Source organism: Panicum virgatum, chromosome 8K, assembly GCF_016808335.1.
Source record: "Panicum virgatum strain AP13 chromosome 8K, P.virgatum_v5, whole genome shotgun sequence".
NCBI lineage: Eukaryota > Viridiplantae > Streptophyta > Magnoliopsida > Poales > Poaceae > Panicum > Panicum virgatum.
The window spans coordinates 25718285-25789611 of NC_053143.1; the positions used below are offsets into that span (position 1 = coordinate 25718285).

General features: G+C 46.0%; 4 protein-coding genes across 14 annotated transcripts; 2 read left to right on the forward strand and 2 right to left on the reverse strand.

Annotated features, from left to right (window-relative positions):
• Nucleotides 1-12434: 12434 nt before the first annotated feature.
• LOC120645583 (phospholipase A1-Ialpha2, chloroplastic-like) lies at nt 12435-13799 on the forward strand. The gene has a single exon (XM_039922365.1). The coding sequence runs from the start codon at nt 12435-12437 to the stop codon at nt 13797-13799; it is 1365 nt and encodes a 454-aa protein (XP_039778299.1).
• Nucleotides 13800-31043: 17244 nt separating this feature from the next.
• LOC120644275 (serine/arginine repetitive matrix protein 1-like) lies at nt 31044-34652 on the reverse strand. Of its 10 annotated transcripts, none has more exons than XM_039920866.1 (7): nt 33997-34649; nt 33699-33890; nt 33577-33621; nt 32767-33461; nt 32135-32188; nt 31517-31821; nt 31044-31414 (listed from the first exon to the last, which is right to left on the reverse strand). In XM_039920866.1, exons 1-4 carry the CDS (start codon nt 34519-34521, stop codon nt 33312-33314), a joined length of 912 nt encoding a protein of 303 aa, XP_039776800.1. In that variant the 5' UTR covers nt 34522-34649; the 3' UTR covers nt 31044-31414; nt 31517-31821; nt 32135-32188; nt 32767-33311. The 10 variants fall into 10 exon arrangements, with proteins under 10 accessions (XP_039776800.1, XP_039776801.1, XP_039776803.1 ...); XM_039920867.1 differs by having other exon boundaries at nt 31517-31824; XM_039920869.1 differs by lacking the exon at nt 32767-33461 and having other exon boundaries at nt 33997-34652.
• Nucleotides 34653-41153: 6501 nt separating this feature from the next.
• Nucleotides 41154-46893, forward strand: LOC120644277 (thioredoxin-like protein 4B). Of its 2 annotated transcripts, XR_005663560.1 has the most exons (5): nt 41154-41495; nt 42400-42557; nt 43627-43693; nt 46260-46409; nt 46533-46885. XR_005663560.1 is itself a non-coding variant. In XM_039920872.1 (4 exons), the coding sequence occupies exons 1-4, from the start codon at nt 41361-41363 to the stop codon at nt 46356-46358; spliced, it is 459 nt and encodes a 152-aa protein (XP_039776806.1). In that variant the 5' UTR covers nt 41154-41360; the 3' UTR covers nt 46359-46893. The 2 variants fall into 2 exon arrangements, 1 of the variants encoding a protein (XP_039776806.1); XM_039920872.1 differs by having other exon boundaries at nt 46260-46893.
• Nucleotides 46894-46948: 55 nt separating this feature from the next.
• On the reverse strand, nt 46949-50962 carry LOC120644276 (probable beta-D-xylosidase 7). Its single transcript, XM_039920871.1, has 3 exons — nt 50485-50962; nt 48734-49304; nt 46949-48633 (listed from the first exon to the last, which is right to left on the reverse strand). Exons 1-3 carry the CDS (start codon nt 50929-50931, stop codon nt 47285-47287), a joined length of 2367 nt encoding a protein of 788 aa, XP_039776805.1. The 5' UTR covers nt 50932-50962; the 3' UTR covers nt 46949-47284.
• Between the last annotated feature and the right edge of the window lie 20365 nt (nt 50963-71327).

The following is a 71327-nucleotide window of genomic DNA, read 5'->3' on the forward strand; positions in this document are numbered from 1 at the left end:
AAAGGAAGCAAAGAAGAAGCTCCCCAAGAAACTTTGGGTCCCCAAAGCTCTTGTCACACATGTGCAAGGCCCAAAGCTCGCTTGGGTTCCAAAAACTCAAAATTGATTCTCATGTGTGTAGGTGAACTACAAAGCCGGTGGAAAACATTGGCTACTTGATAACGGTTGCTCTCAACACATGACCGGCAATGATAGCATGTTCACCTTTCTTGAAGACCCCGGCGATCATGAACATGTCACCTATGGTGATAACTCAAGGGGAAAAGTTTTAGGTTTGGGTAGAATAGCAATTTCTAAAAATTTATCTATTTCTAATGTCTTGTTTGTAGAAGCACTTAGTTTTAATCTTATTTCAATTGCTCAATTATGTGATCTTGGACTAACGTGTACCTTTGACAAGAATGGTGTTGTAGTAACCCTTGAAGAAGGCAAGTCATTGGTATTCACGGGGTTTAGGCATGGCAACATTTACTTGGTGGATTTCTCTTGAAAGCAAACAAGCTCCATGACATGCCTCTTCACCAAGTCATCTCTTGGGTGGCTTTGGCATAGAAGAATTGCTCATATTGGCATGAGCAACCTCAAAAAAGCCCACAAGAGAGGGATGATCACTAGCTCGAAGGATGTCACATTTGACAAGAACAGACTATGTAAAGCATGCCAAGCCGGAAAGCAAGTTGCAACACATCATCCCATCAAGACGATGTTGTCTACCTCCAAGCCGCTCGAGCTACTACACATGGATCTTTTTGGTCCAACCACATACAAGAGCATTGGTGGTAACCTCTATTGCCTAGTATTGGGTGATGGCCATGCAAGAAGAATTGAACAACTTCACCTGCAATGAAGTTTGGGTCCTTGAAGCTCCTCCAAAAGACAAGAATATCATCGGCACTAAGTGGGTCTTCCGAAACAAGCAAGATGAACATGGGGTGGTGGTACGTAATAAAGCAAGACTTGTGGCAAAAGGATTTTCTCAAGTCGAAGGTTTGGATTTTGGTGAAACTTTTGCTCCGGTCGCAAGACTTGAAGCTATCCTCATCCTTCTTGCTTACTCTTCACATCATAATATCAAATTATATCAAATGGATGTGAAAAGTGCTTTCTCAAATGACGTTATTAATGAACTTGTTTATGTTGAGCAACCTCCCGGGTTTGAAGATCCGAGGAATCCTAACCATGTTTATAGGTTGCACAAGGCACTCTATGGGCTCAAACAAGCTCCAAGGGCTTGGTATGAGAGGCTTCGTGACTTCCTAATCATGCAAGGCTTCAAGATCAGGAGGGTGGACACCACATTGTTCACAAAAGACGTCAACGGGGATCTTTTCATTTGTCAAATCTATGTTGACGATATTATCTGTGGCTCAACTAATGATTTACTAAGCCATGAGTTTGCTACCAAGATGTCTAGGGAATTCGAGATGTCCATGATCGGCGAATTGACATTCTTCCTTGGTTTTCAAGTCAAACAATTGAAGGAAGGGACATTCATCCATCAAGAAAAATATACTAAAGATATCTTGAAGAAGTTCAAGATGGATGAATAGAAGCCGATCAAGACACCCATGGCAACCAATAGGCATCTCGACTTGGATGTGGATGGTAAACCGGTTGATCAATCCCTCTATCATTCTATGATAGGGTCTTTGCTTTACCTTACCGCATCTAGGCCCGATATAAAGTTTAGTGTGTGCTTGTGTGCCCTCTTTCAAGCAAACCCAAAGGAATCACACCTCTCGGCTGTGAATAGGATCCTTCGGTATCTCAAGCACACCCCAAACATAGGCTTGTGGTACCCCAAAGGCGCTAGCTTAGATCTCTTGGGATACTCGGATTCGGATTTTGCCGGAAGCCGTGTGGATCGCAAGAGTACCTCCGGGGGTTGCCACTTGCTTGGGCATTCTCTAGTTTCTTGGTCGAGTAAGAAGCAAAATTCTGTGGCTTTGTCCACCGCGGAAGCGGAATATATAGCGGCCGGTGTATGTTGTGCCCAAATCCTATATATGAAGCAAACCCTTTTGGACTTTGGTGTGAAACTAGATAGGATACCACTCCTTTGTGACAATGAAAGTGCCGTAAAAATTGCCAAAAATCTGGTTCAACACTCTCGCACAAAGCACATTGATATTCGCCATCACTTCTTGCGTGATCACGAAGCTAAAGGAGACATATCTCTTCAAGGTGTGAGATCCGAGGAGTAATTGACGGATATATTCACAAAACCATTAGACGAGAGTACATTTGTTAGGCTAAGGAATGAGCTTAATGTATTAGATGCGGCAAACGTCATGTAAGTTGCCGTGTCATATAGAAAAATGCATACATATAGGACACTTGTCTAACCATGGTAAGATAGTGATGAGCATGGGTTTAGCTAGAGGTGGTGGTCCACTTGTTTTCCTCTAGGCTTGTAGAAAGGATCATCATGAAGAAGCTTCCCGTGGGTTCAAACATGACAAGTAGAACTTAAATTCTTGTTATGCATTACTTGTCATATAGATGTGCACTTCATGTTTACTCTTCTTTCCCATGTGGTTGTAGCTTGCACCATCATTGCATGCGTAAGGGTCACAAAGGAGATCACTTGATGAAAATGAGACTTGTTTCATATGCAAGATCTTAATTCATGAAAAGTGAAAAGAGCAAAGTGTTAGGTGCATTATTTCCTAGTGAGTCATGTCATGATGAGTTTGAAGCTCTCTATCTTCAATATTCCTATGACAAGGCTCATACATTTTATTTGACACTTTGTCTCACTTTGCGGCTTTTCCTTGTATTCGAAAAGAAAAATTACTAAGCTCTATGCTATCCTAAATATTTTGAGGGGTAAAGTCGCCTATGCAAGTCTATTAACTTGAGTTTAGTTGAATTTTATAAGTTTATTGGATTTAGCACAAAAGAGTGAGCTGAGTGAAGGTTTTTCGGGTTCACCGGTTAAACCGACGCTTAATGGATCTACATCATTGGTTTAACCGACGTTACTAAGTTCTGTCTCAGCTCAGTCAAAACCAGGCGTTCAACCGGCGTATGCAATTGTCACATCATCGGATCAACCGGTGAACATAACACTGATCTGACCTAACAATCAACCGGTGATAGCAGTGTTCAACCGGCGAGTTCAAAATGCATATCGTCGGATCAATCGGCGATCAGATGAATTTCTGCTGGAGTCTCGGGTGAACTGAACCGATGCATTCAACCGGCATTCTAGACCTAAGCATCGGTTTAACCGGCATTAAGAAAAAACACGGGGCCCACGTGTCATATATGTTTCTTGCCCGCTCCGCCGGCCTCTATTTCTCCTTCTCTCTTCACACCGCACGTCGCCGATCCACACAGCCACCGCCGCTCGCTCCTCGTACCGCTCGCCTGCACACCACCGGCCCAAACCGCCGCCACGCGCAGCCTGCGCCATCGCCGCTTGCACTTCGCCCGCACGCGCCCGCGCCGCTCACGCGCAGCCACTGCCGCCCGCGTGCGCCCCTCCGCGCCACCGCCACGCTCAGAGCCGCCGCACCTGCACCACGCACCGCCATCACAGCAGCACCCTACACGCCGCAGCCGCAGCACACTCTCGCTCAGTGCTCGCGAGGTGTTCGATTTATTGCCTGACTGAGATGGGTCGCGAGAAAAGGAAGGGGAAGGAGGTCGTGGTCGAGAAGCCGGTCCAAAAGCAGACCCGTGTAGAGAGGGAGGCCGAGAGGGCCGAGATGGTGGCCAAGGCTACCGAGGAGCAGGCGTCAGGCCGTGCTCGTCCGTTCGCGATTCGGGAGCAGCCAGACAGAGGTAGAGGCAGAGGCAGAGGTATGGGCAGGGTCCGAGGTGCAAGGGCCACCAGGGCCACTACACAGCAGACATAGGGTGATTCGTCTGGTGGGAGCCGACAGCTGCAGAGTCAGATCTCTCAGTTTTAGATGCAGCGCAGTCAGAGCAATCTCAGGGGTAGAGTACTCAGGGGTCACCGACTCCACGACGTTCAGGCCGCACTCGGCAGACGTCCCCAGGAGCAGGTTCTTCGCCAGCGACAGAGCGTCGCACTGAACCGAGGACGTGAGGAGGTCACCAGCCACAGGAGCCTCACAGGTCCACAGCTGCAGCAGTAGCAGCTCGCAGAGCCGAGGCCCTAGAGGCTGAGCGCGCAGAGTTCCGTATGGACACTGTTGTGCATCTGTAGCCAGGTGTGCTGGTCCAGAACTTAACCAAGGCCAATGCGGCGAAGGTCAAGAGGCTCAGGTGGATTGTAGCAGAGGAGGACTGGTTCCCCGTGACACGTGACAGCAGGGTTGACCGTAGGTTCTGGACCCTCCTTCAGGCCAGTTTCTACGAGACCTATCAGAGGCGGGGACATCGGATCTTTCCGCACAGAGTGCTCGACTGGGTTTCACTGAGGACAGCCGCAGGGGGAGCGGACGTTAGAGAGCACTTTGCACACTTCAGAGGTCTGCCCAGGCTACTTGAGATGTTGCAGAAACGATATATTGAGGACTGGGTCAGAGTATTCTATGACACATCCTGGATTGCTCCCGAGCGTAGAGCCGTGCACTTCATGTTTGGACGCCAGGTCTTTGGTTTGTCCAGGGCGACGATTGCAGGGATCCTTGGAGTCGACTTGGTCGATGTCTCCCTGCACGAGAGAGTATACGGAGACGCAGATCCACCTCGCAGGGAGATGATTGGCGAGATTGCACCTTCTCACGAGGCGATCTCTTAGTGCTTCCGCCAGCCATTTCCAGCATCGTATGCCAGAGTTCCCAGCTTGCTGACCCCAGAGGCGTACGCAGTTCACATGGCACTCCGAAGGACCCTGTTACCGAGGAGTCGCTACCCAGAGGGGTTCACAGGACTGCAGCAGCTACTGCTTCTACACATCCTCACTCACGAGCCATTTGACATGGTGGATTTTATTCTGGCTGAGATAGAGGATGTGATCACTGACGGGATGGGTGTTGTGCGCCAGTTTCCTTATGCTCACTGCATCAGTTACATCTGCTCTATGATCATGTCAGCTGAGTCACCCATCAGCAGTGTCTACCGTCAGGATGAGGCTCCCAGGTTCCCAGTCTACCGTCCCACTGCACCACAGGACCGGAGGAGGGGTAGACAGAGCAGCTATGGCACGACTGTCAGCTGAGGTGCAGGCCCGAGAAGCAGAGGAGGACGAGGCACTACTAGCAGTAGAGGCACAGCTTCACAGAGGAGATGATGGGATTCACTGGTCTGAGCTTGAGACAGACTCCTCCGAGGATGACGAGTACTTTCCTGCAGCACCAGCCAGTCACGACCACGAGGCAAGAGGGTCCAGAGAGCCACGTCCATCATCACCAGCAGCAGCTGCTACTGTCTCAGAGTCCCAGGTGACTCAGGCGTCCGAGCTTAGCTCTCTCCTTCATCAGCTTGTCACTCAGCAGAGAGAGGATCGGATCGCGCAGGAGGAGGCCAGGAGAGCCCATGAGGCTCAGCTTGCAGCTATTCAGAGGGAGGCTGCCCGAGAGCGTGCTGCAGCCGAGGAGCGTTTTGTCGGGCTCATTGACCGAGTCTCTCAGAGGACAGATGCTCAGTTCCAGCAGGGCATGATGGCGATGTTCGGGATGATCACACTGCTTTACACTCACACCGGACTCGCCCCGCAGGGGCCAGGACTTCAGGGTGTTGGAGCACCTCAGCTTGCAGTCACTCCAGCTCCAGCCCCTACTGCAGCTCCAGCTTCTTCGACGACACCAGAGACCACGTTCTCGATGTCCGCACTTCTTGGGTCTCCTGGTCATTTGCTCTTCTCGCCACTGCCAGCGATTACGCTCTTTCAAGACTCACCGTTAGCAGTTCAGTCAGTCGCCCTCCTCGTCGTACCATAGGTGCCACCTTCAGGGGGACGAGGAGGAGAGGAGTCTATACTTCCGCAGTCGACGCAGTCAACGCAGCCGGCAGCTTCAGCAGTCACGACTTCAGATGTTGACACTTCTTCTGCTGACCCGGTTACCACTTCTACGGACCCTCTCCCAGGCAGTACCAGTACGAGAGCCTCCACGACAGCTACACCTCTAGTCAGCTCAGACCCACAGCTCCCGTCCGTCACCGAGGGTTCTCCGTCCGACACCGATGACGACGACCTGGAGCGCTTCCTCGCCGTGCCACGACAGCAGGACCCGTAGCTCGCATTTTTGGTGCTTTGATGCCAAAGGGGGAGAGAGTTAGGGGGAGTTGGAGTCAGGGGGAGGGTAGAGCTAGAGAGAGCTCGTAGTTACAGGACTTTGATGTTTTATATCTCATTTGATGTTAGTTCATGGATATGTACATTTGACTCTTGCGTATGCGGTGTTTTGAGACATATCTATGGATTCCGTTTGAGCCGTTGAGCTCTTTTGCTCTTTTTCGAGTTTGCTTGAGTTTCTTCTATTTATCTTTCTCGCTCTCTCATTATTTTTATGTTTGTGTTGTCATCAATCACCAAAAAGGGGGAGATTGTAAGCATCTAGGCCCTTAAGGTTTGTTTCGGTGATTAATGACAACCATTATTGTGACTAATGAGTTTGTGCGGCTTAATGAAATATTATCGCTCATTGGATCATATGTTAAAGAGGCCCCTCAATTTCATTATTCAAAAAGGCGATCTCGGTATTCAACTCAAGCACATAACAAGACTAAAGATCTTTCTAGTCCTAAGTGTCGCAAGGTTGCGAAGGACACTTAGGTTAGTATAGGTTTTATAGTTTTGTAGAGGTCGCACTATTAAGAGGGGTTAAGGCCAAGTAACTTGAGCATGGACATGGTCAATCAAAAATGGATGCACACTATGGTCACTCAGGTTCTTAGAAGTTCAAATAAGTGGTTTTCAACTTATATCTCAAGAATATTTGGATTTCATTCAAGACTCAAATCAAAAAAGGCAAAATCAGAAAAATTCTATACACCGGTTTAACTGACGGCTCCAATTTTCTATACGTCGGTTAAACGCAGCTATCAGAGTCTGGACAAGTACATACACCAGTTAAACCGACGATATTTGAAATTAACGTTGGTGCAGTTGTCCAGAACGTTGGTTTTCCAGGGTGTTTCAAGGTTATACTCACCGGTTAAACCGACAATATTTGAAATTAATGTCGGTGCAGTTGTCCAGAACATTGGTTTTTCTAGGGATTTATAAGGTTATACTCACCAGTTAAACCGACGATGGATTTGAGTTAGCGTCGGTGCAGTTGTCCAGAGAGTTGGTTTTTCAGTTGATCAGTGGACAACTACACTCACCGGTTAAACCGATGATACGTCGGTTAATCTGCCCGAGTTGTAACGGCTAGTTTTCCAAATGAGCAGTTTACATTCATCGGTTAAACCGACGATGATTTTTGGAGGACCGTCGGATTAACTGGCATTGCGTACTTTCCTGGCAGCTTTTCTCCAACGGCTCTATCCGCCTGAGCTGCCTATATATACCCCTCCAATGGGTCATTTTGAACGCTCTTGACACCAGGCAACATTCAAACACTCATACTATTGTTGAGAGCCACCTTGAGCTTCATCTTCCACACATTTGATCATTCAGTCATCCAAGAAGCAAGACTAAGGACTTGAGTAGAGAGAAGCTTATATGCATCCATTCTTGGTGATCGGTTCTTGCTCAAGTGAAGGCCCTAGCTTGTTACTCTTGGTGATTGGCAGCACCTAGGTGATCTTGATGATTGAGGTGTTTCTTCCGGAGCTTGCCAAGTTGATTGTGGGAGCCCGAAGAAGTTTGTACGTGGCTTGAGCTCCACCACGCCGGGATGGTGAACGGAGACTCTTAGTGAGCGCCCTCGTCTCGGTGACTTGGGAGGTGACAAGACTCTTAATGAGTGTCACAACGTGGATTAGGGGTGTGTGCCAACACATCAACACCACGGGAAAAAAATCCGGTTGTCTCTTGCCCACTCATTACTTTGGCAACGTATGCTATGGAAACCAGCCTGTTGTGAAAACCCGTGCAAACCACGATAAAAAAGTCATCTAAATTTACCAAAATAATTACACATGCAGATGATATGATGACACACGATCTTGTAAAATATCTTGTCCAAACTCGACTTCGTTTGTGAGATATAAAAATAACAAATTTCTAACAAATCATCTGACAGCTTTCTGGGTTGAAATTTGTTATTTTTATATCTTACAAACGAAGTCGAGTTTGGACAAAATATTTTACAAGGTTGTGTATCATCATATTATCTGCATGTGTGATTTTTTTGATGAATTTAGACGACCTTTTTGCCGTGATTTGCACGAGTTTTCACAGTAGGCTGGTTTCCATAGCATACGTTGCCCATTACTTTCAAGCACTTACTTTCATGCAATTATTCATGTGCTTGATCATAGAGATCATAACTTAGCTCTACCTTGCTTAGTTTCATATCTTGTTGTATCTTTGATAGCTTGTGTAGTTTGCTTAGTTAGCCGGTTGGTGAATTGAGCCTTACTAGTATTACATAGGTTAAGGTTGCTTTAATTTGTTTTAGAAATTTGTCACCCCTTCTTGGTCCATCGATCCTTACACATGGCCACCACCCTTCACGAACCCTAGCTCTGCTTTTCCAAATCCGTGCCAAGCTGTCACCTTCCTGCCTCCCACTTTCTTCTTAGTGCCACCGCGCCAAGTTGGACGACGCTGCAGGCTGTGCCGCGGCCCTGGCATCCTAGGAGCTCGCACACGCACCCGATGTGCCCACACACTGCACTAGCCGAAAGGCCGCACCATGCGCCCTCACAGCACCAGGAACACGCACGAACCACATCCGCAGATACCACGTTGCCACCTCACCGCCCGAGCTCGTCCTGCCCACGCACACGCTGCCACTTCGCCCACGCCACTGCCACGCCGCGGGCCTGGAGCATCAGGATCCCGTCCGCGTGCGCGCGCGTGTCCGCGCCAGCCAAAAGCCATGACTTGACCCGTCACTGGCCGTTCGCGGCTGTCTGCACCGCGGCCCTGGCTTCCCAGGTGCCCGCACGCGCTCCTATTGCCTTGGCGAGCCCAAGTGCTATCCTTTTCGACCTTGCCGCCTTTGAACTGAGCATGCACCGTGCCCTGCCGTCGTCGCCATGTCGCAACGTCGCAGCATGGTGGCCACACGCGTGCACCACGACCCGCACACGTGCATGTGCACACGCCGGCCACCGCGCGCATGAACGTGCACTCAGCCGAACGAGTCCACACACGCGATGCGCCTTGGCTCTTGGCACCACGACCCGACCGAAGGGCCCCTGTCTCACCCGTTCCTTGGACTTGCCCTAACACGACGGCCACACACTCAAACCCGCCGCATGGCCCTGCAGCCCCGGAGCCCCGTGCGCGCAACCTCGACCCCGCAGCCGCCGCGGTCCTGCCATGCTAGGGCCTGTGCGCGTGCTGGACAGCACCGCAGGGCCAAAGCCAAGCCTTGGCCTTAACGCATGCTCCGCCGACGCCCCACCATCGCAGCCGCTGCCTGGAAGCCTCACCCTGTTCTGGCCCTACGCTGCCGCCCTCGTGTGGGCGCCCGCCGGGGATCTCCGCCCAAGCCATCGTCGACGCCTTTCCATGGCCCGTCTCTACCTCGCCGCCTCCTCACTGTGCGTGGGCCAACTTCGTCCCCGACATCGCCGTGTCACTAGGATGCCATCCACCACCTTGATGCACCGCCGTTTTGCCCCGGCTAACCCTTGTCCTCGCCTCGCCTTGACCGGGCCACCGCCGGCTTGACGTAGCCATGCCGCTGCCGCGCCGGGTGCCCACCGCCGCAAACCGGGAAGACCCGAATCCCCCGCGTGCAAGCCACCCTTGGTCCCTGCTTGCCCGCGCCGTAGCTCCTGCTCTGTTCCGTGACGCCGCCGACGATACCGCCGCCGAACCCTCACAGCCGCGCCAGAGGAGAGGAGGCAGAGGAGAGAATGGAGAGACTGACCCATGGGCCCCGCTTGCCAGTGGCAGCGGCGCACTGACGCCCCCGAGCCTAGGATCCAGAGACGAGTGAGTGAAGGTGGGGAAAAGTGGTAAGCGCCGCCAGTTGGGCCACCTTTGGCCCAGTAAGCCAGAAACCCAAGCCGACCTGTTTCCGAAGTCGTAGACCAGGCCGACCTATGAGCCGCCAACCAAGCCGACCGCCTCCCAAGCCAGCCTACTTAGTCGGCCTGCGAGCCATCTCCTGAGCTGATCCATGACCACCAACCAAGCCAAGTTGGGCCACCAAGCCGGCCCAATTCTCCTTTTAGCCCAGTAAAACCTTAACTGTTTTCCTTTTTCTTGTTCTTAACCAAACCTGCAGGCCCCACCTGTAAGTCTCTAATGTGAGGCTGACCGATGGGACCCACTGACACGTGGACCCCACTCACCCGTTGACCGATCAACGGTCAATGTTGACTTGGTCAACACAGACGTTAGCAGGGCCCACTGCTGACGTCAGCAGAGCTGACCCCTAGTGACGCCATGCTGACGTCATGCTAGATGCAGGATCTGAGTGAAGGAGTGAAGGAGTCAGCAGAGCTGACCTCTAAACAACACTATATCTCAGAATTATAGGGCTAAATAGAAAGGAAACATATCTGGTGCAAACCAACCTCTCCGTGCAAATCATGCAAACTTCAATCTGAGCCATCGGATCAACATCCAAGAGGAGGGACGCAGGGGGTGGGAGGTGGGATTTGCAAAAGTATGATTTCCCAATCAAAGGGCGGGAGGTTAATTGTAAAATTACCCAATCCCCCATGCCCCTTGGATATTGACCTGGTGGCCCAGATTGAAGTTTGCATTATTTGCACGGAGAAGTTCGTTTGCACCTGATATATTCTCAAATAGAAAATACACTCTACCAAACCATCTACCTTGCCCTTTACTTTGATGAGACCTGCAAATCCCCTTCCCCACCACTACTCGAAAACATCACATTCATCGCTGGTGTTAGTACCTGCTGCATTTTGAGCCCGTACAAATGTGTGAATTTAGTACCAATCCTAAAAAACAGTGCTCCGAGTACCCATTTAATACCGGCTGAGAGTACTAACCGGTACTAACACAAGTCCTCTTACTATGGCTAGATTCCCTGGAGGAAATTTAGTATCGGTTAGTGGCTCCAACCGGTACTAAATTGCATATATTGAACTTAGTAATGGCTGGTGGCCATGGGTAATCAAAAGGTTTCATGTGCTATCCATACCACATTTGTCGAAATAATAAGGAATTCTCTAGAAGAAGCAGTCTACACGTCCACCTTATTGAAAAGAGTTTCTTGGATAACTATACTCTTTGGACCAAGCAAGGTGAACCATGTGGACCTGCACATAGATTTCTAATGTTCACAGCTTGAAGATATCAGTTTATTTCCGGAGCTAGCTGACGTCTAGATAAAATGTATTAGTCTTTGATCTATATACCATCAAGACGTATTAGACAAGTCCCTCGTCAGTGCATTTCTTATGCATGTGTTTCCTCTAATTTTTGTATTATAGCGCTACTAAGTCTGTGTTTTCTCTTTTGTTTTGTATCATGTAAGATGAAGATGCAAGCATGTTGATGAAAGGGTACAATAACATTGGCTTCATGGACCCGGATGTTATAAATGTAAATAGTGCAATCAAATGGCAAAATTGGACCGAGAACAATATATTCAGGACCTTGGATACGCAGCATACTTGTACATTTATTCTATTGCCATACAACTTCAAATGAGTCCGTCGACTATTTTCTCATCCCTTCAATTTGATAATAAGTATACACAACATTTCATCTATACATGCCAAAAAGTCCCATTTTTTCGCGACCGTGCCTGAGCACGTTTTTCATTAAGAGGAAGAGAAGCAAATTACAACCTACAAGTTGCCAAAAATACCCATAGAATTGAGAGCTATTGCTGGAGTTGAAGCAAATTTAAAGACTCCTAAAAAATAGAGACAACCTTTAGTTTTAATTTGGAGGGTCTGATTTAGGAGCTACGTTTAAGTTAGTCTTACATTTTAAAATGTGGAGAGTACAATTAAATAATGGTTAGTATGCTGTCGATAAGACAAAATAAAATATTTTGCCGATGGTATATTGTAGCGAAACCGTCGAGAGGCGGCTTTGCTAGCTATCTACTATCATCGACATTGAATCAGCTACAAAACACAAGTACGTACATAGCATAGCACATTTGTTGACTTTGCAGATGCCCTTATTGGGTTCCGGATTCCACCCAGTTAGACCCGCTACCGACCACTTTTGCGACATATATATTTTTTTTGACATATATATAAAAGTGAGTCCACACCCGTTTTCCTCGTCCCGGTCAAATCCGCGCACCAACACACTTGCAAAACCGCCATCGCCACTGCCGATCGAGCTCCGCACGACGTGGCGGCAACCAGAAACCTACCGCGTCCTCGTGCCTATATATCCAGCAAACGCCACTCTGCTAATCGATCACTGTTCTCCAACTCCTCCCCCAACCCCCCTGATGGCTGCCGCCGCAAAGCTCGCCATCGTGGCGCCGGGAGCGCCGACCACGACGGCGCGCCACCGAGCCTGCGCGCCCCTCGCGGTGTCGTCCGCCACTCCCGTGACCTTCAGCCTCAGCAGCGTGGCGAGCAAGCAGGAGGTCATCACTTCATCGGCGACGGCGGTGGTGCGGAAGGAGGCCGTGGCGCCGCCCACTACAGGCGGCCACGTGGAGGCGGCGCTAACCCCGCCGCCGCCGTCGTGCACGTGGCAGGAGGTTCATGGCGCCGACGACTGGCGCGGCCTGGTGGAGCCGCTGCACCCGCTGCTCCTCGCCGAGATCGTCCGGTACGGGGAGCTCGTGGCGGCGTGCTACCGGGCGTTCGACCTGGACCCGCGCTCCAAGCGGTACCTCAACTGCAAGCACGGCAAGAGGCAGATGCTGCGGGCGGTCGGCATGGACGGCACCGGGTACGCGGTGACCAAGTACATCTACGCGGCGCCCGACGTCGTGCTGCCCATGGGCGCCGGCCGGTCGTGCAGCAAGAGCCGGTGGATGGGGTACGTCGCCGTAGCTTCGGACGAGGAGGCGGCGCGCCTTGGCCGGCGAGACATCCTCGTCTCGTTCCGCGGCACGGTGACCGGCTCGGAGTGGCTGGCCAACTTCATGAGCGCGCTCGCGCCGGCGCGCTTCGACCCCGCCGACCCCCGCCCGGACGTGAGGGTCGAGTCCGGGTTCCTCTCCCTCTACACCTCCGACAATTTCTCCGACAAGTTCAGCACCGGCAGCTGCCGCAACCAGCTACTTTCCGAGATCTCCCACCTCGTTGCCAAGCACAAGAACGAGCGCATAAGCATCACCCTCGCTGGCCACAGCATGGGGAGCTCCCTCGCCCTCCTCCTCGGCTACGACCTCGCCGAGCTCGGCCTAAACTCCTACCCCAATGGTGGCACGATCCCAATCACCGTCTTCTCCTTCGCCGGCCCGCGCGTCGGTAACCTGGAGTTCAAGAACCGATGCGACGAACTCGGCGTCAAGGTTCTAAGAGTGGTGAATTTGAACGACCCGGTGACCAAGATGCCCGGCGTTCTCTTCAACGAGAGCGCTAGAGTTCTAGCAGGGCGGTACGAGCTGCCGTGGAGCAAGGCCTGCTACGCCCATGTCGGCGTAGAGGTTGCCCTCGACTTCTTCGTGGCTGGCGACATCGCCTGCGTACACGACCTGCAGGCCTACATTGATCAGCTTCTCAGGTGCACCAACGGCAGCCCCGTTGCTTCTGATTCGACAATGGAAGAAGAGGAGGAAGGAGGTATGTTCGAATTGTGGAGATGGAAAATGGCGGCAGTACGCGCTGGTGAGTTGATGCAAGCGCTTGGGATCTGATCAATATATATCTGATGCAGGCAGTCCTGAATCCTGATGTGTTCCTTCTATCGTGATCACGGCTGGCCTTTTCACCGCCGCCTCTTTCCTATCCTAGATGCGTATTAAAACTAGGATAGATCTCAACTGTGAAGTTCAAGAGCTAAGGGACCCTTCTAGCGAATTTACCAAAATTCCAACTGTTCATCAGGCGCTTTCACCAGAGCTTCACCCTTCTATATATTATGTGTAACCTTGTACATGAACATTGATAAACGAAAATCTATAATATCTCATTTATAATTGGAATTCTTTGAATCAATTTAATTCTTGCTAGTAAGAGTAACTGATGGAGAGATTCATCAACGGAACTTTTAGTTTGATAGAATATATGCTTATTCAGAGTAAATACTTGAGCTATTACAACGAAACATTCAACAAAGATTTAGTTGGCACAGGTTGATCATAAGTCCATTAATTCCGTGTATGCCTCTTTATGCAAGGAAAATGTTGACAAACAAAATTTCAGTGATGTAACAGCTGCTATTTCACCATAGTTTGTGTTAAAATTCAGTAATTTTCAGGTTCTTCCAAAATGTTATATATGGTTTCATATATATACCTCTAGAAAGGGAAATCAAGATGGGGTGGGTGTGTGTGTGTGTGTGTGTGTGTGTGTGTGTGTGTGTGTGTGTGTACTCCATACACTAAATTAAGTGGATCTGTATATATGTTGCTCCTGCCAATCGACCTTCCAGTGCAATATGCTTGTTTTATCGAATTTTTTTATATGAATGTTTGTCTTACCATTTGAGGAACCTGTATCTATTCTACGATCTGTTTGCACCTGTGATCAATGAAATCTGACCAACCTTAAACAAACATGTACACATAAAATATACTAGTAAACAAAAAAAAAGAACTTAAAAGGTACATGACATAAACAGAGCATTAGTCAAGAAATGTTCAAAAGAAATTTCATATGAAATTATTAGATATACACTACTACGAAAAGTTATTTTCAGGGGCAGACAGGGGGTGGCCCGCCCCTGTAAATGAATTTCCAACTGTCAAAATAATTAGCAATTTACTTTTTAATTTGTTTCACGGTGTGTTTTAAAATTTGAATTCCTGCTATATATATCTACCAAGCTAGGTCTACATTGACTCATTCGGATCCAACACTCAAATAACAAAACAATCAAATTTCATAAGATAAAGGAGTAGTGGTACAAGATGTTCAATGATAATAGTAGCGGTACATCCATGCAAATTACAAATTTGAAGCTACTGAAATGCTCGCAACCGTAGATATCTAAGATAGTTGAGGTCTCTAATCGTCCAGCCTAGAACTTCATCAAAATATACAAGAGCACGAACAAGTGCACTCTCCTCCGCTTCCCAATGCCTACCACATATAGAACTACAAATATCGAACAATAGAGTGTTAGGATGACTTGTCCTGCAACAGGAGAGCTTTGCTTGGAACCTTAAATCTCTTCTAAAAAATGGCTCTCCACCCATTTAAGTCAAATCTAAGTTGTCCATGACTTGATTCAGAATTACCCGAAAGCTAACTGCCGCAATTGTAAATTCGCCATTGATGAGATCCTGAAAGGTGATAATAATGTTATGAAAGTTGAAAGAACAATGCAACTTTACTAAAGTTAACAATGACTAAAAAGAAAATGTCATACTCTGTCTTGTCGATTAAGCCGAGAAAGTCTCTCCATAGTCAGAATAATATTGTTTTCTCTCGTCTGTAGCTGCTTAATTCAAAAATATGAAATGTCGGGCACAAAGTACCCATGATCCTTAAGCTGCTGCAGGCAGGCCTCCATCGCTAGTCTCTCATAAGTTATCCAAATCTGCACCTCTCCACCCATTGCGGCAATTGAAACCATGGGTATCGTTGTGGAGATTGGATCCTCTCCTGGTTCCATGGAGGAGAAATCTACATGTCGAACAGGTACTTGAAAAGAAATATTTACCCTTTTGATATCCGGTTGCCGAACATGCTTGAGTCGAACCACAGGAGTAGTACCACCCAAACCTTCGACAACATCTTTAAGCCATCTAATAAGGTTGATAAGCTGCATTGTATGTGGGCAAATTTAGAATTTATTGAAGTGTAGGTAAAAATATATGAAAATAACAAATGAATCTTACAACGTTTGGAATTGTTCCACGCGTTCTATCACCCGGAGGCAAGGCAATGGCTTTATGGAAGAGTATGCCTGGCTGTTCGGCATCACGATCGTCCATAAGCCCACGACCCCTACCACTACCGCCACCACGACCACCACCACGAAACATCTAACAGTATTCACATTGAGTAAATATGAGTAATGAAATTTGTAGTGTAACAGAAATTCACTAATTCATGTACTCCCATTCACATGGAATTGAAAAAAGTTCTAACCCTCATCCCTAACCCTAACAGGGGATGACAACAGGGCTCCACATGTTCTACCCTAACCCTAACATGGCTGGCTCGGCGTGGGGACGATGCGCGGCAAGGGGAAGTGGAGGGGGAGGAAGGGGAGGGAGCTCACCACGTTGAAGAGGAGTCGGAGGAGCGGCGCTGGAGGTCGAGGCGGCAGCGGATCCGAGGAGCGACGCCGGAGGTTAGGGCGGCGGCGGATTCGGCATGGCGGCGGCAGCGGCGGAGGAGGAGACGATGATGCGGAGGAGGAGGAGCGACGTCGGTGGAGGCGGCGGCGCGGAGGAGGAGGAGCGGCGGCGGCGGCGCGGAGGAGGAGGAGCGGCATCGGTGCTGGAGGAGGAGGAGGAGGAGGAGGTTGGGGCCGCGCGCGGAGGCAGAGGAGGCGGCGGCGGCGGCGAGCGGGCCAGATGAGGAGGCGGCGGAGCGGGAGGTGGATGAAAAATTTCTGTAAGTCTTGGTATATATAGGAGCCTCATTTGTAGGGGCGGGTCGGACCCCAATCCGCCCCTACAAGTACATTTTTAGGGGTGCGTCGGGCCCCCACCCGCCCCAAAAAATATATTTGTAATGGCAGGTGGGGGCCCAGCCCGCCTCTACAAATATTTTTCCAAATTATTTAGAAAATTGGATTAATACAAATAAAATAGTAAAACACATGATAAAATTGTTATACTTTTATCATAGGCATATTGTGATATATGTAACATAGGAAAAATATAAAAATCATATATCAGAGCATATAATGAATAAATGTTTTGAAACAACAATGTATACCTATGTCACATTACTATCTCATACAATTTAAGGCTAACTTTATGTTTTCAATACTCTTTAACACTAAATGTGTTGAATTGTATTTTTCATATTTTTTTCTAGTTCTAACTGACAGTACATGCTTATGGTAAAAATTGCACGCTTTTTTGAAGTATTTTGCATCCCCATTTGAAATAAATGAATTTCCGGAATAATTTAAAAACTTATTTGTAGGGTCGGCTCACCACCCCAGCCGCAGATTACTGAATAGTCCATTTGGAAAAATTACATGAATTTTACCAGCTACAGATTACTGAAAATAACTTTCAGCATCTACGTATCTTATTTTTCATGTACGTGACTTATTTACTTTATATATGATATTAGGCAGTATTGCCTAATTATAAGTAGAAATCAAAAGTGCATAGTATATCTGTGTAAAAATGAAAATAATATTTGCTCAATACTGAATGTTTCCAAAATATATAATCATTGCTAATGACTTGTTTGTTATTTTTAACATGGACAAATATATGTTTCTGATGGTCGCAAAATAATCTCTTTTTTGTACACTGAGATTGGATAATCGAATATAGTATACATAGAATGGTCTCGTGCATTTTATATTACGTATCCATCACTTTACCGAGTGTAATTGGGGCTTTGCCGAGTGTTTGGGACACTCGGCAAAGAGCCTGTGTCCAGTAGTGCATAATCATACAATTCTGTCAGGTTTATAAAATAACATGGTGAAAATTATCCTTTTTGTCAGAGCTGTGCTCTTAGAACAATTTGCAATGTTCACAACGTGACATTATGAAGTAATATATATGTGTGTACTCGCCTCTTTCTTTTAGGGTATGTACTCACATCTCAAACGCACTAAGCAATTGTTGGTCTCAATAAAAGAAAACACTGAACAATTGTTCATACACAGGCAACAAATAGAGTTAATTTTCTTAACCTACCTCACTTGGAGGCAGCAAAAAATAAATTTAGTCGATGGGTCCACAACCATATGGACCTACTTTTGCACGAATATAATCCAACCATCTCATTCGACTTTAGAGAAAGATTCAATTCATCATTGAGGCGACGTGACCGTGTGGAAAGCTCAGATGTTTGAATCAGAAAACCGATGCCAGAAACTTGTCAAGGCATATACTAGAATAATGCATAATTTGGCCAGAGCCATTAATTGTTCTCGCTGAAAGCAAATTAAAGCAACAACCAGTCGCAGGAGCCAGCAGCTAACTGACACGTACTGCCCGGTCCGACTGCAAACGTAGCTACTGCTGTGCAAGTGAGGTGTTTGGTTTTTTTTTTTTTTGAAAAGTGAGGTGTTTGGTTTTGCACCACAAAATGGAGACACGAGATGACAGATCAATTTCGACATTAATCACTGGCGGCACGAAAACGAAAAGAACATTCGTGAAATTGCCCCTCACGTACGTGACGACTGACGAGAGAATTAGTGAGCTGGTCATAGCTAGTTTAGTTAGTTATTAGATTCTGTGTGCAACGAGAAGATGGTGGGAAATATATATGTCTTCGCAGGATTAATTGGGTTTACATGAAACAACTTTCGTTTGGTCGAGACACATGGTGGTATGTACGATTTTGTTTCCTTCCTGAGGAATGAATACAAATTTTGTATTTACACGTATGATTCGGATCAGTCTCGAACATTGCAGCATATATAATTTCAACAATGCAACTGTATGTTCAAGTGCTTAATAAGTCCTTGTAGCCCCCACGAGACTCACACCCGGCCCAACTAATACGACCACCAACGATGACAATGAACATACGGATGAAGAAAGGATGTCATGAGTTAGTTGCCATGGCAACATGTCCATGTGTTCACACAACTAAAGTCCTTGGCTCGTCGCAGCGTAAGACCCTCCTCCGTACAGGTGGTGTTACAGCATGTTACGCTATGCTCTGCTTTCGTGATTCACGAAACGGTATTATTATGGTAAAAAAGTGTGTGTCATTAGTCGTTATAATTTGTTGGCCATGCATGTACGCTTCTTTTTTACATGATGCTGGACGCTATGAACACGTTTCCAAAAGGGACGAATCAAAGTTGTCCAAGTAGGGATAGATTCCATGTAGTCTTCTCACTGTTAGAAAAATTAGCATTAATACCAATCATATGGCATGATTATTTCCGGTGAATATATAATAAAACTAATAAATCGTGCAACGAATCATCTAAGTGCGTACCGCAAAATCTGTCTTGATCTTCAAATCCTTGTCAAATTTGACTGGATGATTTTTAGCGAATTGTTTCCAAATCCTGTGCATGATTAGAACAATTATAGTCAAGTAACAAAGTGATTCAAATTATCGGTCATCGACGGAGTAGTGGTAGAATTACTTTTTCATCATGTTAAGAAGATTTTCGTATTGTTCTGGATTTCTCCTCAATGAGTCCATAACCACGAGTAGGCTCTTCTCGGGAATTATGACAATTAGGACCCAGTGTTCACTGCAAGATTATACGGAGGCAGTTTTTGGTAGTTAAGGTTTAAACAATTCGATTACAGAATAGAAAGAGTTAGACGGAAGGAATCACTCACGCAAAGTTGTAAGAAAACAATATCATTTGCTTGTTGTGATGAACGCTTATGTACTTGAACAAGTTTTGGAATAGCTCATCGGAAGTGTCGCGTAGAATCCTCCAATTACAAGTAATTGGGTCGATGAAGCCGAGGTGAGAGTATCCCTTTCTCCTGCAAGTTTGTATCTCCATTCTACATGATACCGAATAAATCAAGGGATCAGTATGTTGAGATCATGCAAAACAATACGTAAGGAGAGTAAAATACTTATAGAACCCACAAGCCGACCATAGAGATGTCGACGTCCTCCTGATGGAATAGTTGATAAATTTCTTCCCAGTTTATCCATATAATGGCCTCCCCCCGTAAGAAATCGTCATCTTTAATCTTTGCGCCCTGCATGAAGATGCAATTGGCCATCGCACGCATGTAGTACTGGTGCAGCTTATACATTTGCGTTGGAAGCACGGACACTACTTCAGGGGATACAAGAGATTTGCCCAGCTCATACGTCCATTTGACGACCACATCGGCCTTTGGAATATCTTCTCCCCCTGCAATCTGAGCCGCCGTCAGGTTTGATTCTTTCAAAAATGTAACAAAGTCTTGTTGTTGCGTCGTCTGTCCCACTATGAGAGGCTCTATTGATTGTTTCTTTTGGGCTCCGAGCTGTGGAACGTCGGACGACGACGACTTTGATTGTCTCTTCTTTTTCTCAGTAGTTTTGATAATTGTGCATTCGTATTCTGAAGGGGGGTCTCTCGGAATGAATTTTCTCTTATTTGCTTCGCACATTCCCTTAAAAAAATTCAAATCTACCGAATTTATCACTTTCTCGGGCTCCGGCTTCGGCTTCGGCTTGAAGTGCTCTTTAGCTCTTTCTTGAGTTATCCGATCGCATTCTTCAAGGCTCATGTCCCAGGGTTTAATAGGAGCCTCCTTGGTTTTCTTCTTCTTTTCCTTCCTCTTTGGAGGCTCCTTAGCCGGTGCAGCTACCTTCTTTACCGACGGCTGTTTCTGCTTCTTTGTCGGCGGCGGAGGGGGTGACCATGGAGGCGATGGTGACGCTTGAGTGTTCATCGGCGCATGAGATGATGGTGATGGAGAATGTGCCAGTGAACCTTGCTGAGACAGTGCAGCCCTTGGGGGGTTTTGCGGAGATGATGGCCTTGGAGAGGCATGCTGAGATGTCGGTCTTGGTGTTCGATCATTCGACTTTAGGACAATGTAGCGCTTATCCCATAGGATGTAGCCATGAATGGCTTCTGCTAGTGTCCTCTCCCCATCGCCTCCAGGAATATCAAGCTCGAGCGTCTCCCAACCCTGGCACACCTACTCCATGCCAACTCCAGTATATCCTGCTGAAATTTGCTGCCCGTGGTACACGTCGCCTTGTTGGGTTGGCATGGCGGTACCGTACGCAACAGTGAACATTAAGTTCTTAATGGCAGCCTGCAGGTCACAAGGTGTCCGTTGGGTGATCTCATCCACTGGAAATCACTGCGGGGCCGTAGCTTCAACTGCGGCCTGAATCCCCATTGGCTCGATGGCGACGTCTGTGGAAGCCCAGCTGCTTTTCCGCTGAGACATATGATCGGCTGCGACATTAGGCTCTGGAGGCACCGTTTGCGCTTGCTGTTGCTGGCTCATTGCTATGGCCACTTGGCGTTGAACCTCTTCCTCCAGTCTTTGATCGTGTGACATGAGCCGTTCCTCTAGCCTTCGCAAGTGCTCCTGCTCATCATTCTTTCTTCTTTGCCGGCTTCTATACGATTCAATGTAATCCCTGAACCCATACTTCCACGGAACCACGCCTTTGCCTCTTGTGCGGCCCGGATGCTCTGGATTCCCAAGGGCGTAAGTCAGCTCAACCTCTCTCTATCCGGCTGGAATGTTCCCTCGGCCGCTGCTTGTATGGCCTCCTGTAGTCTCTGGGCTGCTAGCTGGATCTTTGGCCCATAGATGCAGTCCCCAGTCAATGGGTCCAAGCTTCCCCCGTGACCATAAAACCAGGTCATTGACCTTTCAGGCCAGTTCATGGTCGCAGGTTGGATGTCTCTGTCAAGCAGATCCTGTTCCATCTTCTCCCATTTGGGTATTGCAAGCTTGTAGCCTCCTTGGCCTAGAGTGTGATGGTACACTTTCTTCGAGGCATTGTCTTTGGCCTTCTGCACCTTCTGAAGCCCAAGCTCTGAAGACTTGTATTCCACAAATGCATCCCAGTGACCCATGAGCTTTTTGAGCTCGCCGGTAAATACGGGTGTGGTCCCGGTCTTCATATATTTCTTCGTCAAAATTTTCTTGAATGATTGCAGCTGTTCGGCCATCTTACTCAGGGTCCAGTGCTTGCATATCTCTTTGGATTCAGCTGGAACTGTGAAGTTTTTCTTAAGCTCCCGCCAACACCATTCTTTTTCTCTTTTGGGTACCGCATCCCGTTCCTCGCTTGGATTGGAAGCTTTCCAGAGCCTGAAGCTGATCGGAATGTGGTGCCTGACAATACAACCGGATTGTCTTATGAATTTTTTGGCGGCAGCTTCTGGAGTGATCGGTTCGCCATCTGGACCAACTTCCGTTATAATGAACCGCCCTTCCAGTTTTTTTGTCGGGCCTCGCTTCGTCTTTTTCTACTACGACGATGATACAGACGGCTATAAAAAAACATTCGTAGTATTCATATAGATTCAGATGAAAATATGATTTTCACTACAAATAAGTATAGTTGTGATATGTACATTAGCACCTTGTTCACCAGCAGCGTCATCCTGAATAGATGGTGGCTCAATTCCATCACCAGACATATTCAAATATATGTCGGTATTGCTGCCATCATCAGCTTGTTCAGGGACATCTCCTTGACCTTCGGCAATCATATTCAACAGGAAATGTTCGTCTTCCGCGTCTGTGTTTCGCGGGTCCATCGTAACTGAAATATGAATACAAATAAAACCCTTAAAAATTTCACTAAATAATCCACATATTTAGATCGGTAACAATCGGAAACTATCAGAAACGATTCGGTCGGTATCGGTAACGATCGGAAACTATCGGACATAATTAAATAATAAATACATGATACATTAAAGTATTTGAATGACATAATTAAAGAATAAATACATGATAAATTGAACTCTTTGAATGACATAAAAAAAATAATAAATACATGATAAATTAAAGTCTTTGAATGACATAATTAAATAATGAATACATCATAATAGAAATTCTCTCTAATTCTATATTTCCTTCTCTATTTCTCTCTAAATTCTCTCTAATAATATATCCATAATTTGTCGCTAATAATATATCCAAAATTGAATTCTAATAATATATCCAAAATTGAATTCTAATAATATATCCAAAATTGAATTCTAATAATATTTCCATAATTGAATTCTAATAATATATCTATAAATCAATTCTACTTAATATATAATAAATAAATTTTTCCAACTCTTTTTCATGATTTTTCATGATTCTACGATTTTTCTAACTATTTTCTAACTATTTTCTACAAACTCCTATCTATTTCCAACTATTTCTAACATAATAAAAAAAGCTGATGTCAGCAGTGCTGATGTCAACAAAGGGCTTACGTCCTTGGGCGCCGGCCGGCGTCGGCGGTGGTGCGTCGGCGGTGGTGCCTCGGGTCGGCGAGCTGAGGCGGCGGCCGAGGGGTGCAGCGCGCCGGCGGTCGAGGTCGCGGCGGCACGGCGGCGGTCGAGGGCGGGGGGAGGGGGATGGCACGGCAGGCGTCGAGGTCGGGGCCGGCGAGCTCGGGCCGGCGGCGGTGGAGGTCGCTCGAGGCGGGGGGCCGGCACGGGGGCAGGCGACGTCGGGGCCGGCGGCGGATCCGGGACGATGGCGCGGGGCCGGCGAGCTCGGGCGGCGCGCGCGGGTGGAGGGCGAGGTCGGGGCCGGCACGGGGGCAATGGTCAGCGACGACGGCGCTCGGGGACGACGGCGCGATGGGGCGGCGAAGCTCGAGCGGCGCATCCTCTGGCGGCAGTGGACGGCGGCGCTCGGGGACGACGACGATGGCGAGAAGGAGGCGTCAGATCGAGCAGCGGGACGACGGCGCGCCGGCGAAAATCAAGAAAATCGTGAAGTGTTGGGGGAACAGGGGGCGAGGAAGAAGGAGAGTTATATAGGGGGGCTTTTGTCCCGGGTGGAGCCACATAAAGTATAATTGTATAGTACATATATAATAAAAGTATTCAAATTGTGATTACTTTTTATACAATAATATAAAATGATTCAAGTACATGAAGGATTAGCGGTAACAGACTTTCTCTTCACAAATGTCCCTTGATTATGATCACGGCGCAAGTATGGAACATCATCATTGGCTAGCAGGATGCATGGATCAGCATTTACTTCGAAATGTGGAATAGCAATAAAATTATTATATTCTTCTGACAAGTCTGTCTTGTCCTCCACTCCAACGATGTTTCTCTTTCCTGATAGAACTATGTGTCGCTTAGGCTCATCCTTTTGCTTGTTTATCCCCTTCTTTAGCTTGCTGGACATGTCCTTAATGTAGAAAACTTGAGCGACATCCTGGGCTAGGACAAATGGCTCGTCTCTATACCCAAGATTGTTGAGATCAACTATTGTCATCCCATACTCATCTTTTGTTACCCCTCCTCCAAATAGCTTAACCCATTGGCAACGAAATAGAGGCACCTTGAAATTGGGACCGTAATCCAGCTCCCATATCTCTTCAATGTAGCCGTAATATGTGTCTTTTTTTTCCATTATTGTCCGTGGCATCCATACGAGCACCGCTGTTTTGGTTGGTACCCTTTTTATCTTGGGCTATCGTATAAAATATGTTTCCATTTATCTCGTGGCCTTGGTATGTTAAGATATTCCAAGATGGTCCCCTAGCCAATAAGAATAGTTGTTCACTTATATCTATGTTATGCATTATATGCTTCCACAACCAGCTGCAGAAAGTGTTCATGTGCTCACGTGTAATCCATGCCTCAGACTTTTCTGGGAATTTGGAGAGCAGAATTTTCTTGTGTTCCTCGATATATGGGTCAACCAAGGATGAGTGTTGAAGAACCGTATAATGCGCTTTCCTTAATGAGAAATCATTTGTGTAGACATAAGATTTCTTTCCTAATGTACCCTTTCCAGTTAGTCTCCCCTCATATCGCGATTCAGGGACTTCAATCGGTTTAAGGACATCAATAAAGTCAACACAAAAGTCAATGACCTCCTCAGTTCCGTAGGCACTGGCGATGCTTCCTTCTGGACGAGCTCGATTACGAACACATTTTTTGAGTACCCCCATGAACCTTTCGAATCGGAACATGTTGTGTAGAAATATTGGTCCGAGGATATCAATCTCTTTCACATGGTGCACTAGAAGATGTGTCATGATGTTGAAGAAAGATGGTGGAAATATCAGCTCAAAGCCAACAAGACATTGCACCACATCGTTTTGCAGCTTTATCAAATTCTCTGGGTCAATTATCTTCTAAGAAACTGCGTTGAGGAAGGCACATAACTTCACGATAGTTAATCGGACGTTATCAGGCAGAATCCCCCGCAGAACAACCGGAAGAACTTCGGTCATAAGCACATGGCAGTCATGGGACTTGAGATTTGTAAATTTCTTCTCTGCCAAATTTAAGATTCCTTTTATATTGGATGAGTATCCAGATGGAACCTTTATACTGCTCAAGTAGTCAAACATGGTTTCTTTCTCTTCCTTGCTAAGAGTATAGCTAGCAGGACTTAAGTATTGTCATCCATTATCTCGCTGTTGTGGATGTAAGACATCTCGTTCTTCCATACATTGCAATTCTTGACGTGCTTCTACTGTATCTTTTGTCTTTCCGTACACTCCCAAGAATGCTATCAGGTTGACGTAAAAATTCTTCATAAGATGCATCACATCAATTGCATGACGAACATCTAAGACTTCCCAATATGGTAGCTCCCAAAATATAGATTTCTTCTTCCACATGGGCGCCATTCTGTTTTCGTTCGGAACAGGTTGGCTACCAGATCCCATTCCAAAAATAACTTCTAGATCTTTTACCATGTTGAAGACGTCTTTACCACTACGGTGCATTGGTTTTGTTCGGTGGTCCGTTTGGCCTTTGAAATGCTTGCCCTTCTTTCGTACCGCATGCCTGATGGGAAGAAACCGACGATGACCCATGTATACAACCTTCTTACAGTGAGTCAACCATATATTATCGATATCATCTAAACAGTGTGTGCATGCTTTGTATCCCTTGTTCGAATGTCCTGACAAGTTACTAAGAGCAGGCCAGTCATTGATCGTTACGAACAGCAATGCTCGTAGATTGAAGTTTTCCTGTTTGTATTCATCCCACATCCGTACACCTTCATCGCCCCAGAGCAATAAGAGTTCTTCGACCAATGGTCTTAGGTACACATCAATGTCATTTCCGGGCTGCTTTGGACCCGGGACAAGCACTGGCATCATGATGAACTTTCGTTTCATGCAAAGCCATGGTGGAAGATTGTACATACAAAGAGTCACAGGCCAAGTGCTATGACCACTGCTCATCTCACCAAAAGGATTCATGCCATCCGTACTCAAACCGAACCTTATGTTTCTCACATCCAAATCAAATTCAGGGTACGTTCTATCTATTTTTCTCCACTGCGACCCATCAGCGGGGTGTCTCAACATCGAGTCTTTCTTGCGTTCCTCTTTGTGCCATCGCATCAACTTAGCATTATCTTTATTTCTAAACAGACGCTTCAAACGTGGTATTATAGGCGAATACCACATGACCTTCGAAGGAACTCTCTTCCAGGGAGGCTCCCCCTCGACATCTCCAGGATCATCTTTTCTAATCTTGTAACACAATGCACTGCATACGGGACATGCATCCAAATTCTCGTACTCGCCTCGGTAGAGGATGCCGTCGTTGGGGCATGCATGTATCTTTTGCACTTCCAATCCTAAAGGGCAAACAAGTTGTTTGGCTTCATACATTATGGTAGGCAATTCGTTGTCCGTAGAAAGCTTTTTTTAACAAGTTTGAGTAATTCACCAAATCCCTTGTCGGATACACCATTTGTCGCCTTCCATTGCAGCAACTCCAAGGTGGTGCCAAGTTTCTTCAATCTATTTTGACAATCTGGGTACAACAACTTACGGTGGTCCTCTAACAACTTTTGGAACTTCAACCTCTCCATTTCACTCTCACAGCCTGCCTGCACATTGTGCAATGCCTGCCCCAGATCGTCGCTGGGATCATTTTCTGCTACATCTACTTCGGGCTCTTCCATGGGAATATCGTCATCGAATGCACCGATTCCAGCATTCTCGGGAAAGTGGTCGTCAAAATATTCTTCTTCATTGTCTTCCATGGTAACCCCCTGTTCTCCGTGCTTCGTCCAACAAACATACTTCTCCATGAAACCATTTGCGAAAATGTGGCTGTGTAGGATTCTTGAAGATGAGTAATCCTTGTTATTGTTGCAATGAACACACGGGCAGCACATAAAACCATTCTGCTTGTTTGCCTCAGCCACAGACAAAAAATAATGCAAGCCATCAATGAATTCTTTCGAATGTCGGTCAGCATTGTACATCCATTGCCGGTCCATCTGCATTTTAAAGAAATCGATTTGAATTCTTTACACGTATCGAATAAATAAAATATATCAAACCTAAATTAAACTAAATGTAACATAACATGAATAATTAAAAGATCTGCAATATCCATCATACATCTTGATTAATTAAAAGGAGTACTTAATCCATTACAGAACTTAACAAAGGAGTACTCAACATGAAACTTAAAAATTCGGACAACAACACATAGGTTTTCAACCGTCCTTGCGTTGGAACACAGAATGCTCTAACGGATTTCTTGCTGGCACAGAAGAAGATGGCGGAGCTGAAACCTCCGAGTTTGGTGGTGACGAACCGTAACGCCGCAATAAATCCTCAAGATCAAACGGAGGTTCCTCGCCCCTTGCCATGGATTCTCTATATTCTTTTTCCAAATAACAGAGCGCTGCCCTATGAAAAGCACTAGGTTTTTTGGACCGACGACCTACTCGAGTTGTGCCCTTCTCTCCAGAAGGACAACGATCACCCCCACCGGCGCCACTCCCTCCAGCTGCTGAAGCCATATTTTACTGAAAAATACCTTTATTTTCCACAAAATTATAAATTCTTACCATTACAATGCAAATATTATTTACTATTACAATTACAATGATCAGATTAATAACTCTTGCAAATAACAATGAAATCATATAAAAAAATATACAAATAATCCATCACTAGAGTGTGAGCATGAACGAATGCAACACTAGAGTGTTAAAATAACCCATTCATAATACAAAAAATTATAATATACTCATTTCATTAATTCATTCATGAATACAAAAATCAACTATCTACAATATGGTCATATATACAAGTACATCGCATGAAGTGTCTACACTCATTCTAAAAATTTCTACTATCCACATACTCATCTAAATCTAAAAGAAAATCACACCTACATATGCAATCTAAATGTCCAAGAAATGAGCTAGCTACACATTTTCTCTATTTCTAAAGTATGAAATGAGCTATACAAGCCAAGGAAGAAGAGAAAAACAAGCCCCAAACCTTTAGCGCCGATGGATGGACGGGAGAATCAAAGATCTTTTCACAAATGTGGTAAAGAAATGAGCAAGAACTCCCCTCTCCCGAGCCAAGAACAGCAAGAACAAGTGAGCTGAATGGCTCGGGTGGGGGAGAGGGAAGGGGATAAGGGGGCCAAGGAGTTTTGTCCTGGTTGGAGACACCAACCGGGACAAAAGGAGGGCTTTTATCACAGTTGGTGGCTCCAACCGGGACAAAAGGCCTCTGTCCCCCCGCTGGCCCGGCTAGCCATCGGACCCGGGACAAAAGCCACATATTGTCCCGGGCCCAAAGACTGCCGGGACAAATGGCCTGTAACAAAGGCCTGTTTTGTAGTAGTATCGCCTGTTTACCATGCAAGCTATGTCGTGGCTTTACATAAACCATTTGAGGCATCAAGCTAGTTAATTAATTCGCGGTAGCTAGGATCGTCATCGCATTAGGTGTAATCCACATGAGATGTATATATAGCTCTCTCAAGCTTTAAACCCCCCCCCCCCCCCCCCACGCCACCCCTACATGCACTTAATACGATGGTTGAGATGTTGGGGTTGAACCCGACTTGACAGTAACCGGCCGGCTAAAATATTTGTCACACATGACATGACACTTTCAATAGTATTATCTTCTCACTGTTGCTTTGGAACTAACTTTAGTTTATTTCCTTCACTATCTAGCTCTTTTCTGTGGTGTTTCCTTCACACTGTTGCTTTTGAACTAGATGCCATCAGCTTTCGCCCTTTCCATTTCTCACTTTATGGATGTTGTGAGCTTTGGTTAGATACATCAGCCCCGCCTGAGTTATCTGACGTCATGACATGCACGTTTGCAGGAAGTCCACCATAAACCACTTGTGTGAAAGGTAAGCTACACTTAATTAGTTCATGGTCATTAGAAATTTTTGGACCTTGCGCACCGGCCTATGCGATAGATTCTAGATGACAATATTTTTAAGGGTCGTCGCTAGTAGGGTACATATAGTGTCTGCAGTTAGGCGATGCTGGTGGCAGGGTAGTTCGATCCTTATGTTCTTTTTTATATAAATTTTCGTCACCAATCAATAGCTTTTCATATTACCTACTACCTCCGAATCGTTATATTTGACGTTTCAGACAAGAAAGTGTATAGAAAATGAACTAAAGTTTTGTGTCCTAACGTCAAATAAAATGATTTGGAGGGAGTACTACATGGCCGGCTGTGTGGATGAAGTTTTAGGATTTAGTTCCTATCGAAACTAAAATTGAAAATAAAATTGTAGATATTTTCACTTCTCTGTCTAAACGGAACTCGTTCCAGTTTTTTTTTCTTTTCACATGCTTGTAGCAACTTAAAATAAAAAAAAGGTTTGATCTCCGCCATGTCGCTTAACTAGATATTTTTAGAAAATTTACATTGTAAGGAATATTTTCGGGACATGTTATTTCCATGGTTTGACCTCATAGGCGAGTGTGCACGTGTAGCACTTAGGCCCCCTTTGGCAGGACTCCATGAGCGGCTACCAAATGGGTTGCTTTGCCCTTGACTCCAGCTCCGAAGCCCCGAAAAAGATGCTCTCTGGAGCACTTCGGGGGAGGCAGAGGCTCCATCCGGCACCGCCTCACCCTTTTCTGGCCCTGCCCCTGGGTGGCCGGCACACAGCGAGAGGGGAGGGTGAAGGCGCCTGCGGCGGACGAGAATGGAGGCTGGCGGAGGTGATTGTGGTAGGACGAGCGGCAGCGGCAGCGGCAGCTTGAGGCGCGGCGGGCATGGGCGGACTTGGGAGCCCGTGCCGTGGTAGGCCATGGTGCTAGGAGGGAGCGCATGGGCCGGCGACATGGAGAACGGTGGAGGAGTAGTGCCTGAGGCGACCGGCAGCGTGGAGAAAGGCGGTGAGGTGGAGGGGGCAGCGGTGGAGGGAGCTCGCGGTGGCTGGGGGGCGAGGTGACCGGCGGCGTGGAGAAACAGGAGAAGAAGCTAGACGAGGAGAATGGATAAGGAGAGGAGGAAAAAAAACACAACAAAAAGAAAAAGAAAAGGAGAGGAAAAATAAGGAGAAAAAGGAAAATGAAAATTTAAGGAAGGGTAATTTTGACATTTTACCACCTCAATCCAACAGGTGAAACCATTTTGCCAAACATTTTTCAGAACGGCTCTTAATCCACCAAAGAAGCCGATCCACCAGAGAAGCTGGAGTCAGAGCCGGAACTGTTTTTTGAGAAACCGGTGCCTTGCCAAATAGGGCCTTACTTATGACATCATCGTAAACATGGATGGAACTAGGGGTGGTCGCACCCCGGCCCACCTAAGATTTGGCCCAAACACCTTTACTCTCACCATTTTTCATATTTGTTCTTATGTATTACTACTAGAATAAATAGCTACTAATTATTATTTTCATGTACAAAGCAACTGATAATTTAATTGAGAAGGTGAAAAGCGAGAAAATAACATCTTTATTAGATTAGATTGACTTATTCACTAAAATATTTAACATTTTCTTCTATTTAACCACCCTAACCTAAAATCCTTAATTCGCCACTGATCATAAGAATATTTACCTCATAACAATTGAGCCAGCGCCTCTCAACTTACACACGCACAAACATATTAATTAAAAAATATGTATTAGAGAACAAACATTTCTAAAGACTAGTTGAATGCCCGTGCGTTGCTACGGGTGCTAATTTTTTTTATAAAAATTGTTATAACTAAAGCTTTTAGTTAAAGATATCAAAGTAATTCAATGTCAACTAATAGCTACAGTAAACAACATTGTTTGAAAGTATTGTAATCCACTAATTATTGAATAAGATTATCACACGGAATCTCTACTTGAAGCTATAATTTTAAAATATATATAAATAAAGGCACACTATGATAAGAGATGCATGAAAAAGAGGAAGGATGTAGAATGTTTTTATTTATGGTTAAAGAAGAAAATATCTGTTCCTCCTTTCCCACCGTGAAGTACAGAAATATATGATGCAGCAGGAGCTACCATGAGGACCATGAAGTTCTACCGTGAATGGTGAGCTGATCCTTGATATGCCGTTCCAGTTCCAACTATGAGCTAGCCTTTCCCTGATTACGTTTTCCAAGAGGTGATTGGTTTACGACCATGCTCTCTTTTTTTGGGCATGATGAAGCAAAAACATTCTGTATGCCAAGGTGGACACGGAGAACAAGAGGCTTCTATATGCCTGCGGGATCTTTTCTTGTGACCATCAGGTTTATACTCGAAATTGCCCTTTACATTCTGCAAAAAAAAAAAAAAACACTTCTGTTAGGCCATAGCATCTGAGTTTGTGGTCAATCACTCTGCTTTCTCGTTCTGAACTTGTGATGACCCTGCACATACTTATCTGAAACTCTGCACTCTGTGGGATGACCAACAGCAACTTCGTGTAATGGAAGTCCAGAACATGGTGGACGGTGGACCAGGCCACCGCCGCCAAGTTCATGGAGGTTCTCTTCAAGCCTTCAAGGACATCACCTCCGCCCGGCTGCCCCGCACCAAGTCCTGCGTGCACGGTGAGGCTTCCTGGTCGGCATCAGTTCTATCTTCTTCACTTGGTTCAGACTTCAGGCCCTAACAGCCACCATGCTTGAATTGTTGTTACAGGCGACGGCGAGGGGCGTGGAAGGCATGACGCTTTTCTTCCTCTGCTGACACATAACAGAAAAAATGTTTATCTGTTTCCTCGATGCATTGTAACTTACAGCAAGAGACTCTTGGTTCTTGTGTTATTGTTCGGGAACTGAAAGTGTTTCGATTGAATTCTAAAGCTGTATGAGGGACAAGAAATGTTCTCTGATCAATTGCTATACATTTTCAGCTAGAAGGAAAGTACAGAGCACATGAACTGAAATTGTGGACCAACTTGAACACCAACCACATAGTCTCAACATTCAAACCTCATAAATTGTGCTACACCATACTATCACTTGCTTATCTCAACTGAAATTGAAAGTAAACCTCATAGAGCAGTGCGTCAGTGATGAATGTTTCCCAGGTTTCCTCTTTCACATTCTGCCAAGCACCAACAGTTTAGTTAGCAGAAAGCATGCTCAGGAGATTTTACACGATTCATCATCTCATATAAAGTAAAATAATGTGCTCCACTTCCAGGCTTCCAGTGACAAAAAGAATAGGTCTGAGCAAGCCTCTTTGCATATTTGCAATATGAGGAAGTATCCCACAATGAAAAGCACAACAATATCCTCACATCACAACCTGCAATGGTATAATTTCTATTCTATGGACCTTGCGTGCTTAATCTGATGGAAACTTGCAGCATAGCATATCTAATTCCATTAACAAAAACAAACCATGTATCAGCCCCATATTAGTATATGGAAATGTGACCCATTTTCTTCAAGTTTACCACACCAAGTTCAGCATGTTAAGTTGCAGAATAACTGATCTAAAATGCAAAACATACACGCAAAATGTTACCTCGTTTAAAAATAAAACATATGAAGTTACACATGACGGCAATGTAATCCAAGTTCGAATCATATGGCAATTCCACAATTCCATCTCTCTGTCTAGTGCTCTCCTATGACTATCAAATTACAATTTAGAACAACAGGGAAGCTAAGACATACTCCCACCGCCTGTGGAGGTGACACCATCGGCCGAGTTGCCGGCTGTGGAGATGCCGCCTGCGGAGGTGCCGCCTGTGGAGGAGATTGTGGTGCCGGCTTCTGAGAAGGCAACCGGCACGGTCAGAGCGTCGGAGGACGGCAATTCCATGGCTTTGAAGGACTTCATCAGCCAAGTTACGATGAATATTCCGCCGCCTCTTGTGGACAAGCCGCCTCGTCGCCGTCGAGTTGACCCTGTCCTCGTCGACGCGCCTCCTCAGCTGCCTTCGTCTGAGGCAGATGGTCTCAGGCGAAGCCATCGCCAAGCCTTGGACCCTCTCTCGGCCGTCAAGCCGGCATAGCGAGGGTCGGTGCTCCTGATGCGCCGACTCGGTGAGGTCGGCGCGCCTCTGCCCTTGGCGGCTTCGGCAGAGCAAGCGGTGGAGAATTTCATTCGCAAACCTCCACCGCGCCATGTGGACGCACTGCAGGACTTATTTCCAATGTTGAAGAACAAGAGCAAGAGCTCTCCCTTCGTGGGATGGAGCGTTGACTGAGGGCTACGCTCAGAGCCAGTCGTTAGGTTCTGCGGAATGTGAGTAGTTTATGTTGGAGTTTATCTTTCGGGTTATGTTCAGCTGGCTTGCCGGCTTGTGTCCATCTAGAGTCCGTTCCATCTGGGTTGTAACCGAACATTGTACCAATTTCTTCTTCGTCTTAATACAATGATACGCTGTGCGCGTATTCGGAAAAAAAATTATCACCAAATCTCAGCACAAAATTTAGGAAATAAGTTTACACAGGAATTCAAGTTGGCATTAACCATCGCACCTTCACTACGAAGAGCACGAGGAACACGAGCACTGCCTGGATGTCCTGCAAAAACAAATTAACACACCAACTCCGATTGGCATGAGCCAGCATAGCTTAATCACCAACCAAATGAAGCTTACCCGGCGGAGGAGGCGGTGGTGGAGCTCCCCTCCGTCGTCGCGTAGGCCGGGTTCTTCGGGCGGAGTGGACAGCGACGACAGTGCGCAGTGGGGGTTGGAGCGCGGAGGTGACGGCGAGCGTGGGATGGCACTCGCAACGCCGGTCCCTTCCTTCCCTTCTCGCACGAGGAACACGAGCACTATCTGGATCTCCTGCAAAAACAAGCACACCAACTCCGATTGGCATGAGCCAGCACAGCTTAATCACCAACCAAATGACATGATCCAGATCGAGCACTCGCGGATCTCTGAAGCTTACACGGCGGAGAAGGCGGTAGTGGAGCTCCCCTCCATCGTCGCGTGGGCCGGGTTCTTCGGGACTGTGCGAAGACTCACGGACAGAGCAAGAGGGACTCACCTGACATCCTGGATTCGGCACGGTAGCAGGAGTCCGGCGAATGTGGGGGCGACGGCGAGGGCCTCGGGATGGAGAGAGGAGCGCGGAGAGGGGCGTGCGGGTCGGCGGCGGCGAGCTGGCGGAGGAGGGGGCGCTGGTCGACGGCGCGTGGGTCCGCCGAGGAGACCCGCGTAGGTCGGCAGAGCGTGGGCGCGAGGCGAGAGGGGCGCGCGGGTCGACGGCACCGAGCTGGCGGAGGAGGGGCGCGCGGGCTGGCTGAGGAGGGAGATGCGCGGGTCGGCGGAGCGCTGGTCCTCGGCGCCGAGCTGGCGGAGGAGGGGCAATTGGGTCGACGGCGCGCGGGTCGGCCGAGGAGACCCGCGTAGGTGTGCGGAGCGCGGGCCAGCGGAGAGAGTGGAGCGACGGGGAGCTGCGGGAGGGGCGCATGGGGCGATGCCGGAGAGGCGAGGAGGAGGAACCGTCGAGAGAAGCGTGGCCGCGTGGGGTGAACAGGGAAAGAGGGAGAAACGGGGCGTCGGTTTTTAGCGGTAGGCAGAACTACGGGGAGGCAGATTCACGCGAGAGGTAAACATGACTTCGTTGCAGTAGTAGAAACATAGCACGAACTCTGACGCTTATATATATACACACTAGAACATGATGCGCGCAAATCCTTAGCAATAGTACCATACACATCTCACCATAGGTTTAAATATATTGAAGATGGGTATAAAACATATCTAAATATTTAGATTATAACAGGGACTGAAACATTAATGCATGGTATATAACTACACCTAAGAGATCTCAGGCATACAACAAATAGAAATTAGACTGCCCCTGTTTTCCTGATCAGAGACACGGCTAATATGTTTGATCTGATTGCTAAAAATGTCGTATGCTTAACTTCATGTCGTATGTATGATTTGATTGCAGATTTTCAATAGGCTGCAAGTCTGTAAAGCATTGGCCGAGGTGGTGTGGATAAGGCTCCATAACAACATGCATCACTCCCCCCAAGAGCCACATGAAACCTGAAACAGAAAAGGTTATTATCATGAAAACTAACTTGAAGCATCATTCACTAAATTGAGAAATTGCATCATTTGGTATCAATTGATGTGTGATTTGCTACATTTGAAATCAGTCAAGATCACAGCATTTGGCAATATTTTCAAGCTCCATTCAGCATGACGTGGTCTTAATTTTACACAAGGAAATAAATAGTGCAGTGCATCTGTTTTTGAGTTCGGTGAGTATCAATTGTCATAGCTCCTGAGATGCACTACACTGTCAAAGTGTTTTAGAACATTCAAGTTTTTATGTTATTTCAGTTGTCACACTTCTTATATTTTCTAAGAGTGCGTTCAGCTCACTTTAGCTCCAAAGTCACTACATAATGCTGAGCACTAAGCTTGTTGGTTGCACATAGTGCATTTTGAAAGCTAAAGAGGATAATTTTGCTTGGTCATTGCACAGAAGAGTGATGCTATATATGTTAATTACCGACAATAGTCTATTAAGGGTTTAAGATAACTCTGACATGGTCTGTAATTAAATTGAGATTTATAACAATTTCAGAGTTGTGCTCTCACCTTAAAACTGGAAATGTCGCCCTACAAGTGATATGATAAAGCTGACAATCCAAAAGTCAAAACAGGAATCACAAGCTTTGGGATGCTCTATTGTATTCTTCAAATCTTCAAAACATCTAGCAAGAACCAAAAGTAGTTATGATTAAAACAAATAGCCTGCACTAAGGGAACAATGGATTTGACAAACATCTTAAACTAAATACATAGTGACTGAGGAATTTCACTACGAAACATAAAGGAATGCAGTTAGCTTAAATAAGCAGTTTTATTCTATGAGAAAGAACACAACAATTGTTTCAACCAAAAGCAATTTATCTGTTTTCCATGTACCCTTTATCTGTTTAAATGAAGAGAAGACTACAAAACATATTTATACAAGTTTGAATTGTGAATCATCTAGAAACGGCGATGGGGAAGAGTAATTGCAGGACAAGGACACATTGCAAGAAGAAAAAAATAAAAATAAAAAATAACCAGCCAAAAGGAGAATCATTACATCAAAAATACTGAACATACATATATTGACATAGTAAGTAGTTTAGTTGCATTTATCAGTCTCTTTCTTTTTTCCAAAAATATGGTTACTATCACTTTGTAATACCAAATCTATAAAACTAAACTAAATGGACCTTTCATGCCAAACTCTAACCATTGACTTGTTAAGGTGGGATATCCAGATAATTACACTATAGACAACAACTTGATTTTTATTAAAAGAGCAAATTTCCAAACCTACTGATATCATAAAACATAAGGCAATATAAGTAAGATTGCCTAACCATACAGTTCTGAACTAAACAACTTTGCAGGCAGCAACCACATATATCAGATGAGAAAGCAGAAAAAGAGTCCCTAGATCACCAAAGAAAATACAGGGCTAAAACAAACAGTATTATCCCAATACCATAATGTCATTTTGTAACCACTGAACTGTCAAGTTACAGCAAAGGAGCTTGTCAAGGTGAAGCAAGAAGTGGATAAAATATATGCCGATGACATTCAGAGTGGTCATCAAAACTAAATAATCATGTTTTAGATAGTACCTAAGACACCCTCTGCAGACTCGCTCGTTGAAGGAAAAATGAACCTAATTCAGTAAGGGATCCTTTTTTTTTCTGCGCTACTCAGCTCAACATGCAATCAAAGGGAAATAAAAAACATAATCACACTTATTGAAGGACTGCAACATCTGGACGAAAAAAAAGAATCAAGGAAGATAAGACAACCTATCTGAAAAGCCTGAACTCCTCGTGCTGCTATTTGACCCTCACCCTCTCGGATGAGGTGGCACCATCGCTGGATAGCATGCCTACAGTCAGCCCCATCAAAAAATTGGAAATTATGCCAAGACAAAATTAGAATAAAAAACACCATAGTGCAGGAGGGAAGAAGCCAAGAAGGAAAGCACAACAAAGATGCGGAGCACACAGATCTACATGTTCTTGTCTGGGAAGGTGGAGGAACAAGAGGGAAGAAGAGAGCAAATCAAAGCTGTCGCTAGGGTTTGAGGTTGCGGCAAAATGGAGCGGCGTTGAAGGGAGGAGGTACTTATCTCGGCGAGTGTAGTAGGAATGGGGCGAGGGCCGGTAGGCGCCGACGGGATGGCACGACCTCCGGTGACTGCTCCGACGAGATAGCCTCGGCATCAGCCAGGAGAGGGAGGGGCGCAGGCGCGTACGGGAGCGGCGCGTCACCGCATAGTAGAGAGAGGAGGGAGCGCACGCGCGTCTGCAATAGAGTGGCGAAGCATGCCGTGCGCTCTTGGTGGACGGGATGGAACACTCAGGTGAGGGGGTGATGATCGATTGCCTATGGCTGGAGAGCTCCATTACCCTATCTACCATCCTCTTCGTTTTTTTTTCTCTCAGGTACTTCTGCCTGCCATGGGAGTATGCTCATCGATGGCCCACCGTTCAGCGAGGATGAGAAAACAGAGGGCCGGTGCGTAGGGAGAGTAGCCGACATGCGGCAGTCGCGTCGGCGGTTGCCCTTGCGTAGACTCAGCCATGACGTCTTTTTCTTAGCCACAGCAGCTCACAGTGGGGCCAATATCGTTGCAAGGTCCACCGACTAGCAGCTCCATCCAGCCTCTGCTGAGTCCCGGCCCTTTCCCTCTCACGCTTGACCGGATGAGCGAATCCTGGCGCTGACCAGCAAGGCAGCCCTTTTGGCGTGCAATGGAGAGATGCTCCCCTGCTAGGAGCACCAGCAGGCGACCTGCAGCGCACTGCAGACGACATGGCGTGCTGGGGATTGTGCCGTACCCGCAAAACACTCTCGTGCGCAGAGGAGGCACCTCTGTTTAAGAAACCCGATACAAACCACCACTCTGAAGCTATTTGTCCTTCTATGAATTTGATTAAAATAATATATTATATAGAGTTAATAGAACATGAGTACTTCGCAGATTCCAAAACTTTCATTTTCTTTTACTTGTCACTAATAATTTACCGTAACAATGTTGACCACCAATTTTTTAACAGAAGGTTTTCACGTACTTCAGAATACAGGATACTAATAAAGTATGTTCACTATTATTGCTAGAGTTAAAACGTGATGTTAATTAAACAAAAACATATATTAGTATTTTTTAGATTACATAGTACAACTCAAACACTTACAACGCACGCACACTCATACCCCAGTAAACACATGTACGCAAATCATACCCCTATAAGCATATTCGAAGACTGAGCCGGCAAATTTTTGAGATTGACGAAGTCACCACAGGCACCTCGCTGTAGATGGGAACGTCGCCTATCACTTAATGCACAACGCCGTTAAATCCTAGAATATTCACTCCCGTGGAGAGTCGAACCCAGGACCTCAGGTGGTACCGAGGCTCTTGTAACCACCAAACTATAAGCCCTTTCGCAACAGAGATTAGAGATTAGTACCTGATCAACAATTTCAATACAATGTTTGAATATTTTCATACGAAATGTTGTATCAGTTTTTTATAATTTGCTTTTTTATGGTTTTTTATGTTGTATGATGATTGATCAAATCATTAAAAACGTCAGATTTTTGCATGTAAAGGATTAGAATTTTAAATCAACAAAGAAAAATAGTCATAAGTTGAAAAATCAAAATGGGCTGCGGCCTCTTTCGTTGGGCCAGGATGCACTGCCGGAACATTTTAGGCCGCAAGACTGCAGTGGGCCATACGATTTGAACATGATTGAATTAACAAGCAGCTATAATTTGTGGGCCCTGTATTTATTGTTTTTCTATTCCACTGGGTCATGTGCGTGGCCATCAATACAGATAGATTTAGAAACCCCCTAAAAAAAGCTAGATTTAGAATACTATTTTTAGTGTTCTTTTTTTGTGACTGAGAGAGTAATCATGATAGTGACATTGGTTTAGTTTTCTTTTTTTTGGGAAAAAAAGCTTTCCATTAACTTATCGGCTCAGCGATATCACAGGCCACCAAGTCCTCAACACTATTAGGAGAGCCGTTTCATGCAAGGTCAGCCTCAGGGGACACAATGTCCCAACGCAGCAAGGGAATGAACGACTTTGTTACAAGATCTGGGCACAAAGACCACCTCACCATACATAAAGTTTTCTCTGATGAAATTCTTCAGCTCAAGAATGTCTCCCCTGATCCTGGATAGCCTGTACAAGTTGTCTTTCATTGCCTGCACCAGCACCATGGAATCAGTCTCTAGGATTACTTTGCCCATGCCATGCACGACAGCTGCTTTTGCCCCCTCCAGACTTGCACGCACCTTAAGCTGTCCGCACTCGTGGTTCTTTGTATTCATACTCTAAACAGAATATTCTATCATGGTCATCAAGATTCTCTTCTCTACGTCCAGTTTCTCCGTGCTCATCCATCCTCTATATCTCTACTCTATATCAACTACCAGGACGTGGAGCCCATGTGTCAGAATTCTTTTTTCTTTTTTACCCTCCCCCCGCCCTCCCTCCCCCCTCTCTCTTCCGCAGCCTCTCTCTCCCTGCTCCCTCCCCGCGCCACGGCCATGGGCGCGCCCCTCCTCCCTCCCTCCCTCCCTCCACTGCGCAGTGGAGGGTCGTGCGAACACCCACTCCACCCCCCCGCCGGCCGGATCTGCGGCGGAAGGACCATAGGCGCGGCGGCGAGCGGCGGAGCTCGAGCTCACGCGGGCGGTCACGACTGGTGGCCAACCCGGCGGATCCCCTACTCCCCGGCAGCTCCTTCCCAGGCCGGCGGCCCTCCTTCCTGGCAACTTCTCCCGGCGCCCTTCCTTCCCGGCCCCTCCTCTCCGGCTTCGAGCTCCCCGACGCTAGAGCTCGGCCCGGCAGCGGCCTCTCTCTCTCTCTACCTCTTCCTCCCATCTCTCCCACTCCCGGCCACGATGGCGCGCGGGACCTCGTGCGGCGGCGGCGCGGGGCCTGGGCGACCGGCGCATGGGGCGGATCGAGCGGGCACACTGCGGCCTTGAGCGGATCGAGGTGGCGGCGCGCGTCCTCGGCTTCGCGAGCTCCGTGCGGCCTCGTCCCACCTCCCTCCGTGTGGTCGGCGTGCGGCGGAGATCTAGCGCCGGCCGAGCCCCTCCTCGCCGGCGTCGACGCCCCTGCCTCCCGCCCTCTCCCCTCCACCTCGGCACTCCCGCTCGCCGGCGAGGCGGAGTCGCAGCAACCACATGCGCTGGCAACGGCCATGGTGAGCGGCGGCGGCCCTCGCGGCAGCCATGGGCGAGTAACGACGCGGAGCTAGGCGGTTGCCGGTTGGGGACGGGCGCGAAGGACGAGAGGCCCGCGCACAGACGGTTTTCGTTCCATCCGTACTGCACTGGATATCCCGCGGCTCTGCCCTATCCGCAAAAATAGCACGCCACTTGCGGTACCTGCTGCAGCAAAAAAAAAACCCCGCCATATGCAACTCTATGCTTTTTCCAGTTTCTTTCGCCATATGCAACTCTATGCTTTTTCCAGTTTCTTTTACAGTCACATGTGCGGACAGCCTTAGCTTGGAGAGCTTTTGTCAACCTTGTCAGACTACCAGCACAGGCCAAATGAACTATACCCTCTGCATTCCTGATCACATACCCCCATCCTCCTTCTCCCGTTCCAACAAAATATGCTCCATCTGAATTGATTTTCACTACGCTCCATCTGAATTGATTTTCACTACATCTTGAATGGGTTTGCTCCATTAATGCACTAGCGTATATTTGTTCATCAAAACACAAAAATAAAGAAACCATATTTGCTCTGTTCTCCTGGCAACAAGCAACAATATTTTTCTCTCACACCAAATTAACACCAGCCACCAGTCAGCCAACAACACTGTTATCTCACAGCATATCAACACCAGCCACTAACCACAACCACCTTATCACACTGTACTGTGCTACCAGTCAGCCAACAGCACTGTTCTCTCACAGCATATCAGCACCAGCCACCAACCACAGTCACCTTGTCACACTGTACTGTGCTGCTGTATATTTGCCTCCTGCCTCCGGATTTTACTGACGCCCTCGTTGGGCCGAACCATAAATGCAAAAATCTTTGATCCCCGGGCCGACAGAGTCGTTTACCCAGGCCGCCGATCCATCCACCTGGTTCCCCAATTAGGGCCCACTGAAAAGTGTCCTGTTCCTCGTTTCCACGGCATCCGCACGCCGCCGGCGAGCGGGCGAGCGGCGAGAACCTCGGCTCACAGAAGGAAGGGTACGAGGAGAGGGGGCTGGTAAGAGGATGGGGTCGGCGTTGCTGCCGACGCTGCGGCTGAAGCGGGAGGTGGACGCTGCCATCCGCGACACCCTCGACAAGGTCCTCGTCCTTCGATTCGGCCGCACCGCCGACGCCGCCTGCCTCCACCTAGACTACATCGTGAGTACACCCCCGTCCCCCTCCCACCGAAGCACAACCCTCCATGAGCTATTGTTGAGCAGAGCTGCCCTTACGTCTCACGAACCATCGTGCCCCCTTCCCCTTCTACCAACCTAGCTAGTTCCCCGCGGCGATTTTGGACCGAATCGGTGATTTCTAGATTTGAACTTCGCTGTTCCTTGCTTTTTGCTAGGTTTGGGGCATTATTGGATTTGGATTATTGCAACGAACAGAATAAGTGTGTTAATGGAAGTGAATCTGTTGGAACAAGCTGCTTAAGCTCAAGATTTCTCCAAAAAAAAAAACTACAGTAAAACTAGAAGTTTAAAACTTCAGGGGGAAGATAAAATTCACGGGAAGTGTATGATGTGCTGACAACATCACCACACAAGCACTTTTTTTTTTTGTATTTTCTGTCGCAACTTGCGAGTGTCAGCAGTAATCGTGGTGTAAACAAAAAAAATCAAAACGTTACTGAGGAATACACTATTGGAGGGACTTATATGTCAGTCAGATTCCAAATTTCACCTTTCGGTAACTTTGTGTCAACGAACCCTGCAAATCCATTATTTCTGCCGCATTACCATTGTAGCTGTTAGATTCCCTGTATTCTAATTAGTTGCTAATAAATCTGAAACTAAGAAAGACTACAATGTCGATTGGCCTGTGTCTTAATTACATAACATGAAACACAATATGACAATAGATGCAAAGAAAAGGCCTTCAATCTCATTTCTTCAGTCTAACACCAATGCCTTCAATCTCATTTCTTCAGTACGATAGCGTATTTGTATGTCTGCATATTTTTACAGTAAAGACTTTTTATTCACATCATTTCCCTATGTTAAGTGTGTGGCCTCTGAATATCAGTTCTGATCTTTTCCCATTCACCATGTTTTACCAGCTTGCTAAATCTTCATGGGACATATCCAAGTTTGCTTCAGTAGCATTGGTTGATATGGATTCTGAGGAAATTCAAGTTTACATTGATTATTTTGATATTACATTGGTTCCAGCAACCATATTTTTCTTCAATGCCCATCACATGAAAATGGATTCAGGGTAGGATCTATTTTACTCTAAAAAAATCATTATGCGCTGAAGCCTTTTCATTCAGATTCTAGTTTTTTTTTCAACATATATGCTCATATCTGAATGAAGCTTAACTTGTGTTAGACTCCTGTCAGGTTTTATTTCATATATTATGGACCCATGCTGCGCAAGCATGTATCGTAATAATGATTGGCTATGTATACCTGGTTGTTACACATCTTAGTGCAGAAGCTCAGATAATTTTGTTCCATTCTATCATCTAGAATAAAACTCATAACTGAGTGCGACTATTTTGCTTGATGAATTTGAAATATAAGCTTTTGAAAGCATGATATCAGTTATGGTAGCCATTTAAATCTGGTTTGTCACACAGTGCTTCTTTGTTTTCTCATGCCATCGATTTGTAATATAAATGAACTTTGCAAAACTATGTTCTTTTTTGTGCCACATAGCATTAACATTTGGATGCTGAGGAATAGGGTCACTAGTGATGAAGTAGAATGTGGAAGCAAATAACTAGTTTATGTTACAGTGATGTAAAGGAGTTGAGTATGTTCAAGTTGAAATGACAATTACAATGATGTCTGATGAAGTTAGAATAATGACTATTGAATTACTTTTAATTTTTTGCCCACAGTATTCATATAGCTATTTACAGAGATACGTACTCCTCTGTTTTCAAATATATGACACTTAGAACAAGCTAATAAAGCATCATATATTTCAAATGGAGGAAATATCCTAATTGTAAATGATTTATTGTAAGATTTACAGTGAGTAAAGAACCACCTTTGTTCTTTATTAATCATTGTTTAGTTTAAATTCATGAGGCTAATACTATATTGTTAATTTAATGAGGATTCGAATTGATATGTGCTATCAAGTATAATTATTTTCTCCTCACCATCTTCAACAACAAGAATACAATTTAGTCCCAAGCAAGTTGGGGTATGCTAGAGATGAAACCCATCATGACCCACTAACTTCTCACCGTTCTTGTTTTCTCCTCACTATGTCTCCTTTTACTCTGCCATACCCTAGCTGCAACAGGAATATAACAAGCTTAACATATCTACAGGACACCTGATCACACAAAGTGGATAGGCTCTTTCAGCATTAAGCAAGACTTTATTGATGTAGTTGAGGTGAGTATACCATTAGTTTTTTCTCTACACTATAATTTATCTTAGCTTCTTCAGGTATTGTCTGACCTGAATTTGTTTTCTTTGAGAAAGCTCTTAAAGTATTTGAAGTAAATTTGTTCTTGGAGAATGAAGTAACTTGTGATACCACTCTTTTGACCACTTTGCATCTGCTTTATTATGATACACCTGTAACCATGATATTTGGATATTTCATATCTGTTCTTGGATTCCCCGGTCAATATCCCCTATCACTTGACTATTGGAATATCCTATTTTATGTAGTAAGTTAGGGTGTGTTTGGTTCAAGAGCCGGCTAGGATGGAGCCGTTCCATCATGCGTTTGGTTGAGGAGCAGCTGGAATGGAGCGGCTCCTAACAGGTATATTCCTCCAGATTCTGGGACGAGCTCGGTCCAAAAAAAGAGCCAAACGCGTTCGTCCCGCTAGCATGGCGTTAGCTTTGTCCAGGTGTCTTCACCCATCCCATTCGCGGGATGGAGCTCCGGCGGCGGGCAAAGCTTGTGTGGCGTCGGCAGCTTGCGAGCTCGGAGTGGCGACGGAGTGGATGTCGCGCGGACCAGTGGCTAAGGGCTTCAGCGGTGCAGCGGACAGGAGGGCGGAGGTCCAGGGCGGCGGTGGCGCGGCAGACTGAGAGCGCAGGTGGCCGAGACGGGGAGGAGCACAGGCAGCCTCGGCGGCGCGGCAGACTTGAGAGCGGAGGTCTCGAGCGGCAGCAGTGTGGAAGACCGAGACGGCAGGTGGCTGGGTGGGGGAGGAGCGCATGGGGGCGGACGATGCGGAGGTGGGCAGGCCGCGTGGCAGAGCAGAGCAGGCCGGCGGGCGAGGCACGAGTGAGCGGCGCTAGCGGGTGGTGGCGGATCGAGGCAGGCGGCGAGCAGCAGGAGAGGCGGGGAGGAGGGAGAAGAGAAGGGGAGGAAGACGAATGGTGTTTGACTGACGGGTCCCACTGAACGGAGATTGATGGAGCAGGAGATGTTTGATTCTCGTCCCTCCAACCAAACAAAAAATGAAACTGTTCCATCCCTCCAACCAAACATGAGCTCCAAAATTATCTCATTTATGAAATCTGGGATGGAGCCAATCCATTCTACTACGCTCTCCAACCAAATGCTACCTTAGCTTCCTGTATGGCTGTATCACTTTTCTTCTCTTAAGTCTTATCTTTCAAAGAAATGTAGAGTATCTCATTCTGAAAAATGGAAAAGGAGAGCAGTCCTCTAGTCTGTTGGGAAAAACCTTCCTAGCCTATGGTCAGGCCAGGAAGGTGCCATCCTTATGATGTGAGTGGCATGTGATTTGCCACAATGTGGGAGGGGTTAATTGCACCCCCTCAAATTCACCCTGTTCGCTGTGCTGGTGCTGGAGGCTGCTATTGGAGTGGTGTGAGAGAAAAATACTGCTGGCTAGCTGGTGGCTGGAGGCTGCTGCTGGAGTGGTGTGAGAGGAAAACACTGTTGGCTGGTGCTGGAGCAGAACAGCAGAACAGGGTGATTGTGGCAAACATTAAATATCCCCCTATACCCTCGGTAAAGTGGAGGGGAGGGGCAAAAGGACCCGAAAGCCACCCTCGTATTGACCTGGGTACTACGGTCTGTACCAACCGTGATGGGGGATGAACAGTAAAATGGGTTGGAGGCTGTACCCAGGGGTGATCAAGTCTTTTCGGCCACTCCAGGGTCTGGTAGTTGGCTATAGATACCCCACCAATCCTCTAGGTAAAGATTGACACAACTTGATACCCAGCCCCGTAGTTAACCTTCTGGCTTCACCTGTGTAACCCAAGTCCGAAGGGACCTCACACACCTGTTTGGGCTTTGTAACCACCAGCATCCTCTTTGACTGAAAATTCTTTGCAGCCTATCTTATCTGTACTACTCAATTTCTGGAAACATAACTGCCCTAATGATCATAGCCATGTTGCAAAAACCCACCTGTACGTCAGAAAGGTTTTCAAATACCCACCTCCATCTCAATTCCGTACATTCTAACTACTTCAAGTTTCATATATTTTCAGATCCCCCCTGTGCCTCTTTTTATTTAAAGTTTTTTTAAAAAATTCACTGAAAGGGTCCATACACACACATACAAATAGCAGGGCTTATGTTGTTTATAGTTTGGCCTCTTGTTTCACTCGAGTTGTCCTCTAGGAATTTTTGAGCTTGCCCGATTAGGAGAATCACTAAGACAGCCATGGTACCTAAACTCAAGGAAAATGGGGGTCGATCTCGATGGTGTATGTGCTGAACTTTGAGACAACTCTTTGTCAAGCTTATTAGGGATAAACCAGATCACCCAGGCTATGTAGCAACTGCATTTGGTGGTCAATGAGCACATGGGGGTGTCTGGAAACACATAAACTTTGAGGTGTTAAATTGTAACGAAGTAAGATGCATGCAAGTGATATTTGAAACCCCCTAGCTTGCATGTGGTTTTTTGCAAGTTTCCTTTTAACTTCAGCTTTCTTATTTTAGCTGTTTGGTTATTCACTTATGATGAGAGTGTTTATGAATATAATTATTTTGATCCCTTCAATTTCCGGGTGGCAGGCAATTTTTAGAGGTGCGATGAAAGGTAAATTGATAGTGTCTTGCCCCCTTCCACCTGAGAGGATACACAGATTCCAGCTTCTTTTCAAGGATGTCTGAGGAAACTATAGCTCGTCAACTCTCACATGCTTAATCGTTGTCTTCGTCATGGTATGAAAAGAAAATGTTTTACTTTACTATACACAACCAGCTACGTAGCTCATGTACTGTTTCTTTTAGCTACCTAGCTCATGTATTATTTCTCTTTCTTCTGCATCACGAGTGATACGGCAGATGATCTGCCGAAGGATATGGATCTGTCCATGGCCAGCTGAAGTTTGTGAAGAATAATCATGAGCTAGTACCCGTAAAGATATCTTTCATCTCACTTCCTTACAATTCGAATATGAGATCTTGATTCACCACGTGGAGGTAGCTTTTCCTTTCAGTAACCTGTGAAGCTAGCTGTGTCAAGAACTGAAATGATTAACTAAAAATAGTGCCAGTTGAACAAATCATGTAGTGTTGTTTCTCCCTGTTGTGCAAGAGAGTTGATGTTTTGGACATCAAGTTAGGTTCTGTAAACAAAACTTTGACTGCTAATCTGTAATGTAATGTATTTCAGATAATTAAGACTTTTTGTGTAACATGAAAATGAGTTTTTAGAAAATTTACTCATCCAAATCTAAATCCTAATGTACAAGAATTAATTATCATCGAAGTTTCAATGAGTTGATAGAAATAGCACAAAACATCACTCTTGTGTACAGGAGTATGTAGTTGCTGGTTGTGAAAGAGTACATGACACTATCACCTTTACGATAAATCCTTGCTTTCCCCAATTCAATTATACTATATAGTCTATATTAGATTTTTTCTTTAGGTAGACAGATGGGTATACCTGAAAACATATTTTGTTTCTTGGACCTTTGTATCCTATTTTCTGTGGCATTGAACAATAAATTGAAGTGGAAAATCACACTAGGAAATAGTAACTACACCGTATTGACCTATCCTTATTTCCCGCCATAAATGAATTCAATTAGTCATGCTCCGAAACTAATCTCCACCTCATGCTTGCCAACGTTGAGGAAATGCGACCCTTTGTCGATCACCTTCCTACCGTCCCTTCTCACCCTGCTGAAATGCTCGCACGGGCTCACCTGAAACCTCAGGTGCGCCTTCTCCCCTGCTTTGATGTGCTGGCTCTGGAACCCGACCAGCTGCCTTGCCGGCCGGCCGTCGGTCGCGTTCGGCCACCTGAGGAACATGAGCGCCGTGTGCTTCCCATCCATGGGCCCGTGGTTCTTCACCTTGACCACGGCCGGGAACTTGAGCTGGTCACAAACCTCGTCGCCAATGTGGTCGACGTGGTAGCCCGTGTTGTCTTCGGTCGTCGCTGTCTGGCCGGCGGCGAGCAGGCTGGTGTTGTGCACTGGGTTCTTGCGGCCGGTGACTAGCCTGTGGGAGAACTTGGAGTAGCTGAGGCCGTGGCCGAACTTGTAGATGGTCTTGCCATTGTAGAACCGGTAGGTCCGGCCAGGGTAGCCGGCAGCGGCGCGCATCCTCATGTCCGTCATGGGGATCTTCGTGAACTCCTCCGGATACCACGTCACCGGCAGCTTCCCACTGGGGTTCTTCTCGCCGAAGAGGACTTTGGCAATGGCAAGGCCGCCGGCCTGTCCGGGGTAGCCGGCCCAGAGAATGGCGCCGATCTTGGGGTTCGACTGGGCGAACGTGATGTCCACAGGGCCGCCGGTGAGGAGCACCAGGATCACTGGCCGCTTCGCCGCGTTGGCAACGGCGGTGATGAGGCTCTGCTGGTTCCCCGGCAGCAGCAGGCTGGTCCTGTCCTTCCCTTCGCACTCCTGCTGCTGGCTCAGCCCCATGAAGAGGATGACCTCGTCTGACGAGCTCGCCAGCACGGCCGCCTGGGGCGTCGCGGCGGCGTTGCAGGCCGCCGTGTTGCACCCGGCCAGGAACATGACGTTCTTGACGAAGCCTTGGATCCCCTGGAGCGGCGTCGTGGGAGCGCACGGCGGGCCCCAGTAGTTGCCGAGGAGGGCGAGGACGTCGTTGGCGTTGTGGCCAATAACGGCGGCCGAGGCCACCGCACCGCGCTTTAGCGGGAGCACGCCCGCGCCGTTCTTGAGCAGGACGATGCCGTCTAACGCCGCCTCGAGCGCCAGGTTCTTGTGCTCCGGCGTGCAGATCTGCGCGGCGCCGAGGTTGCCGTACACGCCGGCCTTGGGGTCGCCGTCGAAGTGGCCCAGCCGCATGCGCGTGGTGAAGAGGTTCTTGAGGGCTTTGTCCACGTCCTGCTGCGTCAGCTTCCCCTTCTGGATCGCCGCCGTGGCGTACTGCTGGATGTACGGGCCGCAGTCAATGTCCAACCCTACAAATTGATCACCATTTGTTGCTCAAAACTGTTAAATCCACAGCGAAGATCGATCAAAGAGGCCCTCCTAGTCCAAGAGATGAGACGATTGACGTACCGGCCTTGAGCGTGGCGGCGACGGTGTCCTCCGCCGTGGGGCGGTAGAATTGTGAGTTGCGCATGATGGCGACCGCGTCGCAGTCGGCGGCGACGTACCCGTCGAGACCCCAGCTGTTCCTGAAGGTCTTGGTGAGCAGGTCGGCGTTGGCACAGTTTGGCACGCCGTTGACGGAGGTGTAGGCGCACATGAGGCAGCTGGCCCGGCCCTCGACGACGCAGCTCTGGAACGGCGGGTTGAAGGTGTCGGCCAGGTCCTGAGCCGTCACCGTAGCCTTGAAGCTGTACCGGGACACGCCCTTCCAGTCCTCGAGGTCGTAAGCCGTGGCGTGCTTGCAGCACGCCGAGGTCAGCAGCACAGACGGCGGCGCCGACCGGGAGTTGCTGGCGCTGCCCTGAAGGCCCCGGACGAAGGCGGCGGCGTAGCGGCTTGCCACGGCGGGGTCCTCGCCGGGGGTCTCCTGCCCCCGGCCCCACCGAGGGTCCCGGAAGATGTTCACGTTCGGGGACCACATGGCCAGGCCCTCCGCCTGGCCGATGTTGTACAGAGCCCGGGCCTCCCTGCCGGTGGCCTGCACGGACGGAACGTCATCGATCCACTCATATGCGCTCACGTGACAGCCGAATTATTACTGTATGTTCATAATTATTATATATAATAACAAAGACGTTGTATATGGATGCTTGCAACACACTCTTGGTGATGCACGCTTGTGACTTTTGCAAAGTTCACAAGCATTAGTGGAGATCAAATTAATAAACATGATGCTAGCGTTGCCTTTTGCCCACTATTTGGTCATTCATTTCTACTGAGTAATAAACCTTTTGTGAGCCACCTTTTGTCAAAAGCCTTTAGTGTGAATTTACATCGGAGTTAAGGGAGTTTATCGAGGCAATGAGTGCGCCACTTAAGCTGTTCATCATGTAACCGCACACCTGTACTCACTTTCAACTGCTAACTAGTACTAGTACTAATGACATATTAAAATTATATTGAGACAATTACCACATGTTTCTGGACACAGAGAACTAAAAGGAAAAAATAAACATGGGCCGGCCTATGGTCGATCTTATTAGTAACCAAAATATGACGTTTGGATAACAAATAAAGTTTACAGCGCATAGCTTTAGTCATCATTTTCTATTCTAATAATATAGTTTTAAAACACAATGAAACTATGACAATATGAGGATACTTTTCAGGATAAATAATTTACAACACATCCTTATGTTTCTGTGACTGCATGGGGTTAGTAATGCAAGTATTTAATGTTCGATTTTGAAATTAAGCATTGATCATATATATATAAAGTGCATTGTTAGATTACTAGTTACTCTTCACAGCATTGGTTATGAGACGTCTAATTATTGAACAAGGTTCTCATCAATATCTTTTAAAAGATGTAGTTTAAAATATAAATGTCATATATACGTGTAGAGTTGTTTTTTTTAAAAATATTTTCATATCTTTCGAAAAAAAATATTTTCATAATTTAGTAGAAATTTCATATGAATATAAATAAATATCCTAATACTAAAGCTATATTGAACATTTGGTACATTATATTATAAACTTTTGTTTTCTTACTAGTTTTGTATACCTTATGAGCATTAACAAAAAACCTGAATTTTATAAATCGCGGATCAAACATAATCCCAATGACCATGGTAATAGCACGCGCGCCATATGCATCATCATGAGAGTGCCACCCAGAGGTTGTCGGCCGCAACGTCAGTTCTCAGTCACGTTACCTGGCCGATGCGGAACCAGAGGTTGTCGTTGAAGGCGGCGGCGGTGAGCAGCACCTGCGGGAAGCTGGTGGCGGAGCGCACGGCGCCCTGGTCGAGGTGGATGCCCTTGCCGGAGATGGCCACCCCGTGCAGCGCCTCGTTCCACCACTTGTAACCCGGGACGCCCAACCGCGGCACCCCCGGCGAGATGTCGCCGAGCTGGGACACCTTCTCCGCGGGCGTCATTCGCGACACCAGGTCCGCCGCGCGTTGCGCCGCGGGGAGCTTCGCGTTGCAGAACGGGAGCGCCCGCGACGGCGACGAGGGCCCGCACGAGAAAGGTGGCGCCCCGGCCGCCGCGGGTCCCGCGAGCAGTGCCGGGACGACGGCGACGGCCGCCAGGAGGCGGAGCGCTGCTGCTGCTCCTCCTGCAAGAACCGCCATGCCGCAGTTCTGATGACGATCCATCCGACGAGAGGGAGTACAGTGAGAGGCTTCGGGTGGCGAGAGCGCGTGCTTATATACGGGGTCCGGGTCAACAGCTACAGCTATAACCAGGCCGCATGTTGCTCGGCTCAGTGGAGTTTGCGTGTGATGCACTATAAACCAAGCTATTATTAGTAGCCATCAAGGGGAATCGCAGGTTAAGCATGCAAGCAATACGCTGCTGTTTCCATCCAGAATGATTGGGATTTATTGGAGATCCGTAGCTGTGTAACGAACTAATTCCCCCACAGTGCCGCTCCACTCCTGTAATCCTGTGCCTACCGGCAGCACCGGGGCAGTCTTGGACCTCTCTCTAATAATAAGGCTTAGCGCCGGAGAACCCATTGTTCGATGTCCCCATTGTTGTGTTCACACGTGTTGACCGAACCATGCATGTTGATTTGGGCAATAATAATTGATGTGTGGGAAGCGTGTTCCGAATTATAGAGTGATGTATGGTAATATATATAGGCTCTGTTTGGATCCAAGTGGTAATAATAGGTGAAAGTGTTAAAGTTTGGCATCAGTGTATCCAAACAGGAGTGCTAATAGGGAGGGCTAAAATTTTGCCAAGAGTTAAAAACTTTAGCAAAGATATGAGTGTTAATAGGTGCTAAAATTTAGCACTCAATATTAGCCCCTCCAAACAGGTCCATAATTATATTATTGCTATAGTGTTTCATGTGACATGTTTTTCATATTATCAGTTAAACATATTAATTAGTGGTAGAACTTTGATTGCTTGATTGCATGGATTCTTGAAGGACAAACAAACGTGAACAGAGGAAGTACGCAATTAGTGATCCACACGCGTACCTTGTCTTCTCTAATTTGTTATATCCAAATGGAAGTCGGTCTGATTGGGTTTGGGAATCTTAATTGGAGTCCCGGCGCACCATTGAGAGATAAGAGTGGAAACGATTCGCATTGGGAGATAGGACTGTAGGAACAGAAATAATTCCTGCCACTACAGTCGTGTCTGTTATACTGAAATATACATTAGGGCACCAGTAGCGTGTGAAATGAATGTCGTAAGTCTTACATAGCAAATTAAATATAAACGGCGACCTTATATATTACGGCAGTGGGTTTTCGGAATGCTGAGCTAAAATATCCGACTTGAAGTTCAAGACTGGGCTGAACAAATAAAATATATAATATGAATAGAGAGAACCAGATGATGGGGGATCTTAGGTTATTTTGAGTGGCGATTTTATAAGGTTTCAAATCTTAATCTTGTATCGACAAACATATTGGCAAGAAATTAAAAGAGAAAAGGGATGTGTTTCATTTGCATAACATAATGAACTGTTGAAATCGGCATTAGGGTTCAGAAGGGTTTTATTTCATCGTTGTTCTACGGAGCTGCAATCCCGTGCATGTCAATTAAATACTATATGGTTAGCCTATGAGTGGGGGCAGATCTAGAAGCTGGAGGCTCATCTTCCCTTTGTTCTTCTTCCAGCTCCACTTTCTCTTCTTCTTCCTCCTCCTCCTTTTCAGCTATGGATGAAAATTGTAAGGGAGGCTTAGGGGCCTCCATGAACTTTATGGAGGTTGGGGGGCTTGAGCCAGCTCCTCCATGTCTCCAACCCATGCTGTTGTTGCAACCTTTAAAAATGGTTGTGCAGATATGAAACTATGTAAATGCATGATTAGTGCAACAAAATCCATACGCTGGAATGCACGACTGCTCTACGGGCGCAGCGTTAGCGTGCCTGCCTTCCTAGTAGTTTATAGTGTCAGGAGTGTTATGCAGCATGTGTGTGGGTGCAGTCGGCTAAAGTCTCTTGATTAGGTAGTTTTGGCCGATTGTACATACTGGCTAATTTACGGCCGGCCATAAATTAGCCACCGCTTTTATTTTAAATGTCAACCTAAAATTATTCAGATGTTGTTTATCTCTTATAAGCTGAGAAACAACTATTGAAAACTGCCGACATAACAAAAGTAGACCTCAGCACATGTGGAATCCACCTTAAGTTTTTTTTTGGGGGAGGGTCTGCCATTGCAAGAAAAATGACCTTTCATCCCTACACATTAGTACCTGTTGCGATTTGGTCGGGTACTAAAGTTAATTGGCACGAAGCCATTTTAGTACCGGGTCCAAATTTAAAAGCTCCCGTGCTATTTTATTACTAGGTCATAATACCACTCGGTACTAAAAGTCACCTTTTAGTACCAGTTGGTGTTTTGGTCCGGTACTAAAATGGGGCGGCCATTTAAGTACCGGTCAGTGACACAAGCCGGTACTAAAGAGTGACATTTAGTACTAGTCGGCGTTTTGGTTCGGTACTAAATAGGCCTCCACGGTTATTTTAAAAGGAAAGCATATCGCACTCAACCACATGAGATCGATAGGTGGGATGACAAAGGAAGCTACACGCGAGGTCTAAGGCTGTGGGTTTGAATCCTCACGGTGGACCCGTATTAAAGGCCTATTCTCTAGCTGTGTACGGTTGGCAATGCGTATGGCCGGTCGGAACATGTATTAAGTTTCCCCTTGTCAGGATATGCAATAACACACCAGAATTGTGTAAGCATTTTTCTATTACGCCTAAGGGGTAGTCTGTTGGATAGTGTTAGCATTTTTTTATTTTTAAGGGTTTATTTAAAACCTGCATAGAATGCCTTTTAAAAGGCTTATATTATTCCGTATATGCATCTAGTAAATGACACGGTCACAATCAAGAACGCCTAACGTGGAGGCCGCCTATTACATAGGCAAACTACTAAACTTCAAGAATTACTTGTCGAATTCTAATAAAATCGAAACATGCTGACATATTTTTGGGAAGTGAGTGAAATCCAAGTTTTGGCAGCACAGGTTGAGGCCGAAACCCTTCACAGGGACCCACCTCGATCTCTTCAGTCAGGTCGGCAAATCTATTTTCTGGTTGTGAGGCCAATTAGCCGTTTTCAGCAACTATCCAGCCCCCCTCCCCCCCCCCCCCCCCCCCCCCCCACACACACACACACACATGTTGCCAAACCACAGCCTTTTTCTTGATCTGTGACCTACCATTTGGCCCAAACCAATATTTGGCACTGCCGAATCTTGGGCCAAACTTTGATGTTAGGTTTGCATCCAACCAACATTTTAGTTCAACAGTCGATGCAGAAGATTCACCAACGGCTCAGATGCGAATTGTATGGTTCCATCACGAGTATGCTGTGGTGTACTTGCAATTACGTTACCGTGCTTTCCTCCCCTACCTAATCCGTTTTAGACATTCTGTTGTTTTTGTTGCTTTGTTCAGCATCCCCTCAACACTGCTGGTTTGTGAAGCCTGCACGAAGCACAACAATAAGGCTTCTGGGCAGCATAACTACATGACAGTTCCAATTGGTTGCCTTGGTTGTTTCAGGGCGGCATAACTACACGACTGTTCCAATTTGTTGACTTGGTTCTTTACTACCTCATCTTCGATCTGCAGTGCATCAAGTAATCCTGTAAGTCCATGGAGCACTAAAATGTAAGTCCGTCGATTGAATCTGTTATGATGTAAGGAACATGGCCCCATCTAGACCATTGTTTGTGATTTTGGTGATTGAGTGACAATATAATCAATGGGACTAACAAGTTTGTGAGATCACATTTGTAGGAGTCTTTAGGTCCTATGGATATGATTCAACACGTCTAATTTATCGTCAAGACATGTCCAATCTATCGTCGAGACGCCATGTTCAATCCACCATCAAGATGACAAGTCCAATCAGCCGTAGAGGTGCCAAAGTATAGTAGAAATCCAGAGAAGATGCAGTTTCTGCTGCACCGGTTTAACCAATGCCCCACCATCGGAACATCCGATGGTTGTCGGGAGAACCGACGCTACTGCATCAATGTAATTGGGCGTGCATACTGAGCCAAGTGAGAAAAACTCAGTAGCACCGGCTTAACCGACGGGTCACTTAGAGGCATTGGTGCAATCAACGTACTATTGTCCAGAGACGATGTCAAGTGCGCAGCAGCCAGACCTTCAGCACCGGAAGAACCGATGCCCACCGGAGCAATGCATCGGTGCAATGACGTCAGCAGAGAAGGATCAAGTGCAACGGCTACATGAAGATCAAGTGTCACCGGTTTAACTGACGCCCTAGCATCAGTTCAACCGATGGTCTCTAAAGATTGCTGCAGCTGTGTCAGAGAAGCCAACGGCTACTTCAGAGCGCAGAGTGACCGGAAGAACCGATGCCCTCAGCACCGGAAGTTCCGATGCCTACGCAGAAAACTGGCCAACGGCTCTAAATGGCTAGTTCAAGTTGGAAGGCTATATATATGTGTTCCCCCGGTCATTTGAAGCTTGCTGGAGACTAGAGAGACCTCATACACATTGAAGAACACCTCCAAGCCAACCCAAGTGCATATTGATCAAATTTTTAGGTTTAGCACTAGCTTTGTGAGTGTGAGTGCTAGATTAGCTCTTGAGTGAGTGAGTAAGCAAGATTGAGATTCTTGTGCTGCGGTTCTTGAGTGAACCAACCAATGTATCTCGGTGCGCCGGCCCTTTGGAGCATTGGTGGCTCGCCGGCAAGTCAACGACTCTCCAGCTTGGTGTGGAGCGGCATCGACAACATTGTGTGGGGGACGGAGACCCCTCCTTCGTGGGCAAGCTCCCTTAGCGGAAAGCGGGATCAAGGTGACCATGATTGTGTTCACGGAAGAGACTTGATTGCCGGAAAGCGATACTCCTCGTGAGTGCTTCAACAATGTGGATGTAGGGGCGCCTTTGTGGCAATCCGAACCACGGGATAAATCCTCGTGTCGAGAGTTTGCTTCCTCTCATCCCTCCTCTTTAAGCTTCCGCATTTCATATTGCAACTTGTGTGTCTTTACTTTTTTAGTGTAGTATCTTGCTAGGATTGGCTATAGGTTGAAAAACTCTTTTTGGGATGAGAGTTTCACACTAGAAGAACCATAATTGCACATCTAAATAGATTGATTTAGTTTAAGTTTTTGTGCAAATTAATTGGAGCCATAGGTTAAGGTTTTAGAGTGCCTAATTCACCCCCTCCCCCTCTTAGGCTAGAGCACCCGATCAGTTTCAATTGGTATCAGAGCCGGGACTCACTTTTCTCACAAAGAAAGCCAATTCCATTGGCAAATTGTGAAAACCGGCTCATTAGATCGGTAGGCTTCACCGCCTAGTGAGTTAGCTCTTTGGGGAAGGGATGGATCCTTTTAGACCCGCTCCACGGTTCGACGGCACGGGCTTCCAACGATGGAAGATTTTAATGCAAACCCATCTTCAAGCGACGGGACTAAACATTTGGAGAGTTGTGAGTGAAGGCATAAAAAATAATGGTCACCAAGAGAAGCAACATGATATCACCGCAAAATGCATAATCTTGTCTTCTCTTAGTGATAATGTGTTCAATCGTGTTTATTCTTGTGAAAATGCTAAAGAGCTATGAAAGATTATCATTGAGAACCATGAGGGCACGGAGGATGTTGCCAATAAAAGATATCATGTTCTCATTGATAAGCTTAATAGCTTTAAGCAACTTGATGAGAAGAATGCCGAATCTATGTACTCACGATTGAATACTCTTGTGAATGAGATTAATTCCCTAGGTGTGAAGCATATTGAAGATATGAAACTCATTCGCAAGATCCTTCACTCACTCCGAAGGCCGGACTATAATTTGGTGATCATAATTCTATATGAGAAAGATCTCAACACTTTGACACCAAATTAAGTCCTCAATGAGGTGATAGCCCATGAGCTATGAAATGACATCAAGGCAAAAGCGCCATCTTCTTCACCAACGCATAGCGCTCTTGCGTGCAAACAATTCAAGAAGTTGAAGAAGATGACCATCAAAGGTAGCTCAAGTGATGAGGAAGAAGAGGATGCAAGAAGCTCCTCAAATGATGAAAAAGAGCCAATGCACCCCAACCTCTAAAAGCAAGTAAAGAAGATGAACAAATGCTTGAAGGAAATCAACTCAATGGGGTATATGGTCTTCCTCAAAGATGGGCCTCACCATCAACTCATGAAGGTTGAGAAGAAGTTCAAAAAGAACAAGGAAAAGAAGGAGAAGAAGCCCAAGCATGAATCATTTGCCACATTTGGTGAATGGGTAAGCAGTGGTAAAGAATCAAGCGCGAGTTCAAGTGATGAATCAAACAAGAAATTCACAACCTGCACGGGATCATCATCCAACACTTGCTTCATGGCTAATGGTATGGAAAGCGATGTAAGTGATGATGATTCCGAATCTCCTTCAATTGATGAACTTTTTGACTTAGTTCATGAGCACCAAAAAGTCATTAAGAAGCAATAAAAGGAAATCAAAAAGCTTAATGCTCTCAATGATCTAAATGGTTCTCTTGCTACAAATTATGAAAATTTATTGTGCAAATTCAAATTTCTTAGTAAGGAGCATGAAGAGCTCAAATTAAAATTTGAGAGCATTAATGATACTAATGACTCTTTGGAAATGAAGCAAACTATCCCTTGTGCAATTCCAATCTCTATTATAGATGTTTCAACTTCTTGCATTGTTTTAGTTGATGAATCTTGCTCTAACCCTTGCAATGAGAAATACAATGAGAATATTATTGTAGAATCATGTGATGATTTCATTGCCAAGGAGAATGATGAGCTCAAGCAAGAAGTGGAATGGTTCATGAAGGACTTGTATAGATCGAAGGGCAAAGGCATAGAAAGCAATGTCCAACCTTCTCAAGATAACCATGAAAACATAGTGAAGAAGTTTGAGAAGGGGTCCACCGTGACTTGCTCCAAGTGCCACAAAGAAGTCCACAAGTCCAACAAGTGCCCTCAACCAAAGAAAAAGCTTCTGGATGAGAAGAACAAAAAGAAGCTCACAATTAAGAGTTCTCTCATCTACACCAAGCCCAACCGGAGGAACAAAAGCAATAGCACCTCCTATGTGATAAAAAAGAAGACCAATGGTAAGGTGGTTGCTCACAAAGTTGGAAAGAAGGAAAGAAATTGGAACCGCCCCATTTGGGTGCCCAAGGAAATCATCACCAATATGAAGGTGCTCAAATGGTGTGGGTTCCAAAGGAGACATGAAGCCCAAGAATGGCTATGGGGGATTTGGAGGCTTAGCTCACAAGTTGAATATTCAAGCCAAAGAAGCTAAGCTCACAACTTGGACATTTGTTGCCCAAGTCCCACATAAGGTAATGGTAGCTAGATTTCAATTCAAATATCATGTAGCTCCATTGCTCTTGCTAGGATGTTTGCATGTTTTGCATCACCTAGTGTTATATATGGTAGGTTGCTTGTGTCATGATTCTAACCCATGAGCAACCTACATGGTTTGATAAGTGTGTAGAAAGCTACACAAGATTACCCTTCATGGTACATGGACTTAATGAGGTATGTATTTCATATGTGTACCATGAACACAAACTATAGGGTAAACTTCCTAATTGTGTCAAAATCAATGTGCATACATTTGCTTGGTGATTCAAACACTAAATGCACACATTTAGGGGGAGTTCATCCTATGGTTTGTGATTTTGAGACTTACAAGTTCATATTTTGTAGTCTCACAACAGAGTTAACACTCTAAGAGAATGTTATTCACAATTAATGTGAACAAACAACTATATAAGAGTGATTAGATAAATTGTGCTTTCATGCATATTGAGCCATGCTCTATTGAACTTAAATGCTCATATCTAAGTTCATAGGCTATGTGCTCACATATTTGCTCAACCTTGGTGTACCAAGTGCTCTTCTTTTAAAGACTTCAATTATTGCAAGTCACTTTCGATTGGTACATGCAAGGTAAACAAATGGCCCCCGGAGGTATGCAAGGTTCTAAACTCATTCAATTGGTATCATTGTCAATTCTTTATTATTTTAGAGCTACCTCCGTGCATGATATGACCTAAGCTTCCTTATTTAAACATCTAGTTGTGCACTTGATTTCCACATTATCATGTTGTGCACACACTTCACAGGAAGTTTAGCTCATGTCATACTAGTTTTGTGATTTTGTGATCCACCTTAGTAAAATTTCAATTGGTATCTTCATTGATATCATACAATTGGATCATGAGTCATGGAACTAACTCCCTAGGCTACTAATCTTCTCTTGAGCTATATTGTTTTGCAAGAGACCTTTTAGGTGATTTGATTCCAATGGGGGAGAAATGTGGATCAAAGCAAGGTATTTTTTCCAAGGAGGAGAGGTATATTCCAGAGAGGAAGAAATGCCAAGTGAATCAAGTCAACTCATGAGGGAGAAGTAGTAAAATAGGGGGAGGAACAAAGGGAGAAATCATGGTTTTAGGGGGAGGCCCAAGTCAACATTGGATGGTGGTAAGCATCCAAGCAAGTGTAAGTTGTTAAATTTGTTAGTTTTTGCAATTTTATGCTTGCTTTGATTGTGTTGTCATCAATCACCAAAAAGGGGGAGATTGTAAGGAACATGGCCCCATCTAGGGCATTGTTTGTGATTTTGGTGATTGAGTGACAACATAATCAATGGGACTAACAAGTTTGTGAGATCACATTTGTAGGAGTCTTTAGGTCCCATGGATATGATTCAACACGTCTAATTCATCGTCAAGACGCAATGTCCAATCTATCGTCGAGACGCCATGTCCAATCCACCATCAAGATAACAAGTCCAATTAGCTGTAGAGGTGCCAAAGTATAGTGGAAATCCAGAGAAGATGCAATTTCTGCTGCACCAGTGTAACCAATGCCCCACCTTCGAAACATCTGATGGTTGTCGGAAGAACGGACGCCACTGCATCGGTGTTATTGGGCGTGCATAGTGAGCTAAGTGAGGAAAACTCAGTAGCACCGGTTTAACCGACGGGTCACTTAGAGGCATCGGTGCAACCAACGTACTATTGTCCTGAGACGATGTCAAGTGCGCAGCAGCCAGGCCTTCAGCACCAGAAGAACCGATGCCCACCAGAGCAATGCATCGGTGCAATGACGTCAGCGGCTACATGAAGATCAAGTGTCACCAGTGTTGACACAGAATCGCGCCAACACACTTGAATGCGCTAGAACGCGCAGGAGATCGTCAAAACGATCTGAACCAGGGATGCCCTAGTGGACCGGTCTGACCGGTTCCGCAGACCAGTCTGACTGGGGTGGAGCATAGAATCGCGAAGACCTAGAAACGCGAGCTCGGGAGGGACCCCGTCGGAGCTTGCACGGCTAGGGTTGCTCTGAGGTAGGCAGGCCACTCGAACGTCTTCAAACGTCATCGAGACGAAAGAAGAAAGCAATCTAGGGTTGGAAAAGACTAGGGTTTGAGAGATAAAAAGTAATGCGATATTTTGATTGATTCGATTGGGAATACCTCAATCGGCCTTAGCTTTTATATTTATAGGCCGGAGAAGTCGTACCCCTCTCCAAGTCGGTTTATACAAGAATTTCCAAAATAAAACGAAGCCTAGGCTTACAACTGGACAGACCGGTCTGACCGGTCGGCCTAACCGGTCAGACCGGTCAGTATCTGAACTGTCAGAATTGGCTATCAACATATGCCCCCTGCTTTTTGGTGAGTTTCACAAGCCAAAAAGCAAGAACTATCCTAATGTACATGTTTTACACAGAGCATACAAGTCTAAAAAATAAAACTAAGGGCGATATCCAATACCGGCCATCTTTGTCCTCATGCACGTTGCCATACGCTAGGATAGAACTTCTTCAAGTACCTCCCATTGATAGCCCTTGGTAGACGCTCACCTTGCACCGTCTCCACCATATACGAATTACCGGAGATAACTTTGATAATCTTTTATGGACCCTCCCAATTTGGCGACCATTTGCCAAACTTGTTGCTTTTCATCCCAAGAGGCAAAATTGTCTTCCAAACTAGATCCCCAACCTGAAAAGATTTAAGTTTTACCTTTTTGTTGTAAGCTCTGGCCACCCGAAGCTTGTCTTTCTCAATCTCCTTCAAAGCCTTCAAACGCTTGTCGGTCACCTCATCAATATTATCCATCATCAAATCATGGTAATCAACAGTGGAGAGGTCATTTTGCTTTGCCAATCTATATGCGTCCAGATTTACCTCAACGGGTAAAACGGCCTCTTGACTATACACAAGCTTAAAAGGAGTAACCTTAGTAGCACCATGTCTAGATATACGATGAGCCCACAATGCTTCGGATAACACTTCATGCCACCTCTTAGAATTTTCTTCTATCTTCTTCTTGACAAGTTTGATCAAAATCTTATTACTAGACTCAGCCTGCCCATTGGCCTGAGCATAGTATGGAGATGAATTGAGCAACTTAATCTTATAAGATTCGGCAAAGACACGCACCTCTTTTTATATAAATAAAGAACCTTGATCTGTTGTCAAAGTTTGTGGAATGCCGAATCTATGAATAATATGCTCAGTAATAAACTCAATTACCTCCTTATGTGTCATATTCTTCAAAGGAACCGCTTCGGTCCATTTAGTGAAATAATCCGTAGCAACCAACACGAAGCGATGCCCCTTTGAAGATGGAGAATTAATTTGTCCAATGAAATCCAACCCCCAACCTCGGAACGGCCATGGTTTAATAATAGGATGCATTAACGCAGCAGGCACCAATTGCAAATCACTAAACCGCTGACATTCTTCACACCCTTTATAGTATTTGAAACAATCGGATAGCATGGTGGGCCAATAGAAACCGGCCCTTCTAAGTAACCACTTCATTTTGGGAGCCGATTGATGAGTACCACAAACACCTTCATGAACCTCACCCATAGCAACCCGGGCATGATCCGAGTCTAAACACTTGAGAAGCAAATCTTCGGCTGTTCGACGATAAAGCTCATCCTCAATTAAGACATACTTAAAAGCCAAACGCCGAATATTTCTCTCTGCTCCATGACCAGGATCTGTCAAATATGATATAAGAGGGACCCTCCAATCCTGAGCTTCGGCCGAGACAATTGAATTGTCTTTCTTGGCCGAATCAGAACCAACAGCTGCATTACCGGTCAGACCGGTCTCTGGACCGGTGCATCCAGAACTAGACACTCGGCTTTCGTTTGCATCGGCTTGCGAATGTTGAAATATTTTTTCGTAACATTATAGCCAGATGCTTGCTGAGCCAGAGTATTTGCCTTTCCATTCTCTTCCCTCGGAATATGTTTGATACTAAATTCATCGAAAGAAGAAATAATATCGAGGCATTTATCAAGATATGCATTTAGAGAACCATTATAGCATTGGCATACCTTAGATACTTGCTGCACCATTAGAAGAGAATGTCCAAAGGCTTCAACATGCTTCACGCCCATGGATTGCAAGAATTCCAAGCCAAATAGAAGAGCCTCATATTCAACTTGGATATTTGTGCACTCTTCTTCCAATCGGTTTGAAAATTCAAAAACAGCACCATTCGGAGAAATAAGAAGAGCACCAATCCCTTGACCATCATCACAAACCGATCCATCAAAGTACAACTTCCATGGTGTGCAAGTAATATAGCCGACTTCTAGATCATGCTTGTCATTAATCCGATGCTCAACAATAAAATCCGCTACAATTTGGCCTCTCATAGATTTTAAAGGTTCACAAGGCAAATCATATTCAACCAAAGCATAAGCTCACTTGCCGATTCAACCACTCAAAATCGGTTTTTGTAACATATGTTTGATCACATCGGTTTGACATACTACTATGCAAGTACTAGATAGTAGATAATGCCTTAATTTGGTACAATCATAATAAAGAGACAAACACAACTTCTCAATAAATGTATACCTCATCTCCGCATCAATAAGTCGTCGGCTTAAATATGTAATGATATACTCCTTCCCTTCGGTTTCTTAAGTCAAAACAGCTCCAATAACCTTGTCTTCAGCAGCCATATAAAGTCTGAAAGGTACTCCTCTCCTAGGTGCTTTGAGTACGGGTGGCAAAGACAAATAAATCTTGATCTTCTCAAACGCTTCTTGCTGTTTTGCCCCCCAAGTAAATTCGGTTTCATCTTTTAACCGAAGAATAGGAGTAAAAGCATCGATCTTCCCGGACAAGTTAGATATAAACCTTCTCAAGAAATTTACCTTGCCCAAGAACTTCTGTAAATCCTTCTTGCATGTAGGGGCTTCAACCTTCCTCATGGCTTCAATTCTTTTATGATCAACCTCTATTCCCTTCTCATGAATAATGAAGCCAAGAAACTTTCCAGCCGATACACCAAAAGCACATTTCAGTGGATTTATCTTCAAACCATACCGGCGCATCCTCTCAAGAGCAAGTTTCAAATCGGCTAAATGATGATCCAAACCGGCCGATTTAATGACAATATCATCAATGTACACCTCCAAGACGACACCAAGCAAATCATGAAACATTAAATTCATAGCTCTTTGATAAGTAGCACCCGCATTTTTCAAACCAAAAGTCATAACAACCAACTCAAACAAACCGACAAATCCTGGACATCTAAAGGCCGTTTTAGATATATCTTCTTCGGCCATGAATATTTGATTGTAACCAGCGTTACCATCAAGAAAACTAATGACACGATGTCCGGAAGCCTCATTGATCAACATATCGGCTATAGGCATAGGATATTCATCCTTGGGAGTGGCTTTATTAAGATCTCTAAAATCAATGCACACTCTAATTTTCCCCGAATCCTTTTTCTCAACGGGCACAATATTAGAGATCCAATCAGTATAACGACAAGACCGAATAAATCCAGCATCAAGTAAACGATTAATTTCAGTTTTAATTCGGTCATAAAAAATGGGATTGAAACGACTAACCGGTTGTTTATAAGGTCTAAAACCGGCTTCAATCGGTAAACGATGCTCAACAAGATCACGACTTAAACCGAGCATTTCATGATACTCGCAAGCAAAGCAATCAACATATTCCTTCAATAAATTAACCAAATCGGCTTTATATTCAGCCGATAAATTTTTGTTTACAAAGGTCGTCCTAGGGATAGTCCATCACCAATGTCTACCTTTTCTAAAGGATCGGCCGATGCAAACCCTTGGCCCAGCTTGTCTAGATCATCAGAATCTTCAATGGCTTCACACATATCGTTCGTACGCTTCCAATACTAATCTAGCCTCTGCTGTAACCACTCTGTGTTGGACTGGTCTGACCGGTCGGGGTGTCCGGTCTGACCGGTCGGCTCTATGCACCGAACGGGACTGGACCGGTCTGACCGATCGGCACAAGCGGTCTGACCGGTCGCTTCTGGAGCTTCTGTTGTACTCATCTGATTTACATTAAATGATTTAGTCGATTATCCATCGGCTTTAGTACAACAGAAACAAAACCATCCTTAGTGCAACTAATCAAATCATAATCTGATAGATCCACACCCGATAAACACTTGACGTTGTCGTGTGCACTAATAGAATCCGAATCGGCTAAAGCAACAAAGGATGAAATGTCCCCATGGACAATCTCAACCTCATCGCCGATCCACTGAACAAAAACTGATGCAAGGTAGAAGGAACACACTGATTTGCATGAATCCAATCCCACCCAAGAATCAAATTATAGTTACCTTGCACCTCCGAGATGAAGAAAGCCGTAGCAAGCGTCTTGCTCCCAATGGTGAGCTCCATGGAAGCAACTCCCTTGGCGCTAAGGGGCTCGCTCCCTCCAACACCACTGACCGTCATGTTTGTCTTGATCAAGTCCTTGTCTTGGCCACCGAGCTTCTTGTACAGCGAGTAGGACATAAGATTTACAATGGCCCCACCATCCACTAGCATGCGAGTCACCGGCTTCCCGTTGATGTGTCCCCTCAGGTAAAGAGCCTTCAGATTATTGTCCTTCTCGCTTGGCTTCTGGAACACAGCTTCACGGGGCCCAAACTGAAGATGAGCCAAATCCTCTTCCGGAACCACGAAGTAATCCAAAGACAAGTGCACCACATTGATCTCCAAGTTAGTGCGCTCCGGAGACGCTTCATAATCCACCAATTCCTCGTCTTCTGCTGTCAGAGGAACTACTGGGGCTTCGTCTACAGAAGGAACTGAAACGGGCGGTGCCGATTCGGCTGCTGGCTCTGCAGTAGGTTCTACCGGTCTGACCGGTTGGTCAGAGCGGTCTGACCGGTCTATCTGACCAGTCTGACCGGTCGGCTGCGTCGGTCCGACCGGTCTGGCTGGCTGATCAGTTGTCTTGACCTTCCAAACATGGCTCTGAGGGAACATGGGCCTGTATCTGTTGAAGTCCTCATCCCTCATCTTCTCTTTCTCCTGCTCCTTCTTTTCTTTGTTGCGAAGGCACTACAATTTCCTCTTCTGTATATGAGTTAAACTGAAGGACACCACCTAGGCTGATGGTACTTGTCCGCTGCGCTCTTACTGCTACCGGCCTCATGATCATTAGCTATGATCGGATTTTGTGAAGGAACATCAGCCGATTCTTCAATATCCATCGGCTTTTTGCCCGTGTCTTTTATGGGCACTTTGATTTCACCGATTTGAATAACATCGGCTTTAGACTTCTCTGGATCAGCAATAGGCTTCTGCCCCTTTACGCGATACTCAAACCTTGGAACAGGAGCCTGGCCCGGCCTCTGGTGAGACCGGTCTGACCGGTCCATGGCGACCGATCTGACCGGTGCATCCTGCAGCACTGGACCAGATTGGCGTGGCACCAATCAGTCATGCACGGATACTCTGGAGCTTTCTCCTTGATAATGTGGAGGATAAGGCATCGGAAAGCACTGCATCCATATCCCCCCATGCTCCTATGCCAGATTTCTCGCATTTGAAGCCGGAGGCACCCATGGCATGGTAGTACACATCTGGGGAGGATACAATGTGACAACATCACCCCTGTGCCTGCTGGATTCCCTCCTTGGGGACACTGGACGGTCTTGACGCGGTGGTGATCGTGGTCTCTTTTTTAGCGGCTGATCGTTTTGAACGGCCTTTGTGTACTTGTTCAACAACTAGTTGAAGGTGGGCTTCTGATTAGCAGTTCTTCCCTGCACCTTCACCTTGTTGGTCTTCCAAGTACCCACTTCCGAACGCTTTGGCTTGAAAGTCCGGGGACGGTCACCAGAGCGATCTGACCGGCTGGAGGAACCGGTCTGACCGGTCGGACCGGTCTGACCGGTTGGAGACACCGGTCTGACCGGTCGTGCTTGATTAGCAGACCGATTTTCTGGTGGAGAGCTTCCTTGCCCCCCGAGTCTGTGATTTCTGACTATGATCTTCAGAGTATCCTTGCCATCATCAGTCTTCTCCTTAATGACTTCCCGGGTGAGGATTTTGTCACTTGTATCCATCGATCTTGGATCACCGATGACAACATTCTTCCCCTTAGCTCTTTCGGCTTGTTCCGGCCGAATGAGCACCTTTGGATTGTTCAATTCCAGCGTATGAACAGGGAAAAGAGCTTTGTCAATTTGCATCTCAGAAAGTACCAATCGTCCTTCATTAATGGCTGATTGTACCTATCGACGGAAAACATTACAATAATTAGTAGCATGAGATGTAGAGTTATGTCACTTACAATATGCATGTTGTTTGAGCTCATCGGGAGATGGAATAGCATGTGACAATCGGATGTTACCGTTTTTAAGTAATTCATCAAAAATCTGATCACATTTAGAAACATCAAAAGTAAATTTCAGCTCCTCTTGCTGATTCTTTTGAATCGGCTTGAGAGACGGAACTGAACCGGGTTTGGCCTTTGATGGCCAAACAAATTCAGCAGCATATACCTCCTTGCTATCATCGTCCGAACTATCTGAGTCATGATCAAGAATATGCGTGTTGGACCGATGAGGCTTGAAGGTATCTTTGGCATTTTTAAGTTTAAACTCTAAACCCATGACTTTGACTTGCAAGAAATTCACGGTATGATATTCAAAGCCCTCGAGTTTCTCTTTCAAATAAGAACGTAAACAATTAAATGCCAAATCCGCCAAATCTTTTTCAGAAATCATCAAATTAAAACACCGAATTTTAATTTCTTTAAATCTTTTAAAATAACCTGAAGAAGATTCATCACGTCCTTGCTTAATCGATGTTAAGTCCAACAATTTCGCTTCGGTCTCCCCGCTAAAGAAGTGATCATGAAACCTATGCTCCAACTGAGCCCAATTGCGAATAGAATTAGGAGCAAGCGAGGAAAACCAAGAGAAATCCGTCCCAGTCAAAGATAAAGAAAATAAACGCACACACAAAGTGTAATTGAAACCGGCGTCTCCCAACTGCAAGACATATTGACTAATGTGTTCCCAAGTCGTACGAGAATCATCAGCATTAAATTTAGTAAACTCAGGAATACGCCAACTAGCAGGAAAAGGGGTAAAATCAAACTCTGCGGGATAAGGTTTTTGATACAAACGCGTAGTACCCATATCCACCCCAAGCTTACTTTTAATCGCATTTTCCAGATCTTCTTTGAACTTAAGGAGATCGGCCTGATAGTGCTGGCTGGTATAAAACTCAGAAAAATGGTGTGCATTAGAATTTCCATGAGCCATCATCTCTGAAGAAGTCAGGATCAGTCCTTGGTTAGGTCCCGATCATCGTGGCCCTCCCGCTACAGTTGTATTGCGAGATGGTGTATACAGTGACAACTCATTAGTTCGGCTAGGGGAAGCCGAACCTGGAATTGTCTCAAGAGGCGTCGATGACAGTACTGAGTAACCGGTCTAACCAGTCTGATAACCGGTCTGACCGGTTGTACCGGTCTGATCGGCCTATGGGACCGGTTCGGCAGGTGCAGTGTGCACGGTCGACAATGGCGGGGTTTGCCCTTGGAACGAGTTCGGCGGCATACCATAGAGTGGTTCAGGTGTGAACTCAAGGGTAGCCGAACTCGGATCTGATCAGTTAGGATAAGACATGGGTTGTTTACCTTTAAGCACGTCAACATCACTACTCAATTTAATTAAAACATCACCCGCAGCAGCTTGTGCAGCAATAATCTTTTGATCCATCATGGATGACATTCTATCAAACATATCAGAGGGAGAGAGGCTTACATTGGGGATCTCCTCAATCTTATCGTTGCTAAGCTTGAGAGATGGCAGTACGAAATCCTCCACCCTCTTGACGAGGCCACCATGATCCTTCTTGATGCCCTTCAAGAATTGTTGAAAGCGATCGGGTGCTCTAGCCTAAGAGGGGGAGGGGGTGAATTAGGCACTAATAAAAACTTTGACCTATGGCTCCAACTAGTTTGCACAAAACTTAAACTAAAACATGCTATCTAGATGTGCAACTAGGTTGTTCTAGTGTGAAACCCCTATCCCAAAAGAGTTTAGCAACCTATAGCCTTTCCTATGAAGAACCTATTCTATGAATGTAAAGGCATACAAATTGCTAGTATGAAATGCGGAAGCTTAAAGAGCGGGATAGGAGATAGCAAACTCTTGACGTGGGTGTTTATCCCGTGGTTCGGTTAGCCACAAAGACAAATCTACATCCACGTTGTTGTAGCACTCACTAAGAGTATTGCTGCTCGGCCACCAAGTCTCTTCCGTGAACACAATCAAGGTCACCTTGGCCCCGGGTTCCACTAAGGAGCTTCTCCACAAAGGGTGGGGGTCTCCACGTCCCACGCACAAAGATGTCGTCGCCGCTCCACACCAAGTCGGAGGGTCGATGATGTTGCCGGCGAGCTTCACGCTCCAAGGTGCCGGCGCACCAAGCTCTTGTTTAGGTTCGCTAATGAACCACAGCACAAATGGCTCGAAGCCTTGCAAACTCACTCACTAAGAGCTAATCCTTTACACAACACTCTCAAAGTGTGCTAAGGGCTAAGGATATGATCTTGATGCTCTTGTATGGCTTGGAGATGTTCTTGGGTGTGTGTGGGATGTCCAGCAACTCCAGCAATCTTCAAATGGCCGGGGTGAGGCATATATATAGGCCACCAAGTCTTGTAGCCATTGCTCCAACGGTCAGCAGAAAATCTGCGTATCACCGGAAGAATCGATGCCTCTGGCAGGGGTAGCGTCGGTTCATCCGGTCACTCTAAGACACGAAGTTACCGTTGAACTTCGGACTGCTGCTACAGTGACCACCGGTTGAACCGATGCTTGCCCGTCGGTTAAACCGGTCACTCACAGCCTTCTTCTCTTCTGCTGACGTCAATGCACCGACGGTATGCACCGATGCATCACCGGTTCAACCGGTGCTGAAGAATCTTCTCCTGGGCTTTTGACATCGTCTCTGGAACATAGGACGCCCAATGCACCGATGCCCCTTTTTGACCCGTCGGTTCATCCGGTGCCCATAAGCTGACTTGGCTTTGATTCCCTTCTACCATGGCGTCGGTTCTTCCGACAAGCATCGGATGCACCGATGCTTCATGCGTCGGTTCTTCCGGTGCTTCAGACCGAAGAGCTTTCAGGGCGCTGCCCTGAGACCCGCGAGGGGCGGTCCCCCTCGACCCCCATCCGCTAACCGGGTAGCGGAACCCCTGTAGGGGCGGCCCTTCGGGCCTTGCTACGCCTATCTTTTCTTTCTCTTTGTCATCACTTGAACCTAAAAGCCTAAGAATGGTCATCTTAACAATCATATTAGTCCAAGTGTTGTGTTGTCATTCGATCTCCAAAATTACTTGAAATGGCATAAATGGTGCCATGTTCCTTACAATCTCCCCCTTTTTGGTGATTGATGACAACACAATCAAAGCAAGCATAAATTTACAAAAAATTACAAATTTAACCACTTGATACCAATTGAAATCAATTGAAAACCGCTTACGCTTGCTTGGATGTTTGCCACCATCCAATGATGACTTGGCCTCCCCCTAAAACCATGATTCCCCCTTTTATTCTCCCCCTTTTTCGCTACTTCCTCCTCATGACTTGATTCACTTAGGTATTTCTCCCCCTTTGGGATATGATTCTTCTCCTTGAGAAAATACCTTGCTTTGATCCACATTTCTCCCCCTTTGGAATCAAATCACCTAAAAGGTCTTGCTCCTAAAAAGTTCTTGCAAAAACAATAGCTCAAGAGAAGATTAGTAGCCTAGGGAGTTAGTTCCATGACTCATGATCCAATTGTTTGATATCAATGAAGATATCAATTGAAAATTTTACTACGGTGAATCACAAAATCACGAAACTAGCATGACATGAGCTAAACTCTCCATACGTGTGTACACAACATGATGATGTGAAAATCAAGTGCACAACTAGATATTATAACTATAGAGCTTAGATCATATCATGCACGGAGGTAGCTCTAAAGTAAATAGGATATGACAAAGATACCAATTGAATCAATTTAGAACCTTGCATACCTCTGGGGGTTTTTGTTTACCTTGTATGTACCAATTTGAAAGTGACTTGCAACCAATTGTAAGTCTTTTTGAAGAAAAGCACTTGGTACACCAAGGTTGAGCAAATGTATGAGCACATAGCCTATGAACTTAGATATGAGCATTAAGTTCAATAGAGCATGGCTCAATATGCATGAAAGCACAATCTATCTAATCACTCTTATAGAGTTGTTTGTTCACATTGAGCGTGAAACACATTCTCTTAGAGTGTTAACTCCACCGTGAGACTACAAAAGATAAACTTGAAAACTTGTTAGTGTCAAAATCACAACCTATAGAATAAACTCCCCCTAAATGTGTGCATTTAGTGTTTGAATCACCAAGAAAATATATGCACAATATTTTTGACAACAATGGGAAGTTTACTCTATAGCTTGTGCTCATGGTACACAAATGAAATACATACCTCATGAGCTCCATGTACCATGAGAAAATACCTTGTGTAGCTTTCTACACACTTATCAAACCATGTAGGTTGCTCATGGGTTAGAATCATGACACAAGCAACCCACCATATATAACACTAGGAGATGCAATGCAACTATCCTAGCAAAAGCAATGGAGCTATGTGATGCTTGAATTGAAATCTAGCTACCATTACCTTATGGGGGATTTGGGCAACAAATGTCCAAGTTGTGAGCTTAGCTTGTTTTGGTTTTAACTTTTACTTCAACTTGTAAGCTAAACCTCCAAATCCCTCGACGCCAATCTTGGACTTCAAGTCTCCTTTGGAGCCCACACCATTTGAGGCCCCTTCATATTGATGATGACATCCTTGGGCACCCAAATGGGGCAGTTCCAACTCCTTTCTTGCTTCCCAACCTTGTGAGCAACCACCTTGCCATTTGTTTTCTTCTTGATCACATAGGAGGTGCTATTGCTTTTGTTCCTCCAGTTGGGCTTGGTGTAGATGAGAGAACTCTTGATTGTTAGCTTCTTCTTGTTCTTCTCATCCGAGAGCTTCTTCCTTGGTTGAGGACACTTGTTGGACTTGTGGCCTTCTTTTTGGCACTTAGAGCAAGTCACGGTGGACCCCTTCTCAAGCTTCTTCACCATGTTCTCACGGTTATCTTGAGAAGGTTGAACATTGCTCTCCATGCCTTTGCCCTTCAATCTATACAAGTCCTTCATGA

Bases quoted from the DNA above. Each gene is read 5' to 3' on its own strand.
- LOC120645583 (XM_039922365.1), top strand. From the start codon at position 12,435: ATGGCTGCCGCCGCAAAGCTCGCCATCGTGGCGCCGGGAGCGCCGACC.
- LOC120644275 (XM_039920866.1), bottom strand. From the start codon at position 34,521: ATGCGCCCCTCCCGCAGCTCCCCGTCGCTCCACTCTCTCCGCTGGCCC. The intron at 33,891-33,996 runs GTAAGCTTCAGA...TTGTTTTTGCAG, and splicing joins ACTACCGCCTTCTCCGCCGT to GAGATCCAGATAGTGCTCGT. The intron at 33,622-33,698 runs GTAAGCTTCATT...TTGTTTTTGCAG, and splicing joins ACCACCGCCTCCTCCGCCGG to GACATCCAGGCAGTGCTCGT.
- LOC120644277 (XM_039920872.1), top strand. From the start codon at position 41,361: ATGGGGTCGGCGTTGCTGCCGACGCTGCGGCTGAAGCGGGAGGTGGAC. The intron at 41,496-42,399 runs GTGAGTACACCC...ATGTTTTACCAG, and splicing joins GCCTCCACCTAGACTACATC to CTTGCTAAATCTTCATGGGA. The intron at 42,558-43,626 runs GTAGGATCTATT...ACATATCTACAG, and splicing joins CACATGAAAATGGATTCAGG to GACACCTGATCACACAAAGT.
- LOC120644276 (XM_039920871.1), bottom strand. From the start codon at position 50,931: ATGGATCGTCATCAGAACTGCGGCATGGCGGTTCTTGCAGGAGGAGCA. The intron at 49,305-50,484 runs GTAACGTGACTG...CCGTCCGTGCAG, and splicing joins TCTGGTTCCGCATCGGCCAG to GCCACCGGCAGGGAGGCCCG. The intron at 48,634-48,733 runs GTACGTCAATCG...ATCAATTTGTAG, and splicing joins CGCCGCCACGCTCAAGGCCG to GGTTGGACATTGACTGCGGC.